Below are 72,089 nucleotides of genomic sequence, written 5' to 3'. Positions count from 1 at the left end.
GGATTTAGTTCCCCTTTGCTCTTGAGCTTAAGTTCAACAAATTTTAAAATAGTCATTAATCGACTATTCAAGTATTACTTTCAGAATATAATACATATAGATTCGACTTTCACACACATAGATTATAGTAAGCTTTATAAAAATCAATAAATAATTCATTAGCAAATTTTCATTAATGTTTACAATATAATTACAATTTCCTGATAAGCTGACTTCCTGAGCAACAGTCACTAAAGTTTTTATAACTAGAGCTACGAAACTCCAAATCAATTGCCGTAAATTTTCCTTGACAGAAGACTCATTTATCTATTATCCATAAAAATTTCAAAATTTTTAGTTTAGCCCATCAATACCAGATTTTTCTTAAAGTTCACCTTGTTTCACTGTTTGACTAAACTGACTATCCTTCACTACGAATCAAATTTCTCATTGTACAGAATTCAAAATATGTTCTTGTTTATTTCATTTGAAACTAGACTCATTAAGGAGTCTAAGCACATAAATTTTATCTTAGGTCCATTTTTGTACAATTTACACTGATTTTATAAAAACAGGACAGGGAATCTAGTAGTCATTTTGACTCAGCCCCACAATACTTCAAATATCTCAAGATCGGTAACTCTTTTGTTTTTATAGTTTCTTTTGTAAGAAACTAGACTCTTCAAGCTTTAATGACATAATTTACTCAGCTTCTAATTCAACTCCTACAAATTATGGCGATATTCCAAAATCACCTTACTGCTGCTGTCCCCAAGCAGATTATTACCAAATCAAATGCTAACATTTGCATTTCACCTTAGTAGCTAGCTTAGCAAACCTTAATTAAACATATAATTCACACATATCACATTCCAAGCATTCACTCTATTCTATCACTTAAGGTACAAACATTACTCAATAACTTCCTAATTCAAATTCGGCGACTACACCATGACCATCTTAACTCGTTTCTCATCTTGCTAACAAAAACATAGTAAAGCAAATCTTCATACACAATGGTTATCAATTCATCCATTCACTAGGGACATAACCTAATGTTCAATAACAACCCCTCCTTTATCAAGTACACATTCGGCCTTGGTACCTAATAAGGTAGTCGATTCCTTTCCCTTTAGCACCCATTGCTCACATATGATTATTTGTATAGTTCAAACACTCATCTATCTTTGCTCATCTAAATTTAACATGGAACAACAAAATTCACCATTGTCAAATACCATAGCCGAAAGCCCTAGTCCATAACACAAATCAAAGTTTCTACATGGGTTACCAAAGTAGCTTGATATCTTACTCAAGATTAACCAAAATTTCATGAACTACTATAAATTTCTTACCTTGCTATTAGCCTAGGATGACCGAATGCCTCCCTCCCAACTTCCTCTTTACAATCGGCCAAGAAGAACCAAGGATACAAGCTTTGTTTTCATTACTTTTTCTTTTTTATTCTTTCTTTTATTTATTTCCTTTCTTTTGCATAAAATAATGGCCATTTAATTAAGATTTAGTACATATTATATATATGTGACCATCATGGCCGGCCACCACTTATAAAAAAAGGGGTATTTGACATGCAAGTACAATTATTTGCAACATGCATAAATGGGCCACTTTACATTAGCCTAGCACATTTCTAATTTTCTCACATAAGTCCCATTTAATAAAATTCACTTACAATTAACAAAATTCAAACATGAAATTTTCACACATGCATATATACATATAAGAAACATCAAATATGACGGTCAATTATTTTTATGACTCGGTTTAACGGTCCCGAAACCACTTCCCGACTAGGGTCAATTTTGGGCTGTCACAGTATGAAAATTTTCACAAATTCGAGATTTATTGAAAAATGGGTTAGAATCCATTTGAATATGGAATTCCGATGGATAGGTCACTTCTCACGAGAAATGGGATCCTGCATGTGTTGCAGAAGGATTTAGCCTGGACAGGTAATCCATTGATCTCATTATGGAAAGCATTTAGCCCGGACGAGTAATCCTGAAACGAACCTATTAAGTATATGTTTTAATTAGGATTTAGCCTGGACTGGTAATCCTAGTTGACTGGATTTAGCCTGGATTGGTAATCCAAATTAGACATTGTAGGGAATTTTTTTGTCACATAAAGGATTTAGCCTGGACTGGTAATCCGACAAAGCCCTTAGAGTACATGATACAACTAAAATTTAGACTGGACTAGTAATTCTGCTATAGAAGATGTGGCTCGAGAGTGTACCGGATAGGGCACTACTGGAGATAAATTGATGGTTAATGAAATAGTACACCTAGAGCGTACTAAGTGATGACATATCCACCGGGAATTCAATTATTCACCGGATAAAACATTTGTAAATGACATGAGAAATACGAATTGAATATGTATATGATGTGATGAGCTCATCTATAGGTCTTGAAAATCATGTGACTAACTTGTTCCTTGAGTGCATGTGTTTAGGGAAAATTATTTATAATTGATGGATACATGGCTTATTATGATTATGTGTTTAAAATGACCGGTAAGTTTACTTTCCGTTATGCGAACTTACTAAGCATGTAATGCTTACCCCCAATTTTACTTTTCCCTTTTCTTATAGAGCTTTGGACTCGTGAAGGTTGGAGGACGGTGGGAGTTTGATTACACTATTGGTAATCTCGTTTTGGGTATAAAAGAACTATTCATTTTTATATAATGGCATGTATAGGGTAACTTATCTTTTGGTTATATGTGTCATTTAAATTAGCCAAGTGTAATGGCTCGTGATAGTTGATAAATCATTTTGTTTATGGCTATGAGATATGGCTCATATTTTACTATTGGGTTTTAACCCTTATTAATCATGTATGCATGCAATGTGTTCATACTGATGTGGGTTGCTTGTGAATGATGGATGTAAGTATGACATGTTTATTTGGTGAATGATCCGTGATCAATGAGTATGGCCACAAAAGTGTTATAAAAATGTAAAGTTGGGAAGAAGGATATAAAAACCTAGAGGTTATTAATTGGTATGAAGAGATTAAGAAATGCATGTAAAAATTTAGATAGTACATAGAGGTATTAGGGGCATAACTTAATCATGGAACTTGGATATTGGAGTAATCTTAAATGTTTTTTGTTGTATGATGAGCATATGTATAAATGAGCATATGTATAATTGGTCCATACAGGTAGACACACGGGAATGCATGGCCTGCCCCATGGGCATGTCGTTCGGGCGTGTGTCCCCTGCACCCAAATTTTACAAGTCAGAATGCCCAGTAGTAAACACACAGGCTAAGAGACGGCCGTGTGTCTTAGTCGTGTGAGAGACACGGCCTAACCACATGGGCGTGTACTTTGGCCGTGTGAAGTTTGCACCATTTTATGAAAAATCATTTAATTTTATTTGGCCACACGGGTATGTGACACGGTCGTGTGACCTTATTTTGGTGTTGACGTCATAGTCAGAGAGTTACATGGCCTAAGGACACGGGCATGTCAAGAGCATACGAGCGTGTCCCATTTCTCACACGGGCGTGTGACTCTGTATTTATGAAAATCTCCCACGTTTTTCTAAAGTTTCTAGTTTGGTCCCGAACTATTTCCAATGTATGTTTTGGACCACATAGGTCCATACAAGGAACGTTTCACATATGTTTGAATGAGTTTTGAATTGAAAGAAATTTTAAAGCCTGATTTTGCATGAACGTTTGTATACATATTCGGTAATGCCTCGTACCCTGTTTCGGCCTCGAGTACGGGTAAGGGGTGTTACACCGAGGCTAAGTTGGAACTTAGTGGGCAATTTGAAAACCATGCAACACCCAAAGAAAAGAAAAGGAAGTACTTCAATGGCAAGAAGGGAAAGAAGGAGAAGAAGAAAATGAGAAGGAAGAAACATCATGTAGCCACAGCAATTGCTGTGAATAACTGAGTTAGTTTTATTTTAAATTGTAGCTATAGTTTTCATGCATTGCATATAGCTTCAAGTCACATTTTGTTTAGTACACATTGTCACTGCATTTTTTGTCATTACATATTCATGTCAGTGCATTGGGAACAATGCAATCTTTAAGTTTGGGGGGAATGTATATGGGATTTGGAAATACACCCACATTTTAAAATTTTTTTTGAAGCATGAAAGGTTTATGCAAAATTGTTTGAAAGTTTTTGTTACATTCGATGCTTAATTCTTGGATCATGTGAATTGTCAATGAATGAGTTGGATAAATTTAACTGAATGTTATATCTTTAATACTTTGATGAATGATTTAGGTTGCATTAATAACAAATGACTAGTAGTATTCCTTGAATCTTGAATGAAACTGCCTTTTTCAGCTGCTTATATATATAGATAGTTATAAATAAGAGACACTCCAAAGTGGATGTATTATGAATGTTAAAAAGGGAACACTCCAATACAAGTGTTAGAAAAATGAATCTAGCCAAAGGCCATTGTTTTATGAATGTGTGTCGATGAAATTACATACTCCTTGAGGGTTTGTTTCATCCCATTCTTACTTCTCAGGAACAAGGGTACAGTAATGCAACAATATCCCTTATTCTGAGAAAAAAATAGGATATATAAATGCTTACTATTATACAATAAATGTTGTATTGGTAGATAGAATTTAGGATTTGAAGTATGATGCTAGCTTTGATGAAAGTGCAATCTTACTCATTCATGCTTATGTATTGTGGATGCAATATTATTTCATCTAAATGTGATTCATTCATTGGGAATTTAGAGGGTTCAAGTTGCTAGAATGATCATTTGCCTTAGAAAAATTTTTGTAGCCTTGCTAGTTTCTGTTTTACTTGAGGACAAGTAAAAACTCAAGTTTGGGGGTGTGATTGTACTAGAAAGAACATTTGTTTTTTCCCTACTTATTGGTTAATTTGTTCCCATTTAGTTATCTTTAGCATACATTTTAGCATTTTCAGTTTAGTAAATTGCATTTTATAACCCAGTGAATCCTAGCCTATTTTATCCTTAATTTTGCTATCTTTCTGCACTAATGTCACTGCATCAGTTAATTCAAGATTGCGTCTAGAATTGTCACTACAGTTGACAGCTGTTTGATAAGAGCCAACCATGCGTAAGCTGTCCAATCTCTTATAACTGCCTTGTACGTACAAGTACAGAAGAATCCTGAAGGAAAGACACCTTTACAGTTTAGGAGAAAAAAAAGGTTGACATGAGAGGAGGAAGGGATTTTGAAGCTTGTAGCCATGGCAGCTTGAGCCTCCTACGGGTGAGCCAACGTGAAGACTGATGCAATTCCACTCTTGATGAGGAAATCTAAGTGCAGAACAAGGGGAAATGAAGAGATCCAGTCGAGTAGCCTAGGAATAGTATTGTCTATTTGATTCTTTCTTATTTCTTTGAAAACGCTGGTGCTTACTCTATGTTTTCTACTGTATGGAAGCACCGTGAATGTTTTGTTAAATGTTATCTTATTAAATCTTATTTTGTTGTTTAATCTTAGGGGTTTGAATGTTCTAAACACGAAAGTATTATTGCAGTCACTAACACTAGAAGATGCAGCGACAATTTGAGCTAATAAGCATTTCAACGAAAGTTGAGTAAGGACTAAAGGAATTTAGTCCATTTGTTCTTAATAGTGCCATATTGCCATCAGAGGAAGGTGAGGTTAATATGCATGGTTAAGTCCCAGATTAAATAAAAGAGTGGCATTTGGTAAGATATACATTAAGTTTTATTGTGTTGACAATCAACTATCTTTTATACCTTGTGAGTACTTAGTATACTGTTGAAGATTCATGTTCGAGATCCCAATTTATCATTACCATATTTGATTTCATTGTTATTAAGATATTGCTCCGAAAATTACCCACAGAATTTAATTCATTTTTTAGCTACTGCATCGACATTAATAGACAAAGAACCACATCCCTGTGGGATCGATATCTGACATACTCACATCTGTCTACTATACTTGCATGATAGTGTATGCTTGCACATTTTTGCTGTGATGTTAACAATCAATCAGTTTCTTTTGATCGACAGAAGTATTACGCTGACCTGAGACGTTGAGACACCGAGTATCAGGTTGGTGATAAGGTATTTCTGAAGGTTTCACCGTGGAAGAAAGTTTTGACATTTGGGTAGAAGGGTAAGCTTAGTCCGAGGTTCATTGGCCCTTATGAGGTTGTCGAATAGATTGGACTGGTTACTTTTCGTTTGTTGTTACCACCTGAGCTAGAGCGTATTCATGATGTCTTCCATGTCTCCATGTTACAGAAGTACAGATCTAATCCTTTTCACATTGTTCCTGTTGTGGAAATCGAGGTTCGATATGATATTTTGTATGAAGAGGAACCGGTTGCAATCCTAGATCAAAAGGTCAAGGTGCTACGCAATAAAATGGTTCCGTTAGTGATAGTTGGCGTAACCACAAGACTGAGGAAGCCACCTGGGAGTCAGAAGATGTGATGAAATGTTAGTATTCGTATCTGTTTGATTCAGGTAAGTTTTAATGACAAAATTTCTTTTTTAGAAGGAGAGAGTTGTAATATCCCTAAACCGAGTTTATTAGTTTCGAGTATATTTTTCGGGTTCCAAGTGTGAAATTAAGAATTATAAGGTTTCTAGTCAATTTTAATTTAATTTAGGAGTTAATTTCATCTGAAATCGATTAAACAATAATCTGGAAAATTTAAAAGAAAATAATATTTTCAAAAAATTAATTTTAAAGATTTTAAATAATTATTAGTGAAAATAATCAATTTTGGTTGAAAAAAAGAATTGTAAAATAATTTTTATTGGAGGTAATTTAAGTAAAAAATTAAATATTAATTAAATATGATTTAATTGTAAAACAAGGGAAAATTTAGAGTAGTTATATGGAAAATAAACCTTAAAATTCAGAATTTTGGAGGGAAAGGATTAAATTGTAAAGTAAGGGAAATGTGGGAGTGACCATTGAGAAATTTCCCAATTTGTAAATTTCTGGTGAGTGGTTTTAGTTTTAAAACTAATGTATCTAACCCACTTTTCACACATTTTACATCAGATTAAAGAGCTTTACAATTTGTTTTCTTTGTATGATTTTAAAGATCTATAATCAGAGAATAGAATAGGTCTAACCAATTTCCTTTCAAAATACTTTCTAAATTCACTTGAAATTATTCTCAAAAATAGCAAAAAATATTCTGAAATTTCTCAAGTTTCTTGAATTAAGATTTTCAATCAACGAATTTAAAGCAAATCAAAGGTAATCTTCAATCCTAAACTTTTTTTATGATGATTAGAAACATTTTTACATGATTTAAGAGTTAATTAAAGAATTTTTATCAATGTCATCTTCTTCCAAGAACACATGGTTCTTTAATGGTGGATCTTGAATTTTGAGAGGAAATCCACAAATCAATGGATTTTCCAACTCAAAATGGATCTATTAAAAGGTTTTTGATCTTATTTATCCAGATAAAAAATGATTTATGAGGTAATTTAAGGAAATTCAATTTTCATCATCTTTATGAGCCGATTTTTCGAAATTTTGTGAAATTGATTTAAAGATAAAATTGATGCTTAGTATAAGTGTATTTGGTCTAGTATTTATGATTGAAAGGGTTTAGGCGGGTTGGAGAGATCTATTTTGTAAGGAATCGAGTTTTTGACTTGATGTTACAAATCTGGTAAGGTATCTTTGTGAGAGGATTTTGATCAGTATAGTTAATTAAAATTCATGTTTATTATAGCATTGGAAAGGTAGTAATGTCTACTTTATCACTGTTAAAGCTCCGAATCTTGAAGAGGACTGAGCTAACCAGAATTGAAGCTTGGATTTGCTTGGTTTATCACTTGTTTGTGGTAGAATAAATTATGTGGTGAGTGTTTCTACGAGTGATTTGGTAAATTGACTGACATTTATGTTTAATTAGTAGCTTTATTGATGATTTCAATTGATTAATTATGGTTGAATGACTGATTTTTGCAAGATTGATATTATATGTACAAGAGTTGAATTTTTATTAAATAATGGTAAGTAAGCATTTAAGTGGTTTTTTACAATTTAATTAGGCTAATTATATTGATGATTAAAGCATGGTTACTGGAGTTTTTGATCATGATATATTGGTGTTACAATTGGTAATTGAACATTGGAAAATGGCAAATGAAATGCTTGATTTAATTGGATGTTAAATGACTATGTTACATGTTACACATAAGCATTTTGTCACATTAAATTGAGGATAATAATGATTGATTTATATGCTATGTTTGACTGAATATATTGGCAACATACATGCTGGATCCATTGGATATAATTGGCATGCCATAGGATTTGTGAGTACTCACCTTTATTTGTGACATTGTGAGCATATGACTCTAGGTGGATTGATTTGTTTGGAGTATATAAGGGAGTGTTAAGCATGAGTCTCCACTCATTGGTTTATTTGAGGCGCTATAAGGGAACGCATGCTTTGGCCCCCTCAACTCGATGGACTGTATTTGATATTTGTGGGAGTTCGAAGATCCGTTTATCCGATGTATGGTCACCTGATTAAGCCATGAGAAGTGTATGCCAATATATTTATGTGTGATTATTGTATCATTCAAATTTGTATGCCATGAATAATTGATTCTTAATATTGACAAAGCATATGGAAATTAAATTGACATGTTTCATTATTATGGCTAATAATTGGTGATTGATTGGATGTGATTTAAGCATGATTTGGATGTTGATTTACTAGTCGTTTTTATTAACAATCATTGAGCTTTTTAAGGTTCACACCCTTACAATTTGTACAGATAATCATCGGGCTTGAGGAGCTGAAGAGCCGAGCAAAAGAGTTCCAAGAGGTTTAAGCTTGGTAGAGACTTTATTACACGTTTAGAGACTGCAATCGGGCATTGTGGAACTCCAGAGAATTAATTTAATTTTGGTTCTAATTGGACTTTGGGCATTGGACATTTTATTTTGGATGATTTTATAATAATTTTGAGGCATGTTTGAGTTTAATTATTAAATGATTTACGGTGTATTGTTACTTGATAACACGATGATTGATAACGTGGTGTGTAAGGCATGAAATTTATACTAATGATTGTTTAAATGATGCTTCCATGGAGTGGTTTACTAGCAACTAAGGGACGCCACTTGTTTGATTTGTTCAGTGTTTGTTATGCATGAAATTGATTGCCTAATTCTATATGATTGAGGCTTAATTGATGTCAATAAATTCAATTGAAGGTGCATGTATATGTATGTTAAATAATCGTAATTAAATCGAGTTTAATTGGCCATTAAAATATGCAAAATCGGGTTTTAAAATGAGTTTTTCACATAAATAGGTGTAGTGGTTTTCACAAGGGCATGTGCTTGTCCACACGGGCATGTGGATAAGTGACACGGCCATGTGGGTTTTGGAGAGGGGTTTGAATTTTTGTCTTTTTAAATTAGTACTCTAATTTGTTTAAGTTACAATTTAGTCCTGAAAATTTATTAGTCTAATTAGAGCCTTAGATGATAAGGAAACTTGGTAAATTTTTAGGATTAGTCTCATAATGGGTAAATTTTGATAGAAATGCACTTAAATTTATAATTCAAAATAGGTCTTAATAGTTTGTATTTGTTACAATTTAGTCCCTAATAATAGAACTTGAATTAGACATAGTAAATGAACTCAAGTTAAGCTAAAATTTTTAGGCTTGCATAACTTGACTAAAAGATCGTCGATAAACACTTAGATCTAAAATCGGGTTAGTTTTACCATAGGTGGTAAAATGATGAAAATGGCCTTAGGTCAAATTACATAGGAAAAGTTTAAAATTGGCTCATAATTTGCTTCCGCATTAATAAATAACTAATAATTAGATAAGATTGAGGTGTTATAAGGTCGGGGTGTGTCACTTAGCTGGAGAGTCACTTAGATAGCTAATGTAATGCTTCGAATTTGGGCCAGTTTGTCCTGATCGGGTTTGGGGTGTCACATAGCCATTGTTAAGCTTCAAAGGTTCGACTACTTGCAGGCTAATTTTTTCTTGATCTATTTTTCGTAAATTTTATATTTTTGAGATAGTGGAAGCTCAATTTATTTAACCCGAGTATTATTTTTCAAAACTGTTAAGGTTTTAAAAAGTTATTATTGATGATTTCTTGAATTTTTTGGTGTTAAATTGATAGATTTTAAGCTTAGATGTGAAAAAGGACTACATTATAGAGTTTAGATGTTAGTTGTTCAATATAAGGACTAAAGTGATTTATTTGTAAAGATGTGATGAGACTTTGATAAAAATAGATAGTAGAGAATTTATAGAGGATGAGATTGAAATTCGATTGTAAAACGAAGCTCAAATTTGAAAGATAAACTATTTCAATTTTAGAAACTAAATTGAATAAAATGCAAAAGTTTAGGGGTAACTAAAAAATATAATTGAACTGATACATGCTTATAAAAGGATGATATGAGATGTTTGGAATTGATAAATTGAACTGAATTATTTTATAGATCAATAATTGAACCAAATTGAGGCTAGTCGCGGAAAAGCAAAAATTGTCGTATAGTCTTTAAAAGCTCATTTGGTTGTTGTTTTGCCAAGTAAGTTCATATGGAACTTACTAAGCTAATTCAATTTATGATTATATTTCTATAAATTGAATCATTATATTCGTTCCATATTTATTTTGTTTTGTAAAGTATGGTAATGATGTAAATTGAAAATGACTATTTGAGTTTAAAATGCTATGTTTGAGATTGATTATCGAATTAGAGGACTAATTTGAACAAAAATAAGAATTTGTGTAACTTAGTGGTTATATGTTTTGACATTGAATTTGGTTGGAATGTAGTATGTTATATAATGAAATGAGAAAAACTTAATCAAATCATGGAAGAGCAAAATGTTTCACTAAACACTTTATGGACAGTAGTGGTAGTATGACTTTGAAAATTCACCAAAAATTGTAGGAATCGAGTTATAGGTTGAATAAAATATGAAATTAAATATTACTGAATCTAGTTTTGCATAATATCAACGATGAAAGCAATGGAATTTTAGATTATGAGATATAATACTTTTCATGAGACAATATCAGAATGATTTTGGGTTCCCTTATTCTAACTTTGTAAAATAATTATAAATTGTACAAAAATGTTTAGGAGATGAAATTTATATGCCTAAAATATTAATGAGTATTTTCAAAGGAAACAAAATAAAACATAATATAAGACTTTTACTAAAAGATACTTAATTTTTAGTGAAGAAGATTCAAAGCTGCCTAGCAGCAGAACATGGGAGGTTTAAAAAAAACTGGTTTTAATATACTTTGAAATAAATTCTAAAATTTTTATGGTAAAAATTTTCATTGAGTCTAGTTTAAAAAAAAACTGATCTTATTTTTTATTTTTGTAGGTCTGAATATAAATAATTTAGTGAATACTACTCAAGAAGACAACTTTGTTAAAAGTACATGTATTAGTGAAAGGAGATTTCATGTTATATAAAAGCATGTCATACTAAGACTAAAGATTCTTGTATAAAAACTTATAAATAAAGAAAGTGGAATGGAGAGAAGGAGGAGGAAAAATAATAGAAGAATTACAAATGAATTAATAGTTGATTATGACCGATCGAATCATATTAATGTGAATTTAATTGATTATTGAGATAGAGGATTAAATTGAATAAAAATGAAAAATATTAAACTAAATGAAATGGTGCAATTGGTTTGGAATTGAGACGGTATGCTATTTTATGTATGAAATGATATTGTAAGTGATGAATTGATGATATTGAGATCGATTGAATAAGAATTGAAATTGGAAGGGAATTGGGCAAATGGTTATACTATTAATTGCTCAGGTGGAGTTATTTCAACTATAATGTCGATGAGCGCTGTTTACTTCAGACGTTCCGATGAGTGCTGGGCACAACATTTTCTTCAGTTATACCAATGAACACTGGGTGTAAACTAATTACTTCTGATGTTCATTTGAGACACCGGGTGCCAAATGGTTACTTCGATTACGTGTCTGATGATGATTTACTTAACTAACTAAAATCACAACAAAGGCAAGCGCACTTATCAAGTAGTAGTATAGCTATGGTGAGTCGGGGATATCGTATCCACGAGGACTAAAAGTACTAGTAATTACTTTTTTTCTATTATTTAGCCTATAAATTGAAGGGTTGTTTTTAGTTTAAAATTAAACTAATTACTAAGGACTCGACAGAGAATGAATTGGGAAAATATTCTATGAAAACCATTGATAAAGACAATACCCAGGAAACAATCCACCTAGACTTCAATTATTATTCTGAATCTGAGTTAAATGATTTATTCACTTGCTTTGATCCGTAGAAATCCCTAAATTATATTAATATCTCTTTCGAGAGTAAAAATAACTGACTCTAGGTTGATTAATTGAAATCTCTTCCTAATTAAAACCCCTATTATTGCATTAACTCTATCTATGGATTCCCCTATTATATTTGACTCTAATTCGGTAGATTTATGTCGTCCTATTTCTAGGATTTCATACAACTCCAATCAATTATGGCAGATCTACTCTTAAACAGGGACTTTTGCTCCATTGAAATAAGCACATCAATCATGAATTAATATCCTAAAAACACTAACACATAAAGTAAGTACACATAATTGAGATCAAGAACAAATAATTATCATGTAACTCAAAAAAATCAAATAATAATATTCATCATATGTTTCATCTTCCCTAGGTATCTAGGGAATTTAGTTCATAATTTGGGAAGAAAACATCTCAAAATAAGGAAAACAACAAGACATAAAGAACCTAAAAACTTCTAGAGAAATTGAATGGAGATCTTCAATCTTGGAGGAGATCCTGCTTCTGAGTTGATTCTGACGGTGTTCTTTGAGTAATTTCTTCGTTCTACTCTGCGTGCTTCCCTAGATCCTCATCTAGTATGTATTTATAAGTTTTAAAATGCTCAAAAACCTTAAAAATTGGCTTTTTTGCGTATTAGGGAAATAGGGTTCAAAATCGACACGGGCTGGCACATGGACGTATGGCCAGCCCGTGTGGCTTACACAGGCATGTGTTCAGCCCGTGTGGGAGAAGGCTTGGCCGTGTGGATCCTTAAAATAGCCCATTTTGTTCGATTTTGCCCTGTTTTCTGCTCCTTTTGCTCCCCTATCTCTCCTAAGTATAGAAACATGAAATTAAAGGATTAAGAGCATTAAATTCACTAAATTATATAATAAATCATCCAAAAACATGCCAAGCATGGGATTAAAACATGTTACTTTTATGGTTTATCAAATATCCTCACACTTAAGCATTTTCTTGTCTTTAAGCAAAATTCTCAACTTACAATTAAAATTAAACTTTCTCAATTCATAATTCTCGTCAATAATGTTTTATTATAATTCACAAATAATCATACATTGATAATTCAACTAAAAGATCACTAAAGATTCAAACAATCCAAGTCACACATTTTTAAATCATGAAAACATAGGTATTTCCCCTTATCTAAGTAATTACCTTTAATTCAAAACCGACAAGAATTGACATCCTCACTAAAGATTCACTCAAATCACTCAAAGTGTTTAAGGTTCAAAAATTACACACTCGAAAATCAAACATGAAAAGTCATTACCATAGGCTTGCATGAAAATCACATCTCCACCACTATAAAATGAGATGATACACAAATCAAAAGGTCTTTAAAGGGTTGTAATGGGGCTTGGGTTAAAGGTGTGGATAAAGGCTTAAAAATAGGGTTAGAATCAAGATTGAATTGATAAATTACCTAACTAGAAAAATAAACTAATGCTGAATAATTGCATCAATCAAAATTATCAATAATAACACGAGCTTCTTCTAAAAATATGAAATTAACCGTTTAAGCTCAAATAACATATAACTAGTAATAATCAAAATGAATATACATATTTTTATTTATTTTTTTCACTTTTTTTTGAATTATGGATAATAAGAGATAATTTAATAGCTAAAACAAAAGAATATAGTTAGGCAACTGATCAAATCAAATCTCGACAAAAAAGGGAGTTAATAAAATAGGAAAAATTCTCATTGAACCAAAAAGAATGAGTTATGGGTTAATATTAAGGGTAGAACAAGAAACGGTTTATTAGGCTCAGTGAAGTCCTTGGGTTCATTCTGAGCGTCAGAATAAAACAATCAGTACTGAGGAGGATCCACTCCATGACGCCGCTCGATTATCCTCATATGTATCATGCTCGAGATACCCTGAGGGGACATCTGGCCAACGAGTGTGAGTGTGGAGGACTACTCCGGTGTGTCTAGGAGACCGAAGTGTCGAGTGAGGTGAGTTACGTAAGGGCTTAAGCAGATAGGGCCCTTATTGTGGCAGTCAGTTTGATGGCGGAAGGATAGTGTGATGAAGTACACCAAATCAAATATATGTCCATGCGCCTTGCTCCATAGATAATAGTGTCATGAGTGCTGGCAACTCTGGTGCTCTCTCTTCGACCTGTCAAAGTATGAGTTAAGAGGGCGTGAATGTACCGTAAGGCCAAGAGAGAAAGAAGTCGCCTTCGAGCGATTTGCATTGTATGGTGTCTGACTCCCTGTAAGCTTAATCCAACAACGTGATGGCGAGTGGTGGATATATCGATGAAGTCGAAAGAAGTTCTCTGTGCTCATAAATTCCTCTCTATATAGTCTCATAGTAGCACTGAACTCTGGGTCACTCATCTGTCGCACTAAGGCACCAAGTCAGAATGTGATGGTGCCTGGCTTGTCATGAATCGTCATGACCTACTGTACTAGAAAGGTCGAGCAAAAATCTAGCATCAGATCCATGTAAGTGGGCTCGATGATGGTGAAGAATCGATTCTACAGAGCTGTGGTGATAATTGTGCAAATGTTATCAGTGAGGCGGACCTGCTCTAACATGACCCAATAGATATAGCGGCCTAGACTGAGCAGTCGTGCTCGAAGGAGCTGATCTAAATCCTCTTGAGGCCCACCGAGAATCGGAGATAGGGGTAGCTGGTTTCAACGAATGCGCTCAAAAAGGAGGTCCCACCAGGGCCTTTCTTCTTTTTCAAAGCGAGGACTGCGGTTTTAGTCTTGCCTCATGTGTTTGTCATAATGTACTTTTAGTAGTATAAAAATAAATGCTAATATCAAACAAAAGTGTAATAAGATGAACTAAAGCTGATGGGAATCAATAATACAATGAAGTAAGAAAATTAGCAAAAATGAAATCAACTAAAACTAACTAAATGGATAATCCTGCAGAACAAAATGAAACTAGTATCATGCATCAACTAAATCAATTTGATAACTAAATCAAGAATCATCCCAAAATCCATCAGTAGAAGAAAATAAATAAATAAGAGTTAATAAATCAATAAAGCAGTAATAATTAGTAATAATAATAAGAAAGAAATCAATTAAAATAAAAACAAAGTAAAATAAAATAAAGAATTAATAATAATAAGATTAAATAATAAATAAATAAAAGAGAATGGGAAAGAAATTGACGGTAGCCGGTATAGAGGTGCGGCAGTCGACGGGTAAAACGGCAAGGGTTGTAGCTGGTGTGATTTGGTTGGTGTGCGAGATCGGGGAGATAGGTGGAGGTATAGGGGGAGGTGGTTTCAGCGATGTGAGAGCCGAAGGGGGTCGGGGTTGAGAAAGATGAGAGAGGGGTGTGTAAGGGAGATGGTCGGAAGAAAGGGGTAGAGGTCGTGCGCGTGGCGGTCTAGGGTTGGTACGCGGAGGAAGACAAAAAGGTTGTGTCTGCCAGGGCTTAGATGGCTGGCCGGGCCTCTGTGTGTGTATGTGTGGCATGGGTTGTTTCGAAAGGGAGAGGGGAAAGAAGGAAAAAGGGAACTGAAGGAGGTAGGGGATGGTAGTGAAGGAAATGAGGGAAGGGAAAGGGAAAGGTCGGGACTGCGTGTTATGTAGGGGTGAATAGGGGCCGAAAAAAGGGTGAAAAGGGGCTTGCAGCGGCTAGGGTAAAGATTGGAGGAAAAAGACAAATCAAGAAGAAAAATAAAAGGGATTAGGGTTTTTAACGGTGACACGGTCGTGTGAGTCCTGTATTGGGCCACACGTCTATGTGGCTTATGTTTAGCCCGTGTCGATTAAAAAATGGAAGCCCAGTCTTCACATGGCCTTGGACACGCCCATGTGTCCAGGCCGTGTGGTCTACATACCAGTGTTGCATGGCCTTATGCAATCTCTTTTGTTTCTCCCACATCCGTGTGACCTCCCACAAACCCGTGTGGCACGACCGTGTGCCTTGCCCGTGAAACTCTCTGACTTGTTTTAAATTTTAAAAATTAAGCTCCAGATTTCACACGACCTAGGACACGGTCGTGTGTCTAGGCCGTGTGGTCCACACGGTCGTGTCACACGCCCATGTGGAATGTTTTAGCCCATGTCTCTGTCGATTTTTGGAAAAATTAAGTCCCAGGCTCTACACGGCCAATGACACGCCCGTGTCGCCTTGCCGTGTAACTCATTGTCGATTTTTTTCAAAATTTAAAACTAAGTCAAAAGATCCACACGGCCTAGGACACATCCGTGTGTCCAGGCCGTGTGGGTTTTAAAAAAAATTAATTAAATTTTTTTAAAATAAATGTAATGAGATAAAATTAGTAAATTAGGAATGTTAGCACTCAGGTTGCCTCTCGAGAAGCGCTTATTTAAAGTCTAAGATCGACTTACCTCGTATTCGCACGGTCATGGTGGTTCGCAGAGTCGAAACTCCTCTTTCTCGCTGTCAATTCTTTTATTCAAATAAGGTTTAAGTTGAGTAATGTTTACATTAAAAGTGTCGAAATGAGAATGAGTTACCTCGACTGTACCGTATGGGAAATCATTAAGTACCGGAAAAGGATTCGCTCCATTTGCGTTAAGCTTTGAAGTGGTGATTCAAGGATCTTTTTTATCAATCAATAACTTGTCCCCAACCTTAAAGTGGTTTATTACATCCTTATGCTCGCTATGGCGTTGTTTCGGTTCTGCATCATGTATTCTCGGTTTCTCCTTGGAATGTGACCTCCATTCATCTAGTTCATCGATTTGTAGCCTTCGTTCTTCATGAGTTGTTCTAGTTTTGTCACATAGACTAGATCGTGGCTCTATCGCGTTTTTCTGAAGGGTTTCCTGTAAATAATGTTGACCCACTAGGTTATTCATATTAACAGAACTCATAAAATTATCTCGATCACTAGATGTCTTAACAGAATCAAGAGCTTGGAGTTTTATTGTTTCATCTCCTACACGAAGTATGAGTTCACCTGTACCAACATCAATAGTCGTTCTGGCAGTTGCTAAAAAGGGCCGCCCTAGAATTAAGGGTACATCGTTATCCTCATCCATGTGTAGGACAACAAAATCGACTGGGAACATAAATTTATCAATTTTAACAATCACGTCTTCAACAATACCCTTAGGAATTCTAATGGTTCTATCTTCCAATTGAATGCTCATCCTAGTTTGTTTGGGTTTCCCAAGACCTAGTTGTTTAAACATTTTATAGGGCATGACATTTATACTCGCCCCTAAATCAGCTAAAGCATTATTAACACTTAAACTACCAATTAAGCAAGGAATAGTAAAACTCCCTGGATCTTTCAATTTGTTGGGTAGTTTATTCTGTAAGATAGCTGAGCAAACTGTATTTAGCTCTACGTGCGATGAATCATCTAACTTCTGCTTGTTTGCTAAAAGATGCTTTAAAAATTTTACGAAATTTGGCATATGTGAAAGAGCTTCAATAAATGGTAACTTAATATTTAACTTTTTTAAAAGTTTAAGGAATTTACCAATTGTTCATTTGTGTGGTCTTTCCTTGTCGCATCTGGATATAGTACACAAGGTTTATACTCCTTACTTACTGGTTTTTGTTCATTGTGGCTTGCTCAACCTTACCATTGCTTACCATAGTTTCTTGCCTCAGTTTAGATTCAGATTCAGCTAACCCTTCTTCATCTCGAACAGTAATTGCATGAAACTGCTCTCTTAGGTTAGTTTCGATGTTGCTTGGCAAGCTACCTTATGGTCGTTCTGTAATCATCTTTGCCAATTAACCAATTTGATTTCAAGCCCTTGAATCGATGCTTGTTGATTTTTTAGTACGGTTTTGGTGTTTTGGAAATGGGTCTCTGGCACTGAAATAAATTTCGTCAACATCTCCTCAAGGTTCAGTTTCTTCTCTTGTTGGAAGCTTGGAGAGGGTTATTGTCTTTGATTTCCTTGACCACCCCACGAGAAATTGGGATGGTTCCTCCAACCTGCGTTATAAGTGTTACTATAGGGATTATTCTGAGGTCTAGAATTATTACCCATGTAGTTGACTTGTTCGTTCTCTGTGCTAGGGTTGTAGGATAGGCATTCTAAATTGTTCATCCCTCCTCCATTTGTATCACACTGCATCATCGAATGTACCTGCATAGAACCATATAAACCATCAATCTTTTTACTCAAAAGTTCTACCTGATTTGACAACATGGTGACCGAATCAACGTTAAAAACATCGAATGCTTTTATTGGCTTTGTTCTCATGACTTGCCATTGATAATTGTTCAGTGGAATCTCTTCTATAAACTCATAAGCCACTTTAGGTGTTTTGTTATTTAAAATCCCACTGGTGGTTGTGTCGATCAGTTGCCTAGTTGAGGGGTTCAAACCATTGTAAAAAGTTTGAACCTGTAGCCATAGATGTAACCCATGGTGAGGGCACCTTCTCAATAAATCCTTATACCTCTCCCATGCATCGTAAAGGGTTTCTAAATCCATTTGCATGAAGGAAGAGATACCATTCTTCAGCTTGGCTATCCTAGCCGATGGAAATTACTTTAATAAAAACTTTTCGGTCATTTGCTCCCATGTAGTGATAGAACCTCGTGGTAGGGAGTTAAAAAAATTGTTTAGCCTTATTCCTCAAAGATAAAGGAAACAACTGAAGGTGAATGACATAATCAGAAATGCCATTAATCTTAAAAGTTTCGTAGAATTCTAGGAAATTAGCCAAATGAGTATTTGGGTCTTCATCCTACAAACCATCAAACTGAATAAACTATTGAATCATTTGAATAGTGTTAGGTTTCAGTTTAAAATTATTTACAAATAGTAGGTCCAACAATACTTGATTCAGCCCTAGTTAAATTGGTCTTGGCATAATCGGACATAGTATGAGGAGCAGGATTTGGATTTGTATTATTCACAGGAAGTAGTTGATTATTCTGATTTTTGCCATCTCTTTAGTATTAATAACTTCCTCTTGCTCCTCTATTGTACTTTTTCAGCTCTGCCTTGCTTCTCTATGGTTTCTACGAGCTATACTTTCGATCTCACTCAAATACGAGAGGTCTTGATGGGTTTCTTCTAGTCATATACTAAAGGAACCTGCCAGAAGCAAACAAAAAGAAAAATTAGTAAACAGAATTAAACTAAAAACAAAAATAAAATGCAAAGAAACTAAAAATGGCTAAAATAATAAAAATTAAGTGTTCCTAATATCTTAGTCCCCGGCAATAGTGCCAAAACTTGATGACGATTCACTTAACTAACTAAATCACGACAAAGGCAATTGCACCTATCGAGTAGTAGTATAGCTATGGTGAGTTGGGGATATCGTATCTACGATGACTAAAAGTACTAGTGATTACTTTTTTTTCTATTATTTAGCCTATAAATTGAAGGGTTATTTTTAATCTAAAATTAAACTAATTACTAAGGACTCGACAGAGAATGAATTGGGAAAATATTCTAAGAAAACCAATGATAAAGACAATACCCAGGAAAGAATCCACCTAAACTTCACTTATTATTCTGAATTTGAGTTAAATTATTTATTCACTTGCCTTGATCCATAGAAATCCCTAAATTATATTAATATCTCTTTCGAGGGTAAAAATAACTGACTCTGGATTGATTAATTCAAATCTCTTTCTAATTAAAACCCCTATTGTCGCAGTAACTCAATCTATGGATTCCCCTATTAGATTTGACTTTAATCCGGTAGATTTACGTTGTCCTATTTCTAGGATTGCATGTAACTCCACTTAATTATATCAGATTTACTCTTAAACAGGGACTTTTGCTCCACTGAAATAAGCAAATCAATCATGAATTAATATTCTAGAAACATTAACACATGAAGTAAGTACACATAATTGAGATCAAGAACAAATATTTATCATGTAACTCAGAAAAATCAAATAATAATATTTATCATAGGTTTCATCTTCCCTAGGTATGTAGGGAATTTAGTTCATAATTTGGAAAGAAAACATCTCAAAATAAGGAAAACAACAAGACATAAAGAACCCAAAAACTTCTAGAGAAATTGAATGGAGATCTTCAATCTTGGAGGAGATCCTTCTTCTGAGTTGATTCCAACGCCGTTCTTCGAGTAATTTCTTCGTTCTACTCTGCGTGCTTCCCTAGGTCCTTTTCTAGTATGTATTTATAAACTTTAGATTGCTCAGAAACCTTAAAAATTGGTTTTTTTTTGCATATTAAGGAAACATGGTTCGCAATCAACATGGGCTAGCACGTTGGCGTGTGGCCAGCCACTTAACCTGTGTGGGAGAAGGCTTGGCAGTGTGGATCCTTAAAATAGCCCATTTTATCTGATTCATTTTGCTCTCCTATGCTCTCCTAAGTATAGAAACATGAAATTAAAGGATTAAGAGCATCAGATTCACTAAATTATATAATAAATCATCCAAAAACATGCCAAGCATGGGATTAAAACATGTTACTTTTATGGTTTATCAATGTCGATGAGTGTTGGGCACAATTTTTACTTCGGTCATATTGATGAGCGCTGGGAGCAATATATTTTCTTCGAAAATTATCCGATAAGGCACTGGGTGCCAAATTAAGGTGTTGGTTGGATTTGTATATCTGTTCATGTCCAAGTCAAGGTGATAAGGATTTAATACGTAAAAATTTATAATGATAATGAAAAGAATTGTTAATGTGAAAGAAACTTGTAAACTGGATTTATGAGTTCAAAAGATTAGTACGAAATTGTGATGAATTCAACGATTCAGTTTGAAAAATGACATGTCAATATGATATATTCCTAACTAGCTATTGGTTCATATTTAAGATGATTCATAAGACACGTTTATCATGAGATATTATGTGTTGATGATGAACTGAATTGTGATTGTGAAATTGAATGTGAATATACATTGAATTGTAATGAAATCATTATCATAAGATAAGAACAATGTACAGGATACGAATATGCAAATACGACCAAATTCAGGGTGTGATGTGTAATTGAAAAATAATTACAGGATATGATATGTGAAAAATGAATGGTTCCATCGGGCGTGATATTATATTTGGAATTGGAAACTTGAAAATGAAATGAAATAGATTGATAATAAAATAATGTAATGAAATGAGTTATGTGAAATTGGTATGAGTTTGGGACTTGATTAAAGATATCACAATGAAATAGTATGCAGTTATGGCATCAATTGTGAAAATATATATTTATGTGGATCATGATAAAGGACATACGTGAACTTCTGTGTGAATAAATTGGAAATGAGCCCTAGGGGAGGCTGAAATGAATATGAATGAGTCAACCGACTTCAGAAAGAGACTTTAATGGTTTATTGTTGTGGAATGAACATGGAATTGATTCTTATAATGTTAAGGGTATAAATTTTTTATTCAATATTGGTATTGAATTTTAAAAAATAAAACTTTACGATAGGTGTTGACATATAAATGGCACCGATCACTTCTATTGCAATGCTAAATGAATTGGTTTTCCACTTTATATGAATGACATACTAGTTGGATGTTACAATTTTCTTAACTTGTAATTTTGTTATTTGAATTCTAGGAATATTACTGACTTTCATTGCTCAACATACGGTTTGTTTTTCATGCGCATGTTAGGTATAATTCATGATATTTGAATTACGATTTCAACATCCAGTCAACAATCCCGAACTCATCAACGTTTTTATATTTTGTTTTTATTCTAAGTTGGCATTTACCTAGTTGAGTCTAATTTTGGTTTGTTCTTAAGTGAATGCTCCTATTGAATGTGCCATGTGATGGATGTTTGGTTCATATTCAACCTTGGATTAGTTTTTGGAGCTTTTGTGAGCTCATATAAATCCCTTAAATGGTTTGTTATTGTGATTAATGTTTGTTTGATTAAATTAAATCTTACAACATTTAAATTTAAATAAAACTGATCGTAGTCACTTCGGCAATGAATGTGACATCCTATAGCTCAGGCCCAGTGATCGAGTTGGGTGTAAGGTGTTACACCAACACTAATTCATGTCTAGTCAGAGGTAAGACCATGAAGTTAAAATAAATGTTATCACTTGAACAGGCCACAATACCTTTTGGAAAATTCCTAAAGTATATAAACTTCCCTTATCTGCCACAGTTACATTTACTTTGCAACCAATCTTGCAACAGCCTTCCCACATCTTGACATATGGTTCGAGTGGGAGGTGTAACCTGAGCAAGTACTTATCGAGATATCATAGTTATTGAAAATTTCAAAACTTAAAACATTTTTATAAAATTAAAAAATTAAATTTGAGTTAGTTTGGGGACTTTAGAATCAATTGAATATCAGAGTAAACACGAAAGTTTATCATTTGCTTTATGTTATACCACTTCACTGTAGCAATAAAAGCATCTTTTAAGGAAAATTTTATTCCAACTTGTAAATCGCCGAAATTTGTAGAAGAACTCACATGACCGAGCCTTCTATGAAGAAGTTCTGGAAATTCTAACTCACTTTCAGCATTAAGGTCGACATTAAGCATGTGGGGTGAAGGTGCATATATTGTAAATGTAACACCCCTAACCCGTATCCATCGCTAAAACAGGGTTACAAAGTATTACTGGAGTTTACAGATCAAATAAATAGACATTTCAAATAATTCATATCATATAATATTCATGTTAGAAACCAATCAAGATCAAACATATTGTCCCTTATACGAGCCCTTGAGGTCCAAAATAAGCGTTAGAAACAGGTTGGGACTAAATCAGATACTCAAAGAATTTTTCTGAAAACATTGAAATTTTTCAAAGCTGTAGGGGTCACACGGCCGTGTGGACATTTGAAATAAGAACACACGGTCGTGTCCCAGCCTGTGTCTGTTCCTGTGTAAGTATACTAAATTGGATCACACAGCCAAGCCATACGCTTGTGTGCTAGGCTGTGTGAACATATTGACTTGCAAACCTTTACAAGCTACAGGGGACACACGACCATGTCACCTGGCCGTGTGTCACACATGGCTGAGAAAAATGCATGTGTCTCTGCCCGTGTGGACCAAAATAGGCTATTTTACAAGCCATTTTTCTCACCTAACAAGGCATGTACAGTTAACATTGTGCATATAAACAAGCCATATTATGGCATCCAAAACAAGTAAAATCAAGTCTTAAACATGTAGTATATTCACATACAACCAATATGCCCTTAGGCACCTCAAATGACAATTATAAACATGTTTAACCATGTAATCCACGTAACCAAGTAATCAACCAACTTTTATGTATAATTGCATTAATACACAACATGTAAATCATTTACCAAAACTTACCATTTGGTACCAATTGTACCACTTACTCAATAGCATCAATTACAGATACACTTACTAAAGCATAGTACCAAATCACACTAAGTTATAAAACATACCTCATATGCATATTCAACTACTATTTTACCTTTCATAATTCAACCACAAATCATTCCACACATCAACATTACAAGGCAAATTATGCAAATACCAAAATACCAAAACACAAGCTAAATAAGTGGCTAATTTCAACAAAGCACATATAGGCCAACATTAGCCAAAATAACCTATACATGCCATTATAACTTTAACCAAGACAGCAAAATCTACCAATATAATCTCTGGATAGTGTGATAGGTCTTCGTCGAGCTTCCAGTAATATGAAAAGTAAGGAAAAATAACTACGTAAGCAATGAATGCTTAGTAAGCTCGTATAAACTGTAATCATATCTATCTATTTCAAATATGAAATTTACACAATTTAAACATTACCACTCTTTCATAAACACAAACATATTTCTATTTGGAAACTTACCATTACAATGCATAACCTATAATTAACATGCATGATCCAACCAAAGCTTGGCCAAAACCTAATCCTTCACACCATACATATTAGCATACATCGTACAAATCATAAGCACATTAGCATGAATAGCCATTTAATCTTTACATATATCATTTGAATCTATTACTTATCTTAAGTTTCCTGCATCCTACCAATAAGCAATCATCCTTTCAAACATATGGCTAAGCATATTTCAATCATCATAAACTCATACCTTTTTCAGACTTTCATATTATCACTTGTTGAAGCATTTGTTGAACCTCTCTTTTTTTTCATACCCGTTAAACCACTAAAATAATATCTGATACACGGGAATCTCTCACACTAAGTGCCAACATGTGATCGAAGCCACTACTATTACATATCTCATTTCAGTGCTCTCTCTTGAGCCATATATGGGTCTGCTCACACAAGCTATTAGTCAGGACGTTGCTATACGGTGCTGCTCACACAAGCTGTCAAGTGACCGCAACACATGCCGAAAACTTAGCCATTGGTAGGACGTACAAGACTAGCACCCAAAACACGGTAACCCCTAATGACATGTCATTTGTATCCTATATATTCCTAAGGTTCAAACGGTACTCGATAGTCATCGTGCGTCGTTGAATTTTCCTCATTTCATTATAAGCTAAATTGTATAATAACACACACACACACACATATATATATTTATTTATTTATTTTCAATAAAATTCATATAATCACATTCATTTTAATCAAAAATATACATAGTATAGTTCATACGAACTTACCTGGCTAAATTGCAGAAATACCAAAGTTTACGGGCATTTTGGTAATTTTTCATTTTCCTCGATTTTCCACCTAATCTTGATCTAAATTAATAATTTCATTCAATATATTAATTTAGACAATAAAAAAACTCATTTCATGCAGTTTGGTCATTTTTGACATTTTTACAAAATTACCCTTAAAATTTTACTTTTATTCAATTTAATCTCTGAGCCTAAAACATGCAAATTAATCATTTTTAGTGCAAACCCATGCTAGCTGAATATTCATGGCATTCATTACAGTCCATTTTTTTAGAAATTTCACATCAAACCCTTGTATTTTTACTATTTCAACAATTTAGTCCCTAATTGGAAAATTCATCAAAATTACTTAACAAAATACTTTTAAATATTTACCAGCATCTCAAATTCATCATTTAATAACTAAAATCACATAGATTCATCAATGGCAACATTCAAAATCTTTAACAGTTTCAAAATCGAAGGTACAAGCTAGCTGGACCTAGTCGCAACGATCTCAAAAAGATAAAAATTATTGAAAACGGGGCTAAATTGAACTTACATGAACCATTAAAAGAATGGTCAAAACTTGAAGCTTCCATGGATTTTTTTTTCTTTTTATTCGTGAAGAAGAAGTCACCAGAATAAATACAAAAATTTTGGTTTTATTTTAATTTAATTTAATTATCAAATTACCACTTTGCCATTGATTAAATAAATAAATAAAACACCAAAGTCATTTCCATATTTGTCCATCACATAAATATATGGCATAATTACCATCAAAGGAAGGTTTAATTTCACAATTGGTCCTTCAATTTAATTAAATTCTAACTAAATAAACTTATTTACAATTTAATCCCAAACTAATTAGGACTACAAGAACAATTAATCCAAAAGCTAGTGGATTCAATCATAAGACCACCGCTTGGAAACTTTGACCATTGTTTAATTACCATTAAATTCCATTTTCCCTTATTCAATTAACCATTTAATCACTCAAATCAAATAGTGATTAAGTTTTACATCTTTTACAATTTAGTCCTTTTTAATTAATTAACTATTGAAACGCTAAAAATTTTCAAAAAAACTTTAATACCACCTTAATAACACTCCATAAATATTTATAAAAATATTGACGACTCGGTTTATAGAAACGAGGTCTTGATATCTCATTTTCTAAAACCACTTAACCTTAGGGCCTTACCACTTGAACTTAATTAATCATTCGAATATCATAAATTATCATATCAAAAATCTTTTTAAAACTATATTTGATTCGTAAATATTAAATAATAATATTCATGAACTTACTCGTCAGATTTGGAGGCCTCGAAACTACTATTTCTGACACCACTAAAAAACGGGCTGTTACAGTAAAATTTGGATACGTTCTTCCAACATTGTCCGGACCTTCACCTTCAGAACCACTCCCTTCTAGTTCAGTAGGAATAACTTCTGGTTCAGAAAATAATACAATTTTCAAACCATCCAACCCGAACTCCCGGATTGTATCATCATCAATTTCAGATCTCTTTCATTCTTAACTCCCTCTTTATTCTCTTCATTCTCAGCTCCCCCTCCTTCTTTGTTCCCAACTTCTTCTTCTTTCCTAACATCCTCTTCATTATTAATCCTAGTTGCATGTCCAGAGTTGGATTTCCCTTTGTCTGTGTATGTTGTAGGGAGTACATCATCCGTTCTTATAAACCATAAGTTAAAACCAAAACTACTTACAGATTGCCCACCGATGTAACTTGATGATATACTCGCGTAAGTGTTTCCAACATAGAACATCGACATTGGTTGAAATCGAAAGCACTCATAGAATGTCGTGTCAAGATCTCCAAGTTCAGTTTACCAACTAACCCCGAGTGTACACCAAACTTGAAACTGAGGGCTGAAACTAAGGAATGTCTTCCCATTGATGATTTCAACATTTTCTAATAAAATCTTTGTAACAACACTGTGAAACCACAGGCAACTGTGTGGTTGGACTTTCTTCTTCTAGTTATTGAAACCAATTTACTGAAACTATTGTCAAACTCGAACCACTTTCCTCATCTTCACCCAAATAACTTGTTTCACATGTAAAACAAAAACATTATACAGAAAAATAAGTACTCATTATCCAAATTAAAACAACACTTACTTGAACTAATTTACTTTGTTAGGTCAATTTTTAAACTTTAGGTTTTTAGCATCAACAATGGCTTCCTTATGCAAACCTTCTTACGAAAACAATCTACTCAAAATATGTAAACCTCTGCACAGAATGTTTACAATTTATAGGAAATTCTACCACTGAATATAAAACATAATTTCAAAATGTTGAAGAAGATTGGACATGACAAGTAAAAGAAAAAAACGCTAAGCATTTTTTTTTGTGAAATTTTTTTAAAGATAACATTATTGTTTGCCATGAAAAAGATTGGACGAGATGTGACCTTTTTTTCCTTAGATTTCGGGGGTAGGATTAAGGTTTTAAGGTTATTTAGGATCATGGATTTAAGAAACAAGCCTTGGAGGACACCTTTAGTTGGGATAAAAATGCCTCTTGTAGTAAAAGTTTTCATTTTTTCTCTTAAAAAACGACCAATTCAAGGAAAAACAACCTAAAACCGTTAATTCCTTTTAAAATTGGCATCTTTGCCTAATTAACCCAATAAACATGTTTATAGTTAAATTTAAATAACAATATTATTTATGATTATTACACAGTGATTCGAACAAAGCTGAAGAGAACAAAATTTAAAAAAAAAAATTTGAGAAAGACCTGACATAAGCTGATCAAATCTATCAATTTCGAACCCTACATAGTACAACTTTTCAAGGCAACCACTACAAGAATGTCTTTTTTGAAGAAAAAGCTTCAAAACCAAAGATGATGATACAAATAATGAGATATTTATGTCGTGTTTATATCTAAGTATCCAAAATTACGATGGTATAACCCCCCCAAAAAAGAAGAAGCAATTTTTCAACAAATAGTAAAAAAAGAAAAAGAAAAAAAGAGAGTGCTTATAGTATAAGCAAGAGTGGGAGTGGAAGCATATTTATCTATTACTACCTATTTCCGGATTTATGGTACTTCCGTTGGCCCTGAACCACGGAAAAGATGGAAGTCTTTTGTTTCTTTTGTTTGACACCAAAGATAAAGGACCTCAAGGGCACATTGGAGCGAGGGTCCTGTTGGCCAGTGCCGTGGCGGCTTTTGGAACCCTGTACTCCCCAATCTTCACTCAACTTGGTCAGTGCCTTCTCAGCATCACGCTGCAATGCAGCCGCCAGGTCCAAACCAGCTTGCAGTTCATCCCCCACCCTGTTGTTCTCTTGTTTCATGTTCAATATTTCGCCTTGGAATTTGGCCGCTTGGAAACTCGTGAACCTGAACTCCTCGTCCTCCGCACTTGCTTTCAACGCCTTGGTGATCTCCTCTTGGATTTCGCATAAGGACGCGAACCTGTTCTTCAGTTCTTCTTTCAGTGACTTGCTTTTTTCAACCCACAGGCTCAGCTCCGTCTGTATTTCTCTCAGGTGCTTGTATAATGGTCGTACGTCTGATTTTACTGAGTACTTGCTTGTGCTGCTTCCCTCTTGGTTTTGTGATCTTTCCTCTAGTTTTAATACCTCACTCTCTAAATCTTTTACCCCGGTTTGGTACTTTTGTACTTCGTATAATGTTGAGCTGAATCTGAACCAGAAATCCAAATTCTCTTCTAGCAGTTCGTCGATGTTCGTCCGGAACCTTTCTTCCACTGCCGATTTTTCCGAGTCCAAAAGCTGGCCCAGAGCTACTTCTTTCTTTTCTTTCTCTTGTTTCACTTCTTTTACTTCCTTCACTTCTTTCTCTTCTGCTGGAATTGCTGATGTAGTTGCAGACGCTGGTATGCATTCGAATTCCTCGGATTGGTCAGCGTTGCTGGTTTTGGCGATACCGCTTTGGTTTCGGCTTACTTTCAGACGTAAAGATCGAATCTCTTCGTCTTTCTTGGAGTTGCTGTTCTTCAATTCTTTTAACTGCAATGTTAGTTCAAACAGTTCGTTTTGATGATTTGCTTCCAGTTCCATCAACTTCTTCTTGGTTTCCTCCAAGCTCTGAGACAGTTCAGCGTATTCATGTTCTTTTGAGTCGGATTTGGGTACGGTGTTGGCTATCAGTGACGAAGCTTGCCCCACAACTTTAGCCATTGCTTTTAGCTCTTCATTATCATCTGAAACCTTAGAACTTTCACGGCTAACGCTTCCTTCTTCTGCAGATTTCGGAACAGAACTTACTGCTTTTGGTTCATTGGCTTCCTCTGCAGATTTCGGAACAGAACTTACTGCTTTCGATTCATTGGCTTCTTCTGCAGATTTCGGAACAGAACTTACTGCTTTCGGTTCATCGGCTTTCTCTACAGATTTTGGAACAGAACTTATTGCTTTCGATTCATCGGCCATGGCAGTGGCGGTGGGGGTCCGACCTTGGACGTGTTCTTCAGACCTTTTTTCGGATTCGACTTCAGACCCTTTTTCGGTTTTGACTTCTACCGGGGAACTTGCGGGTTTAGGGGTCAAAAATTCCTTGCCTGCTTTTGCCCTCTTGGGCTTTTCTTTGGTTTCCTTCTTGGCGGAGGCAGGCAAGCTTTTGGAGGTTTCAAGATCCTCAACAGGCTTCACTTTCTTGGAAAGTTCATCAAGATTAGAATGTGCTGCATTGAAATTAGATTGCAGATTGTTGCTTCGGTCTTCAACACTGTAGTTTAGATCCTGAACCCCTAGCAACTTAATCTCCATCTCTGTTAACTTCTTCTTCATATCATGGTTCCTATCCATGAGATTGTCTTTCTTACCATCCTCTAGGCTTTGAATCAAGGCTAGAAGTTCGTCATTTTCTAATCTTAATCTCTGAATAAGAGCAGTCTGAGATGAAACTATAGTTTCTAAGCTGGTCACCTTGTTCACTAACACATCAATCTTCTCCGCCATGTCTGTCATATCGTCATCATCGCCATCCTTGGACTCCATTTCCTCCTTTCTCTGTTCCACCATGTTAGCCGCTTTCGCTTCCATTTTTTTCGCCCTTTCTTCTGCAATTCTCGATACCTCTGCAGCAGATTCATTGGATAGAAGCACTTTCTTCAAAGCATCCAACTTCCCCCTTGCATCATTGATCCTATTTTGCTCTACTTCAGCTTCCACAACCGCCCTCTCCTGTGTCTTTTGCAGATGATCCAATGTGTCTTTGCACGATTTCAAGGCCGTCGCCGCCATTAAGTTCCGAGCTTCATCGTCGTCAATCAGCTTCCCTTCACCAAATTCATCTTGCAAAGTATCAACTTTCTCCTGCATTTCTTTGATCTCATTCTCAACTTCCCAGTACTTGGCCAATCCACTCTCATAAGAACTCTTAACAAATTCCTTCTCCGTCTGCAACGCCAGGATTCGTTTCTGAAGCTTATCAATCTTCCCAATTCCCTCTTCCTTGGTCAAACCGGACTTGGGAACTGCCGTAGCTGCTTTCGTCGCTTTCTTCTCTTGCACTTTCTTCTTGGTATTTGTTATGAACTTCAATTCTTTAACAGGTAGCTTCGGAACCTTAGGGACTTTGCACATGTTATTAGAAGGCTTCCTTGGCCTGGGTGGGCAATCATCGTCGTCATAGTCATCTATGCCGAACCGGACTTGATCGGGACAAACAGCAGCAATGGTGTTGTTTGCATTCTGTAACTCGGTTGATAAGTGATCATATCGATCGGCTAAGGCACGGTAACCACGGAAAAATTCTTCCACGAAACTTATGATTTCAGGCCTCTTTTTGTAGTACATTTCGGCTTTTTGCATAAACGAATCTCCATCTTCTTCGATGAGTTTAAGCACTTGAGATACCTTTTCCTCCATATCTGCAAATTTTCCCAGATTTCCAGTCACACAGATAAAGCTTCTATGTTTCAACTCTAAAACACTATATATACAGTTACATAGGATGGATCCTGTTATCATTTTTCTTAAAGTTCCCTTTTAAGTTTTACAATCTCATTAAGAAAATTTCATGATCAGAAACATAAATAAAGGGTGAGTGTTGGATCACAACCAAACTTAATTAAAAATTATCTCATGAAAAAAAAAACCCAGAAATTCTTATGCATTCAACATCAAAAAGTATTATTACCATGAAGGTTTTGTTCCATCCATTTTGATTGCTTAGTTCTGATATGGCTAGCCATCCACCATGAGTAAGCATTGCTAGCAGCTCTTTGCAACATCTTGTCTTGTGTATATTTAAAATGCAGAAAGAAAGAAAAAAAGGTTTGTTTCAAGCTAAGTAAGAACCCCCTGAAAGCATGCAAAAAGCTCTCTTTATCTTCCAATAAAATAAAGAGGAAGACATAGGAAAGCTAATCAAGAGAAGAAAAAAAAGTTAGTTTTGAGAATGAAATGTGAAGACAAAGAAATTAGTGTGTTTTTGTTTTGTTATGGGAAATAGTATGGAAGGGAGCAAACCTCGCCCGAATTATATTCTTCAAACAATGAAGCTTTCTTTGTGCCTTCACGTGGTAGTCTTTCTTTCAACAGGTGCTCCCCCTACTTTCTTGGTTTAGATATTAGGATGATTTCACCTTTTCTATTTTTGTTGATTTTATGATTTTATTTTATTTAATCAATAACATTTTCGAAAATTAAAAACTAAAATGATTTTTCTAAAATATAATGCATTATAAAAAATGTTCAATTTTTTAGAAAGATAAAAGGAAATATTATTGTAAGAAAAATATTTGCAAAGTAAGGCCTTTAGGTTGTTTTTTTTAATTAATTAGGCTTTTAGATTGGTTTTAAAATTAATTAGGGAAATAGGTCGATTTTAATGGAAAGCGGGTCCAGTTAAACGAGGTTTTTGCACAAGTGTTAGTAAATTGCTCGTCCAACTAGATGTGCTTTCCCTCAACAATAAAAAAGCAACGAATTTTTTAATGTTACCTCGCCAACGGTAAAAAAAAATTAAACTTCCAACGGTAATTTTTTTTACCCTATAAATACCCCAAATTTCATTTTTTTTCATTCACTTCCTTCTTTCAACTCTCTCAAACCCTCTCAAGTATCTCAACTCTCTCGTTTTGATTGTGTTTGATATTTTCATTTAAAAATAATATTTTAATTATCTCGTATTTTATTTGTTAAAATTGATTTTTTATGAATGATCGCCTCTCTAATCCGCTTCAAAGATAAGCATATTTCCTTCACCCAAGCAGTAATGGTAAGACAAAAATTTAAATTTCGTTAATTTCAATAATGTTAAATTTATTTTTTTTAATTTGAAATTGTTTTTATTGTGTAAATAGGCGGATGATCGTGTTTTGAAAGGCTTCATTTATAAAATGGGAAAGCATGCAATCCATGAAATTTATGGCCACTTGTAAGCGGTTGGATTCTTACATGCGTCTTGTATGTCAGGGGCTGCAAACTCGATTTGGCACTAATCAGCGTCTTGGTGGAAAGATTGAGGCCCGAAACACACTTTCCACCTTCTATGCAGTGAGTGTACAATCACACTCGAGGACATAGTGCTATAACTCGATTTGTCGGTGGATGGACCAATAATCACGGGATCAAGGATCGTTCCAGGTAAAGTGGGCCTCCACAAATCACTATTGGGGAAGGTCTCGGACAAGTTCGAAGATGGTTGGATATCAATGAACTGGTTGAAGGATAATTTCGACAAGTTACCTGAAACCCCAACGGAGGAGGTCATAGAATAATACGCTCGAGCATACATCATGAGTTTAATCGGAGGCATTTTAATGCCCGAAAAATCTCGAAATATGGTGCACGTAAGGTGGCTACTATATTTAGTAGACTTCAATGAGTGTGGAAAACTAAGTTGGGGAGCTGCTGTATTATCCATGTTATACTAGGAGATGTGCCGGGCCACTGTACCAAGTGCGGCATCAATCAATGGTTGCTTGCTCTTGCTACATCGTGGGCCTAGTGGCAACTATCGTTTCTATGTCCCAAGGTGACTGACCCATACAAGTTCTCGTTCGTGACGCGGTAAGCATCATTTATTAAAAAACGCATAGTTTGTACAGTAATTTTTTTATACGTTTTGTATAACATACCGCTTATACAAGTGGAACCATGAGCCGAGCTACGTGGGACTACCCAAAGATCTAAAAGATATTAGGTTGTTTTTATATCAATGCTCGGAAGCCAGTGTCAGTTATTTCTTCTTTCGAACTTATATTAATTACGTAGTGATTCGTAAAAAAAATCATGCACAACGATATTTACAATTTTGATTTTCAATTTGAATGGATGTAGTACGCCGACACTGATGTAATATCTTGCATCCCACTTGTAACACCCCTAATCCCCTCCGTTGTCAGATTAGGGTCACAAACATTACTAACAATTCAAAACAAATAATCAATCTTAATTAGACATGTAACCTAGCCATTTACATTATAATATACAGGGAGCAATACATGTTAATTTAATATTTACTTATTAGTGTCTTATACAATCAAATAACTAATCATGATATGCAATGCTAAATTTGGTCTTCTACTATCTACACTCTTATTACTATTTATCTCTTTTTGAATGCTTGAAGTTGGATACATACAAGACTATTCCAACTATTAGAATCAGAGTATTGGTCTATAATCCGTTTACGATTATCTTTTTATTTTATGTCTGATGATGTTAGTAGAATGCACTAAATATAGGTTTGGTAATTCATTCCAATTCAAAGTACAAGTTACCCTTATAGCTCCTATTTTGAGTCTACGGGACCCTAAAAATAGTTTAAAAATAGGCAGGGACTAATTTGGAACAATTCTGGAAGTTTAGGGTCATTTTTGAAATTTCTTAAAAACATGGGACACACACCCGTGTGGCCAGGCTGTTTGTAATGCTCCAGGCCGTGTGACTCAAAGTTGGGACACACGGCCGTGTCTCAGCCCGTGTCCTTACCTGTGTGACTCACTGACTTAAGACATACACCCATGCTTGTGTAACATTTAAGACTTTCATTCATATCACATTTACCATATTTGATCTAACTTTCAACTTCTAAAGTTACAAAATTTGAAGTTAAGCACATACCAAACATTATGCTAAGCTACCAAAATTTAAACTATCACATACCAAAATATAAACTAGGCTAACATACCAACATAGCCTCAACCACAACCATAACACATTTAACCATCATTTCATTAGCAACTAAGATAACAACACCTTATAAACAATATGAACAAAAGACTCTCTAGGTACATGCCATTACGAAATAAGATATCACTACACTTGAGCTTGGGATTTGTGATTTGATGTTGAGTCGGCGATAAATCGAACAGTACCTAGCCTGCACACAGAAAAAAAATTGCACGCTAAGTAAAACTCAGTGGTATTTCTATAATCCGAATAATATAAACTTGGTATAAGCATTTAAAATGCAATATGTAACAAGTAAGCTATGTTCAAAAGTTTCAATTCAATAATATAATTTTTGCTCATTCCTTATTCACATCTACAAAGATTTCACATATTCAAATATATATATATACATATCAATGGCATTTTATATAACATTTGAATATATCAACTCATGCAATGGCATGATTCATCTCTTTTATCACTACTTGAATTCATTTTAAGTTTCACATATCATTTCATCATTTCATATTTTATTTCTCATTTCATATTCATTTCTCATCTTTTTCATTTCAATATCAATCACAAAAACTTATTATTTAATTTCCCCTATTAAAATGACTCAGACTCAGACAGATACACAGATCTAATCGACACACCAGCTTGGCACCTAATGCCTCATCAGATAAATCCGTAGTAATAACTGCACCTAGTGCTATATAAATTGACACCTAGTGTCTCATTGGTTAAAGCGAAGCAAATTGGCACTCAGTGCTTTATCGACTAGAAGTTGAAGTAATCCCTGAACTCTTCCTATCCTATGATAGCCTACTTCAAAATAAGCCAATCTCCATAGCCATATACAAAAAGATAGAATTATCTTTACATGCCTTCACTAGGCAAATCAAATGGCACATACAACAAAATACTCAAAAGACCTATACATGCCATTAAACAATTTAGAAATGTCTTTATACCAAAGTTGGTCTATTTGATAGTGTGCTGACTCTCCAACTGTCTTCCAACCTTTACAAGTCCTCGAGCTCTGTAAGAGACAGGGAAAAGAGAGGGGTAAGCATTTTCATGCTTAGTAAGATCGAATAACTGGAAAATAAACTTACCAAGTAATTATCATGCAATCAAATTGGGTAATTAGTTCAATGAGCATAGGATGGCTTCCCTATCACATACACTCAATCAATGAGTTAGTCACATAACAATGCACTATGAAAGTTACCTTAGATGAGCTCATCATTCAACATCTCATTTGTACATATAAGTCAGGTTAATCTCTTTGAGTTTCTAGGAAGTCTCGATGGAATACCCATTAACCGTCAATTCGTATGAATGATCATTTCAAGTATGCACTCCTGCGAACCTCACGTCTCATAACGGGATTACTAGTCCAGGCTAAATCCCCCATTTTATCAACTCATAAGGTGATGTCAGGTTACCGGTCCAGGCTAAATCCTTTATAACGAAAAACACCTTTATTGAGCTCGGATCTGAATTACCAGTCCAGGCTAAATTCAGATCCTAATCGGATTACCCGTCCGGGCTAAATCCATAATGCACACATATTTTTCGAGAGGCTCGACCATTCAAAGGAACACCCGTCCGGGCTAGATCCTTTTATAAATAAGATCAACGGATTACCCGTTCAAGCTAAATCCTTACTGCAACACATGCAGGACATCATTACACCTGTCAATCATGGTTTATCCATCGAATTCCCATTTTAACCTCAACAGAGACATTTATCACAATTCGTACTTAAAATGCATTTCATAAAATTTCATATTATTAATAAATGCAGTCATCATGCATTCATAAATCATATAATTAGGCATATTGAGTGTTTACTTCAAGTTATCCGAACTTACCTGGTATTCGTTTCGGTGCCGTGTTTCGGTTATTCCGAAACCTTTCGTTTTCCTCGATCGACCTTTAAAATTTGTTCCTCGGGTTCTATAACAATAAAAATAGATCATTAACACTCCACATTATATATTTCAAGTTTAAATCCCACCCCCGATCCAAATGACTGTTTTGCTCCTAACCTTTCATATTTTTACGATTTAATCTCTAGGCTCGTATAATGAAACGCATGCAATTTTTACCTTACCCAAGCCTAGCCGAACACTTTTCCCTCTTATGGTAGCCTACATTTTCCATTATTTTCACATTTCTACCACACATTTTGCAACTTTTGCAAAAAAGATCCCTTTAAGGGTTTTTCATAAAAAAAAATCACCTAGGAAAAGTTGTTTAACACACATCAAACTTTCATATTCCTCCATAAAACATCAAAATACAAGTAAATCATGCATGGGTAAATTTTTAAACATGAACCCTAGCATGAAATATGGGTAGAAATGGAGAGAGTAAGCTACCAGGATCTCAAAATTACAAAGAACATTAAAAATGAGGCTTGGGAGCACTTACTATTAAGCTTGAAAAGCTTGGAAACCCTAGCTATGGTGGTTAGGAATTTCTCTGGACAATGGAGAAGATTGGCTGATTTTTTCCTTCTTTTTCCCATTTTATTTCTTTAATATGCTTGTAATATCCCAAAATAGGGCCTAAACGGAACAGTGGTTGCAAAACCATAAATTCGAGGTAGAAAAATTTATTTTATTATTATTTTGAGGTTCATGGTATGATTGCATGATTGTGTGAAAATTTCGTGATGAAATTCTATGCATAAAGTGCTTAAGTTGGGTTAGGGACTAAATCGAATAATTTGTAAAACTTGCATTCTAGAAGTTTTTAGTATGAAATTGCTTTGGAATATTAATTAGGAGGGTTTAAATAACAATTTGACCAATTTTAAGTTCACGGACAAAAATTAGGACATGGAAGGAATTTTTGAAAGTTTAGTAAGGAGGGGCAATTTGGTTATTTGGATATTAAATGAATTAAAAAGGGAAAAATAACACAAAAATGGTCATCTTCTCAATTAGTTTCTGCTGATTTTTGCTCTCCTCCATAGCTGGGGTTTCTTCAACTTTCAAGCCTCATAGTAAGTGATTCTAAGCCCCATTTTTAATGATCTTTACGTTTTTGGAGTCCCGGTAACTTGATTAAGCTTATTCTAGCAATAATTCAACCTAGGGTTCATATTTGGAAAAATACCCATAGCTGAAATTTGTGTATTTTGGTGTTTTATGATAGAATATGAGGTTTTAAATTATGTTAAACAACTTATGCTACTTGGTTTTAAGTGAAAACGAGGAAAAGGGCTTAAATTGGAAAAAAATACCAATAGTCATAAGTATATGTTAGAGTGTGATTTTGGTATTGCCATAGAAGGGAAAAATGATCAGCATGTCATAAAACATAAGAAAATAGGATGAAGTTTAATTTACGAGCCTTGGGGCAAAAGTGCAAATATGTAAAAGTTTAGGGGTAAAAATATAATTTTGCCAAAGTTTGGGTCACGGACTGTTTTAATAAATGTGAATATTAAATAAGTTAAATTTGCTATTATAAATCAAGAAGAACGAAATTCAGGAGTAGATCGGGGAAAATAAAAAGTAAAGGACTAAATTGTAAAGTTTAGTCACATTTTGTATCGAGGTAAGTTACAGTAAATAAATGCAATATTCTTTTATTTTATATTAATATTTTCAATTTCCAACATTTATATATTTATGTTATGAAAATATTTAAAGTCAAATTTAAGGTGAAGTGACAAAGGAAAAGTGTTAGAAAGCCCCGGTTGAACCCTAGGAATGTTAGGATATTAGGGTTGACAGGATAGAACAGAAATGAGCCATGTAAGTCCATATTAGAAATATGGCTTTGGAGACAGGATTGAGCCATGTAAGTCCATATTATATATGGCATTGGAGACAGGAATAATTCATGTAAGTCCATGTCAAAGACATGGCATTGGTAGGATATTGATAGACAGGAACGACCCTAGTATCCTTAGTATTCCGAGTGGTTCAACGGGTCAGGATAAGAGTTAAATTACAGTGAATTAACAGCAAAGGAAAAGTACATTATACTTATGAAAAGGAAAGGTCAGGTAAGAAAGAAGGTAAGGGAATAAAGAAGAAGATAGAAATTGAGAAGTAAAGAAATTTATAATGTTAGATGATATTATGCATAATTATCCATTATGTTCAATGTTGTGATTTATTTGCTTGTAAGCTTACTAAGCCTAGTGCTTAATCTCTTTATTTTCTTCTTCTTATAGTACTTATCTAGTCACTCGGGGATCGAAGGAAACGTTGGAGGCCGATCACACTATCAAAGAAATAACTCGGTATAATTAGACGTTTTGTTTTAGGTATGGCATGTATAGAAACTTAGCTACTTTTGGTATAATATGAACAATGAATGATATGTAAATACCTGCTAGTGATTAGCTAATAAAATGGCCGATGATATACATGCTTATTAATATGTATGATTGAATGGTGATTATCACATGAAAATTATGAAAAATGTGAAAGTAACCTAAAAACAGATTCAAGTAACAGAAATGACGTAACTTTGAAAAATCACTAAAAATTGTAGAAACATATTTTGAAGATGAATAATATTTTAAATTAAATCTTATTATGTCTATTTTCTTATGGAATAAGCAAAACAGGTAAAGGTTTTGTATTTTATAAGATATCTGAGTTTTAGTGAAATAGGGCCAGAGCGATTTCTAGATCCCTTGTTCCAACTTTATAAATTCACCATAAATTTTTAAAAAATAATTAGGTGGTGTAATTTATATTGATAGAATACTTATTGAATCTAGTTTTAATAGAAACAAACGGTACATCCATATGAAATTTTTACGGAGAGAAAAGTGGTTCGTAGTAAGTAGATGCCAGTGCAGTCGAATTCTGAAACAGGAGTAACTTTAAGTAATAAACTGTACTAATTGGCTAAGTCAAAAATTCTAGAAAAAAATTATTAAATAGATATATGAGTCTAGTTTCAGGAAAAATTTACGGATCTTAATTTCGAGTTTTGAAACTCGAGAAATGAATTTTTAAGCAACCATGATGCAGAAAAATAGTTTATTCTGAAAATTAAAATAAGTGGTTTAGAGTTGTTTAAAAAGTAAGATAAGTTTAGTAACACCTCAAGCTTGACTCCGGTGACGGTTTCGGACGTGGGGGTGTTACAATGCCAAATGACCAAAATGCCCTTAAGCCCTTTCTTTGAAATTTCATCCATGCAAGCCCATTTTTGTCCAAAAACTTAGAAATTGGGCAATTTTCTCCCCAAGACGTTCTATTTTATAATCTAAAGCAATTTCATGCAAATTGCTTCTAGAATTCGAGTTTTGCAATTTATTCAATTTAGTCCCTATTTTTTCAAGTAGGCACTTACTCAAAGAATTCCTTCATGAAACTTTAACACATGCATATTCTCATATTTTAAGCCTCATAATAATCATAAAATAAATATCTTGATGTCAGATTTGTGGCCCCGAAACCACTATTCTGACTAGGCCCTATTTTGGGATGTTACATTTCTCCCTCCTTAGGGACTTTCGTCCTCGAAAGTCTTACCAGTGAACAGATTCGGATATTGGCTTCTCATGGTTCCTTCTGGTTCCCACGTAGCCTCTTCTACACCTTGTCGATGCCATAAAACTTTTACTAAGGCCACATCTTTATTCCTCAACTGTTTAATCTCACGAGCCAATATTTTAACTGGTTCCTCTCTATAGGTCATGTCTGGTCGAATTTCAATCTCAGCCGGCAAAATCACGTGAGAGGGTCTGATCGGTATCTCCTTAACATAGATATGTGGAATAGATCATTAATCTTTTCCAGTTCAGGTGGCAATGCCAAGCGATAGGCTAACGGTCCAACTCTTTCAATGATCTCGTATGGTCCGATAAATCGCGGACTCAGTTTGCCTTTTCGGCTAAATCTCAACACCTTTTTCCATGGAGATACTTTCAAGAATACTCTATCTCCAACTTGAAACTCAATTTCCTTTCTTTTCCGATCAGCATATGACTTTTGCCTATCCGACGCTGCTTTCAAACAGTCTCGTATCACTTTAACTTTCTCTTCAGTTTCTTTAATCATATCAACTCCGTGAATCTGATTTTCCTTAAGTTCTATCCAGTACAATAGAGTCTGGCACTTTCTGCCATACAAGGCCTCATACGGTGCCATCTTCAAACTCGTTTGAAAACTGTTGTTGTAGGTGAATTCTACTAGCAGCAAATATTTTTCCCAGCTACCCTGAAATTCAAGGATGCAACATCGCAACATATCCTCAAAAATCTAAATCATTCGCTCAGACTGACCATCTGTCTGAGGGTGAAAAGCTGTACTAAAGCTTAACTTCGTACCTAAGGCTTCTTGTAATTTCTTCCAAAATCTCGAAGTGAACCAGGAGTCTCTGTCAGAAATAATCGACAGTGGTACCCTATGCAATCTTACAATCTCAGAAATGTACAAGTCGGCTAATATATCGAGGGAGTAATCTGTCCTCACCAGAATAAAATGAGCCAACTTCGTCAACTTATCTACTACGACCCATACGGCATCTTTTTTCTTTAGAGTCAAAGGCAATCCTATCACGAAATCCATAGTAACTCTGTATCACTTCCATTCGGGGACCGTCATAGGCTATAGCAAACCTGAAGGCACTTGATGTTTAGCTTTAACTTGTTGACATACCAAACATTTAGATAGAAATTCAGAAATATCTCTTTTCATACTGTTCTATCAGTACATTTTCTTCAAATCATTATACATCTTAGTACTTCCCGGGTGAATTGACAAACTAATGTTATGTGCTTCTTGCAAAATTTTCTGAATAAGTTCATTGTTTTTGGGTACACAAACCCTATCTTTGAACATCAAACATCCATCAGAACCAATCCGAAAATCTGATTCAATACCTGACTCACATTGAGTTCTTTTAGCTTGCAAGTCATCATCATTAGTTTGAGCATCATAGATTTCCTAAAGGAATGTTGGCCTAGCCTCTAGCTCAGCCAAGACTAAACCATCATCAAGCAATGCCAAAGGAGCATCCATGGCCCTTAATGCAAATAAGGATTTTCTGCTTAACGTGTCAGCTACCACATTTGCCTTTCCCGGGTGATAGTCAATAATCAGTTCATAATCCTTGAATAACTCTAGTCACGTCCGCTGCCTCAAATTTAATTCTTTTTGAGTCATCAAATACTTCAAACTCTTGTGGTCAGTGAATATGCAGCAGGTCTCACCATATAAATAATGCCTCCAAATTTTCAAAGCAAAAATGATGGCGACAAGTTCTAGGTCGTGTGTAGGATAGTTCTTCTCATGCGGCTTCAACTGTAGCGAAGCATAGGCTATTACTTTGCCATATTGCATAAGTACACAATCCAGTCCATTTGAGGATGCGTCACTATAAACCACAAATTCTTTTCCCGGCTCGGGCAATACTAGAACAGGAGCTTCGCTTAGCAATGTCTTTAACTTTTCAAAACTTTGTTGACACTTTTCCGTCTATTCAAACTTAACGTTTTTCTGTAACAATCTCGTCATTGGAATTGCTATCATGGAGAATCCTTTCACAAATCTTCGATAGTAACCAGCTAAGCCCAAAAAGCTTCTAACCTCGGTTACATTTTTAAGCGATTTTCATTCAACAATAGCAGAGATCTTACTTGGATTGACTCAGATGCCTTCACCCGAAACAAGATAACCCAAAAATCCAACTTCCTAGAGCCAGAACTCACTCTTATTAAACTTAGCATACAACTGCTTTTCCCGCAAGGTCTGCAACACAATTCTCAAGTGCTTTGCATGTTCTGACTCATCTTTGGAATAAATCAAGATGTCGTCAATGAACACAACGACAAACTTATCCAAATATGGCCAAAAGATTCTATTCATTAGGTCCATAAATACGGTCGGTGCATTCGTCAGCCCAAACGGCATGACAAGAAATTCGTAGTGACCATACCTCATCCTGAAAACAGTCTTAGGTACATCTGATTCTTTAACTCGCAGTTGATAATAACCAGACCTCAAGTCTATCTTAGAGAACACGGTGGCTCCTCTCAATTGGTCGAACAAATCATCAATATTGGGCAAAGGATACTTATTCTTGATAGTTACCTTGTTCAGTTGTCGTTAATCTATACATCATTGAACCATCTTTCTTCTTTACAAATAGCACGGGGGCACCCCAAGGTGAAAAACTTGATCTTGCAAATCCTTTATCCGTCAGTTCTTACAACTGTGCTTTTAACTCCTTCAGCTCAGTTGGCGCCATTCTGTACGAGGCAATAGAAATGGGAGTTGTCCTAGGCACCAATTCAATACCAAACTCTATCTCCCTTTCAAGAGGTAATCCGGGTAATTCTTCCAGAAACACATCTGGATACTCACATACTATCGGCACAGACTCAATCTTTAATTCTGTTTCTTTAATGTTCAATACAAATGCAAGGTAGGCTTCATACCTTTTCCTCATATACCTTTGAGCAACCATTGTAGCGATTACAACCGGTGACGTATCCAATTCTCTTGAATTAACCCGTAAAATCTTGCCATCCGGGAATTTCAATTTAATATACTTACTACCACAATTTACAATTACATCATGCAAGGCTAACCAATCTATAGCAAGTATTACATCAAACTCGTCACATGGTAACAACATAAGGTTAGCTGGAAAACAGTGACCCTGAATCGTCAAAGGACAATTCTTACAGACTTTATCAACCAGGACTGACTTGCCTAGTGGGTTTGACACTCTAATACTAAATTCCATAGACTCAATGGCTATATGCATACTAGATACCAATCTTATACAAATATATGAATGCGTCGACCTCGGATCAATTAAGGCAATAACACATGTATTAAAAAGAGAAAAAGTACCCGTGATAACGTCAAGAGCAGAGGCTTCCTCTCGAGCGCGTATCGCATACGTTCTTGCCGAAGCTTGAACCTCTGGTTTTGCAGCATCTTTAGCCGCAACACGACTGCCACTGGCACTTCTAAGATATCTCAGAGGTCTACTTCGTGAAATGGGAGTGTTCGACTTCGGAGCTACTTCTATTTCTTTTTCGACTCGCTCTGGGCAGTCCTTGAAAAAGTGGTCAAGAGATCCACATCTGAAACATGCACTGCTCTTCACTCGGCACTCTCCGAAGTGAAATTTGTTGCAACTCTTACACTTTGGCCTTTGATCATCTACACTTCCCACACTAGTCACCATCGGGGAGGAAGACTTTTAACTTCGTCGTTTAGAGCCTTTCGCTCTACCCGAATATCCTACTGATGAAGTGGAGCGTTCATGTTGGCTCATTGCTTTCTTTATGGAAAACAAGAGTGTTTTACCTTTAGACCTCTTGCTCGAAACTCGTGCCTCTCTCTTTGTTTGCTTTCTTTCATTGTTAAGCTCCTCGGCCTTCTTGGCCGATCAGCCAATGCGGCAAACTCCCGTATTTCCAGGATCCCAATCAACAACTTAATTTCCTCATTTAGACCTTCCTCGAAGCATTTACACATTTCTGACTCAGTTGGACCCATTCAGTTGCGTACTAACTTATCCTCACAAACTCTCGTTCGTATTCTGCTACAGTCTTATTCCTTTGTTTAAGTTCCAGGAACTCCTTTCACTTCGAGTCTAGAAACTGTTGACTAATGTATTTCTTCCTAAACTCTACTTGGAAGAAATCCCAAGTGATATTTTTCTTTTGCACTACCGAGGATACAGTCTTCTACCAATGGTATGCAGTATCCTTCAGAAGGGACACGGCACACTTCAAACACTCCTCAGGTGTGCATGACAAATCATCTAACACCCGTGTAGTATTCTCGAGCCAAAAATCGGCTCTTTCAGCATCATCATCAACCTTAGCTCAAATTCCTTAGCCTCATACTTTCTAAGCTTATCAACAGGGGCCTTACCAATTCTTACCGTGCCATACCTCATGGCACACCCTCATCAGGTTGGTTAGGGGGCGGGGGAGGTCTTGGTATGTTGGGGTAATTCCTCAGGTAATTTCTGAACTATTCGTCTATCATATCAAAGAAGATAGCTCAGGCCTCTTCCCAGCCTTCAGACATAAGCCTTCTACTACTACTGGATACAGCTTGTTGTACGAAAGCTGGAGCATGGCTCTCGGCTCCCTCGGACTCATCTTGTGCTTGGTTGGAAAACATTTACTATATTCAAAACAATTTAAACAGTTAAGAGACGTCACACGATCAATGTTCGAATAAAGTCATGTATAGCAAACCTCAATACTCTCTACAGTAGTCCCAGAACTGACTAAACCATAGCTCTGATACTACTAAATATAACACCCCTCACTCATATCCGACGCCAGGATAGGGTTTGAGGCATTACCGGTATTTTACGTTCGTAAACATATTAAATCAAGTCACTAAGTTGCACTTTAATTTAAAACTTTTCAAATATGTATATCATTTCCCTTAAATAGGTCTTCGAGACCTAAAACATGCCTAGAGGCAGTGCGGGACAAAACCAAAAACGTTTGATAAACTTTGGGCACCTTGGAAAAAATTTTTTTAACTTGAAGTGTCACACGCCCGTGTGACTTAGTACACGTCCGTGCAATCACCCTGTGTCCAAAACTTGAGCATTCTGTTAAATTCACACGGCCAAGACACACGCCTGTGTGTCTAGCCCGTGTTCATTTAATAGACTTACCATTTTAGATGCAAGGGACACACGTCTATGCCCCACACCTATGGGTGTGGCCCGTGTATTTCACACAGCCTAGACACACGCCCGTGTGCCCAACCGTGTGGACCTTAATAGGCTATTTTCCAAGCCTTTGGTCACCCCTTTTTGCCACTTATACATAATGATTATTAAATACAAAGTAAAACACGATTATACTCTTATAAAAGGTCTTTGCAAAACTTATTGCATGGAAACCTAATATCATTGGTTTCATACATGCTAGGTTATTTCTCATCTTGTATTTATGTGTTGTCATACCACTTTAACACATTCAAGATTGGCTCGTTCTTATGACTCATTGCCAATTGGAATTCAACCATCGCACATGTTTATAAACTTGCATGGAAATTTTTGTAGGTCATAGCCTACTTCAAAATAAGCCAATCTCCATGGCTATATACAAAAAGATAGAATTATCTTTACATGCCTTCACTAGGCAAATCAAATGACACATACAAGTTTGAAAAGCTTGGAAACCCTAGCTATGGTGGCTTAGGAATTTCGGCTGGACAAGGGAGAAGATTGGCTGATTTTTTCCTTATTTTTCCCATTTTATTTCATTAATATGCCAAATGACCAAAATGCCCTTAAGCCCCTTTTTTTGAAATTTCATCCATGCAAGCCCATTTTTGTCTAAAAACTTAGAAATTGGGAAATTTTCTCCCCAAGACCTTTTATTTTATAATCTAAAGCAATTTCATGCAAATTGCTTCTAGAATTCGAGTGTTGCAATTTATTCAATTTAGTCTCTAATTTTCCAAGTGGGCACTTACTCAAAGAATTCCTTCATAAACTTTAACACATGCATATTCTCATATTCTAAACCTCGTAATGATCATAAAATAAATATTTTAACGTCGGATTTGTCACCCCGAAACCACTATTCTGACTAGGCCCTATTTTGGGATGTTATAGGTGCAGTAAAGGTAATGCTCCTTTCGAGGCGACAATTATTGTCGTTATTACACAACCCATTAGTAACTAAAATTGTTGCCATATTGAATCGAGTTTTACCTCTACTGTGTCGGAACATCCGCTCTCCTCCTAAAAGCCCTCTTGTGTCCACTTCGGTGTCAACCTTTGGACAAGAATGAAAGGTTCAAGATACTGGTTGCTTGTAGAGAAAAAAAATTACGTTAATTACACCAGAAGTTCCTAGAGTTTTTCCATATGATTATGACATCAATTTTATGTATGGTATTTAAAGGGCATTGTTTGCGGGTATCCAAAAAGCTTGAACTCCTAAACGCATAGCGACTGTCACCAGGACCTTGGTTATACTTGAATCGGTGACTGCATCATGACCAACGATTGGGACTTCTACCTAGACTTTGACCTCTGATCTTATCAAGTACTGTCGCCCCCAAAACCTGATTTCCCTTGGATTGGTTTCTCATGTGATGGTCCTATCTCACCATGACATATGAAATGTATGCGTCTCGAAGCGCGTTATCACATCCCCAACCCTTCAAAACTACCTAAGAACTTCCTCCATTTTAGTTAAAAACCTTGAACACTTTTAAAATACCCTAAACCCTGACCTTAATAAAATAAAAAATCTAACCCTAAAAAAACCTAACCCTAGAGAGAGAAACAAAAAGCGCATCTAACTGGGTGCGCTTTCCTGCTATGTGTGCAGAAAGCACGCCTAGTTGGATGCACTTTCCATTTCTCTCCTAAAAATGGCCTATTTCCCTAATTAAATTTAAAACTGGCCTAATTAATTAAAAAAATCAGCATATAGGCCTTATTTTGCCAAAAATATGGAAGCTTTACTCTATTTGGAAAATATTATTCGGAGAGTCAATTTTCAAGTAAAATATTGAAACTATACAGGCCTAGGGTAAAATATTTTCAGTTGAAATGTTGAAATTATAATTTTAATTATAAAATATATTTTTATGATAAAATGAGTTAGTTGATTCAATACAAATCTAACTAAATAAACTTCCATAACAGTGTAATTTAAATCAAATGGTTAAACCAATTAAATCGGTACTTGGTTCGAAGAAAACGGTTAGATTGATTGACTCAGAATCACTGAGGACTAGTTGAACTAAAATAAAACTCGGTTGAACAAGCAATTGAACCAAATGAATCAATTCCACCAATCTGATTTTGAAAACCTTAGTGTAGATTAAAAGATTTGAAGAAATACTTTCTTAAAAATTTAAATAAAAAATTTACTTATTTAGTAAATACAATATAGAATTTTAAAATTTTTAATAAATTTGGAAAGAAGTTTTGAGTAATTCAAATTCTTGATACAAATTCTATTTTTCAAAATTCTTATGGTACAATAAAATTGTAACGCCCCAATTTTCGGGAATTTTAAAAATATTGGAAAATTTTAAAAATTCTATGTCCTGTTTGTTTGTCGTAGGATTAAGTACATTAGTGGGCCTCTAGAAGGCCCAAGCTTAAGGTAAAACCTGGTAGTTTTAATTAATTTTAATTCCATAAGAAAAATGGGTTCTGGTTAATTGGGCTTTTAGGTATTAATTGTGTAAAATAAATCACAAGGAAGCATGTGGTAAAGTGGCTAAGTGACGCCACTGGGAATGCTATAAGTGGCGTGTGGATGATTGGGAGGACCCAGGTTCAAGTCACAATGACAGCAAATAAGGGATTAATTTTTATGAATGGAAAAGGTAAGTAGTACTGTTAGGAAGAGTTGGAGTTGCTCGGGAGATTGAGTAAGGAGGGGATAAGGGAGAGAATTTGGGAGCTGATTAGGGAGAGCTGTGTTGGCCGAATAATGGACTCTTGAGAAGCAAGAGTTGGGCGGCCAAGGGGAGCTTTAGGGAGGCAAAATTCGGCTAGGGTTAAGGTCAGTATAAATTCGGCATTAAGGGGAAGTTGGGTCGTTTGCTGACCATTTCCCTCTTCATTTTTCTCCCCTCTCTTCATCAACCTTTTTCTTATTCTCCTTTCTCCTTCATATCCGAACCTTTCTAACCTCTTGTTCATCTCCATCCTTCCATTCAAACGTTTCAAAACCTTCATAGCCTTTGGCCATAAAAAGCCAAAATCCCGAAAGCTACACTTTCTTCTGTGCCAATTTTTCCTAGCAAAATTCTCTTATTTTGCTTGTCATCTTTGGCCAATTCTTTCCTCCTTTAAACCTCAAGTTTTTTTCGACAAGACCACAGTAAAACCCCATTAATTCATCTTTTCTACATAGTTGCAAAAAAGCCGAAAACCCCACTTTCATAGGGACTTAGCCGAATATTGAAAACACTGAAGGCTTGACTTTGGTGATAGTTTGAGGGTAGAGTGGCATTGGATTTAAGTAGGCATCAATTGGAAACATTGGTCGAAGGAATCGGTGGTAAGTAGTTTCAAAACATAGTCTTTCTTTCGTATTTTAAGGAAAGGTAGAAATCCTTAAATGCTAGGGAGGCTATCGATTTGGACTTGTAACCCTAAGGGGTTGTAATAACTATTCTGCATTGGTAAATGGTGTGATTTAGAGGCTACTGATCAAGGGCTTGGACAAGTGGAACGATCAGATTTTTGGATTTAAGACATAGTTCGGCAACAAGGTAAGAGCAAGAAGGTTCTAAGCATGTTTGGCCGAATATGGTAAGGGGCTATTTACTCAGTATTAATTCGATATCTAGAGTAATATGTTAGTGATTTAATTGTATGCAGTTCGTGCGTGGATCTCGACAACGAATTGTTGCAAAACAGGTGTGTAACTGACACCCTCTCATAGACTAGATCGGCAAAAGCCGAAAAGCAGAAATGCTGGAAAGTTGGTATTTTGGGAATTTGCGAGTGTGCGAATGCTCGTAAGATAGTTGGGTTTGCATGTTTGGTACTCTAAAGGTAATAAACTGTAGTACGTGTGATTTTGTACATTTTGATAATGTGGGCTTAATGGGCCAAAAATCGGGTTCATGGGCCAACGGGCTCAATTTGGTAAGTATGCGCGGTAAGTATTCTGATAGTAGTAAATGGATAGGATATGCATGAAAACCCTAGAAGTAGCTAAATCACTACAATACCCTTATGTATGGAAAATTACCATGATACCCCTAGGTGTAAATGACCAATATGCCCCTAGGGTTAATTTTGTCCGAAAAGCATGTTGATTTAAATCTGTATGATGTATGCCATGAATGAATATTTGTTGTATGGGGACATGGGTTATATTTTGGAGGAAGCGTCCTGGTGGCTATGCCACAATTATCTGATCTGGTGGCTCTGTCATATATTTCTGTTCTGGTGGCTCTGCCACGATTATCTGTATCTGGTGACTCTGTCACATTATCTGTTCTGGCAGCCATGCTGCATAATTCTGTGGTGTGTAGCGGTTGGGTGGGTCGAGTAGTCTTCCCACATGGTGAAAGGTTGGTAAGGGGGTGTATGTGGTTGGTTATGTGTTGGGTTTTGCATATACGTGAAATATCTGATCTGATCTGTTATGGGCCTATGGGCTTAATTCTGTATTCTGTTCTGGGCTAAGGCCAATTTATTCTGTTTCTGTGGTTTGAGCTGATATGGGCTATGGTTGGGTTAATTTTACACACTGAGTTTCCCCAAACTCATCCCCTATTTTCATCCATGCAGGTAATCCCCAGCCATAGTGGGCTTGGAGCTGCGAGGGATTCGGAGTGGCCACTCGTTCTGCAATATGGATTTCTTCTGGTGATTTGGACTTCAATTTTCTTTACTTTGATGATTTGGGTTTTGTTATGTAATGAGGCCGCTTATGATTATTTTTAATTGGGTTTCGATTTATAACTTATCATGATGACCTTAAATTATATTAACTATCAAAATGGGCTAGATCTAGGGTTCGTTTTCCAAAAACATAAACTGATTTCGAAGTAACACGATTACAAACAAGGTTTCTGCTATGATAACGTTTTACAAACTTAAATACGTTTTATTCTAAAATAGACATAATTTCAATGGTAACCTAAAATATACGCGATGTTAGAGTGTGGCAATGGCGGTGTGCATGTCTAGGATTGGATCCGAAAGAGCTTGGTACTTCAGCAGTCCGATGGACTCACCTCCTTTTTCTGATTTCCTACCTGGTGCACAGCTTCCATTCACTTTAACCCTTAATGAATTAATCCTTTAAACATCAAGTACGATGTCCTAGACTTAGAATGAAAAAATGTTTTAACGTTTTGATGTGGCACGTTGGATCCGGTCATAACGTCTAGGTCGGGTTTGGGGTGTTACAAAAATAAAAAACACAAATTTAAAAAAAATGTATTTTTCATTTAGTTTCAATATTTATTTTATATTATTAAAAATATTTTTTTTATTTTTCAAATCTAATCATATTATATTTATTCTACATATTATTTTATAAAGTTATTTTGGACTCTTAAATTTATGAATGATTAGCATTTGATGTGAATTAAATATTTTCAACTATTTGTTTTACCTAAAAATATTCATTGTGTTTTTTTTTTGTGACCTACAAGAGAAAGACAAAGCCCTAACAACAACGCGATTAGTGCAACTCAAACTCATGTCGCACCTAAGACAATGAACATCTTAGTCATTAAGCCAACTATGGTATTTAATAATATTAAAATATTCAATGTTTTTTTAGAGGTATTTACTAAGGCTTTTTTACTTTATAATACAAAAAAAATTGCCCAAATGGTATCCCACCTCCATTATTTAGGAAAAAGGTATGGTGTGGGTGGTGGAGGTGATGGAGAGGCAGTACCACCCTTGTTTTCTCACCCCAATCATTAGTTTGTTATACAAAAAAAATAGTTTTGTAACGATAGAGGGATCAGGATCGATGGCGCCGATATACGGGTTCAATACGAGTAGTTGGGTGGTATAGGTAAAATACGGGTATTCGGAAGGTATGGGTGGTGCCTTCCTGATAGGTGGCACCCACTATGGATTTAATCTATTGTCTGACGACCTGATGGGATTTCACCGAGGGCTGATAGGGTTTGATGGGATTGCACATAAAGAGACCTTATATCCATGGTCCCCTCAATCGTGTAAAAAAATGAATGTTGTTTTGATTTCCCCAAAGGTTTGCCCGGGAAAGGTTAAGTACTAGGGTGAGTTTGGACTGAAGGTATCAAATATTATCAATGATCTTGGATCTGAATGATTTGAACTGGGACCGAAAATTTCTGACCCGCCAGGAGCTCTTATGAGAGTTGGATTGACTGCCCTAACTATGGCGGAATATTTCCGAGATGATAATGAACAAGATGTACTTCTATTTATAGACAATATCTTCCGTTTTGTCCAAGCGGGATCCGAAGTATCTGCCTTATTGGGTAGAATGCCTTCCACTGTGGGTAATCAACCCACCCTTAGTACCGAAATGGGTACTTTACAAGAAAGAATTACTTCTACCAAGGAGGGATCCATAACTTCTATTCAAGCAGTTTATGTACCTGCGGATGATTTGACCGACCCTGCCCCTGCCACAACATTTGCGCATTTAGATGCTGCTACCGTACTATCAAGAGGATTAGCTGCCAAAGGTATTTATCCAGCGGTAGATCCTTTAGACTCAACGTCCACTATGCTCCAACCTCGAATCGTTGGTGAGGAACATTATGAAACTGCGCAAAGGGTTAAGCAAACCTTACAGCGTTACAAAGAACTTCAGGACATTATAGCTATCCTTGGGTTGGACGAATTGTCTGAAGAGGATCGCTTAACCGTAGCAAGAGCGCAAAAATTGAGCGTTTCTTATCACAACCCTTTTTCGTAGATGAAGTATTTACCGGTTCCCCGGGGAAATATGTTGGTCTAGCAGAAACACTTAGAGGATTTAAATTGATCCTTTCCGGAGAATTAGACGGTCTTCCTGAACAGGCCTTTTATTTGGTAGGTAACATCGACGAAGCTACTACGAAGGCTACGAACTTAGAAATGGTGAGCAAATTGAAGAAATGACCTTAAATCTTTGCATACCTACCCCTAATCGAATTGGTTGGGATTCAGAAGTGAAAGAAATCATTTTATCTACTAATAGCGGACAAATTGGCGTATTACCAAATCACGCGCCTATTGCCACAGCTGTAGATATAGGTATTTTGAGAATACGCCTTAACGACCAATGGTTAACGATGGCTCTGATGGGTGGTTTTGCTAGAATAGGCAACAATGAAATCACTATTTTAGTAAATGATGCGGAGAAGGGTAGTGACATTGATCCACAAGAAGCTCAGCAAGCTCTTGAAATAGCGGAAGCTAACTTGAGGAAAGCTAAAGGCAAGAGGCAAATCTAGCTCTTAGACGGGCTAGGACACGAGTCGAGGCTATCAACGCGATTTCGTAACGAGTTGGTTAATCGAAAGAATTTCCGTAGAAACAGAACTTTCGTTTATACATCCCATTTTGATTCTGCAGATCAAATACAATCAAAAGTGAAATCAGATTTTGATCTAACGAAAAATTTGAAAATTGAAAACGGAAATAGAATAGGATGAAAAAGATAGAAAATCAATAAAAGAAGTGGGTAGAAAAACTTATTAGACACCGGAATCGATGGTATCTAATAAGTTCTACCTACTATTGGATTTGAACCAATGACACCCGCCGTATGAAAGCAATACTCTAACCACTGAGTTAAGTAGGTCATTTATTATCATAAGGAATCATAAAGAGAAAGAAAAGGGACCTATTACATCGATGGATTATAAATCCAATATTACTTCTAAGCAATACCAATCAAACCACCAAAAGGGTATGATTATGATATTGGATTATGTAATATTCATCTTGACAAGAAATTATCTACATAATATGATAAAATATGTATCACAAACACAAGGGCTATAGCTTAGTTGGTAGAGCACCTCGTTTACACGTGCGCCAATGTTTTTCAGGGAAGTCTATCATGCAATCAAAAGAATTGATCTTTTTAAGAAATCGATGTCTTACTCCATTACTTTGAAGGAACAAAACAAGAGAACAATAGCCTGACAAATGGTTCGGTCCGATTCGGGTGCTGTTTAGGCAAGATCCGAATCGAACCCATCATTGATTTGAGATATTGATAGTGTGAATACCTGGTCTATTCAATGCTAGGCATAATGAGTATAAGGACCTCAAAAATGCTCTTTTCGTCCTATGAATCTTAAGGTGTATGAAGTTTCATGTTTGATTTTTTAATCAGAATGGTAGAGACTCCATTTAACTTAGGTTGATCTAGGCCAAAAGTAGACCTACGTCAAGATAACCCTTCCCCTCTTTGAAACACTTTGGAAGTGCTCCTGTATCAGTAATGAATCAGAGCACAATAATCAGAGCACACGGAATCGTATTCTCTTTTTATGTTAGAAAAAAATATATATACGGTAGACTAATTGATATTTCTATCAGTTAATGAAAGAGCCCAATGCAAAAAAAAAATGCATGTTGGGTCTTTGAAATAGGCCGAATCATTTTGATAATAATCAGTTCGATCTGTTTTACCGATAAGGTCTACGGTTCGAGTCCGTATAGCCCTATATTTTCGAATTTTCTATTTTATTAATTTTAAATATTCATTAAATTTATTAAATTAAGAAAAATGAAAATAATATTCTTAAAACTAAAGCAAACTAAAACAATAAAGAATATCCAAATACAACTAAAAATAAAAAGGTTATATAGTTTTTTTCCTAATTATTGTATTCTTTGTTGATTGGAACTGGTCGCTTCCAATTGCTTGGTTAAAATCATTCCCATAAGCTCACTCATAGGGAGATCACTCAGAGTATAACCCTGAAAACAAAAGCGCATTTCAACGGATCCAATCGCTCTTTTTTTTTCTTGGATAAGAATAAAATAAACAAAACCCCATTTTCTTAATTAATCCTCGCGGGTAGATTGATTTTTGATTGATTCTACATAAATAGATATAAAATAAAAGATTTCTATTTATTCTAAGTCTATAATTTCGAATTTATATTTAGAATAAATAGAATTTCGAATTAAAAGTTTTTTTATTTCTAATTCTAATAAATATTAGATATTAGTTAGATATTAGAATTCCTTTTATTTAGAAAAATCCGAAATGAAGTGAAAACGAAAAAGTATTACTTGTTTTGGATTTGTATAGTATTATACTATATATAGTATAAATATATATTTATACTAGTATTATACAAATTAGTACTATATCGAAATGAAATCGAAATAAGTGGAATGTAAATAAAATAGGATTAATTCCAATCAATAAATCTTAAAATGCAACATGGAAACACAACAAACAAACGAAACTAGATGATTCGATCAAACTGAATTGTTGTTTTGACTAAACAAACAGTTGCGGATGACTTGAAATGAATTCCAGGTCGAAGCGACTAATCCGATCTATTTTTCACATTCATAGGAGTTCGTCTATATTTCTGCTTTACGAATATGATATTTTCTGGGCATTTCTAATAATATCAAATGCTATTCCTATTTTGGCATTTCTAATTTCTGGAGTTTTAGCCCCGATTAGAAAGGGTCCAGAAAAACTTTCTAGTTATGAATCGGGTATAGAACCAATGGGCGATGCTTGGTTACAATTTCGAATCCGTTATTATATGTTTGCTCTAGTTTTTGTTGTTTTTGATGTTGAAACGGTTTTTCTTTATCCATGGGCAATGAGTTTCGATGTATTGGGGGTACCCGTATTATAGAAGCTTTCATTTTCGTGCTTATCCTAATTGTTGGTTCAGCTTATGCATGGCGAAAAGGAGCATTGGAATGGTTTAGTTCCTGAATATTCAGATAATAAAAAGAAAGAAAAAAGTCAAAATAATAATAACATTGAGTATGATTCCATCAATTTCCCTTACTTGATCGAACAACCCAAAATTAGTTATTTCAACTACATTAAATGATCTTTCAAATTGGTCAAGACTCTCCAGTTTATGGCCGCTTCTTTATGGTACCAGTTGTTGCTTTATTGAATTTGCTTCATTAATAGGCTCACGCTTCGACTTTGATCGTTATAGGTTGGTACCAAGATCGAGTCCTAGACAGGCAGACCTAATTTTAACAGCTGAAACAGTAACAATGAAAATGGCGCCCTCTTTAGTGAGATTATATGAACAAATGCCCAACCTAAATATGTTATCGCTATGGGCGCTGTGTACAATTACAGGAGGGATGTTCAGTTCTGATTCTTATAGTACTGTTCGGGAGGTCGATAAGCTAATTCCCGTAGATGTCTATTTGCCGGGCTGCCCCCTAAACCCGAGGCAGTTATAGATGCTATAACAAAACTTAGTAAGAAAATATCTCGCGAAATCTATGAAGATCGAATTAGATTTCAACAGGGCGATCGGTGTTTTACTACCAATCACAAGTTTTATCTTGTACACAGTACTTGTACTGGAAATTATAATCAAGGATTGCTCTATCAACCACCATCTACTTCAGAGATTCGTCCTGAAACATTTTTCAACTACAAGGGTTCACTATCTTCCCACGAATTAGTAAATTAGGTAGGATTTTTTTTTACAGAAACAGACAACGAATTAATCTTCATAAATTCAATTTCATCATAAATGCGAAATACTTATCTTATAAAAATGACAAATAAAAAAGAAAAGTGCGGGAGAGATAAAAAGATGCAGGGTCGTTTTCTGTTTGGCTAGTCAAACACGGGCTAGTTCATAGATCTTTGGGCTTCGATTACCAAGGAATAGAGACTTTACAAATAAAGCCTGAGGATTGGCATTCCATTGCTGTTATTTTATATGTATATGGTTACAATTATCTACGTTCCCAATGTGCCTATGATGTAGCACCAGGCGGACTGTTAGCCAGTGTATATCATCTTACGAGAATAAAGTATGGTGTAGATCAACCGGAAGAGGTATGTATAAAAGTATTTGCTCCAAGGAGTAACCCTAGAATTCCGTCTGTTTTCTGGGTTTGGAAAAGTTCAGATTTTCAAGAATGAGAATCTTATGACATGTTGGGAATCTCTTATGAAAATCATCCACGACTGAAACGTATTTAATGCCTGAAAGTTGGATAGGGTGGCCTTTACGTAAGGATTACATTGCCCCCAATTTTTATGAAATACAAGACGCTCATTGAATGATAAGAAACTAATTACAACTTCGAATATTCAAGGAATATTTGTACATTCTCTTCTAGCTCAAACAGAGGAATTGAGGTTTCATTCGTATTCTTATGGATAGGCTAATAAATAAAAAGAAATAAAAGACAATACATCATTGAGATTCTCGATTTTTGAAGAGACTTTTTTATTTATTTTATTTCAGACGAGCCGAGACAATAGGATGAACAACAAGGGTTCTGTACCGTGAATTTGTATCGCGCACATCACTTAGATGAACTCTAGAGAGTCGCATAGAAGGGAATGAAGAAATGGAATATGAAAGAGAATACAAAGAAATAAATGAAAGGGGATCGGCTTCTATTTGTACTGTAGCTGAGATGAGTCTTGGTTATTTCTATCCTTGAACTCCTCTAGACCCGACTTTTTCTTGGGCCTTTCAACTAACTATTTTTATTTTAATTTTTAATTAAATATGTATGAAGTATTACCATTCTTTTTGAATGTGAGAAGCCGCAGTGTGAACAAATAAAAAAGAAGAGAAAGATAAGCAAATTTTGTCTTTTACTACATTATAATAGACACATTAGAATAGACTCTTTGCTCATTTTAAAAAGAGAAAAAAATACAAAATAAAATAAATAAAGAGAGGGTTTACTCTCAGATACCTAGCTAGATAAGTATGTATTATGTCGATCCATATCAATTAATTTGTAGAGTAGATACTCATACAAATTAATCATATGCCAGGAACCAGATTTGAACTGGTGACACGAGGATTTTCATCCTCTTCTCTACCAACTGAGCTATCCCGACCATTACCGACGCATTATCTTCATAATACTAGATGACTTGGGTCTATGTCAATTAAAAATGAAAACAAAAAAACGAAAAAGTATTAAATTAAAATCTCGAACAGGAATTTCTTAGATCTTTAAAAGGAAGACTTTGTAAATTTCCATATGAGTAATCATATGTATTATGAATCATTCAAATAGGTATTCCTTGCTCAAGAGATTTCTATGTATATCATATATATATCACATCACACTATATCACAAGACTTGTGATAAGAGAACAAAATTCTGCTATGCTAGGATACCTTGTAAAACGCAAAGAATAGGATGAATGAGAAACATAAGGAACTTTGAACCACTAACAAAAAGGGTAGGATAAAATAAATAGACAGCAAACGGGCTTTTGGGGTTGGGGATAGAGGGACTTGAACCCTCACGATTTTTAAAGTCGACGGATTTTCCTCTTACTATAAATTTCATTGTTGTCGGTATTGATATTGACATGTAGAACGGGACTCTATCTTTATTCTCGTCCGATTAATCAGTTTTTCAAAAGATTTATCAGACTATGGAATGAATGATTTGATTAATGACTATTCTATTCGATTCTTTCTTCAACTTGGAATCGATTCACAACAATTCTTTTTATTTTTCATATTTTCATATAAATAAATTGATATTGCATATAATAAAATAAAAAAAAATACGGGTTCGATTCGTCTTTTTTGAGATAGTTTTTCATTAGTATACCTATAAAAAAAATAGGTATATCTTGCATCCTTTCTAGAGTTTCGATATTCGATATAAGGATTCCTTTACCAACAGTCAACCCCATTTGTTAGAATAGCTTCCATTGAGTCTCTGCACCTATCCTTTCCTTTTTTTCTTATTCTCGCTTGCTGAACCTTTGTTCATGTTTATTTTGTAAAATAATAAAATAATAGGATTTGGCTCAGATTGCCCATTTTTCATTCAGGGTTTCTCTGAATTTGAAAGTTATCACTTAGTAGGTTTCCATACCAAGGCTCAATCCAATTAAGTTCGTAACGTCTACCAATTTCGCCATATCCCCTTTTGTGTCTTGAGATTAGGATCTCATTAGGATGCCCCTCCTTCCCCCTTTCTCCTCCTTTCCCCCTTCTTTCATTTGTTTATTTTCTTTCGTTTATTTATTTGCTTTCTTTTTATGCAAACCGTTGAATTTAGTAGATATAGATACAGATTCTTATATGAAGGGTCTTTACCTATTTTCTTGTTTGTTTATCCGTCTTTGTCTCTATCGGAGACCCATATTAATTTTTATTTGGTCCATCAAAATATTTTATCATTTCTGTATTCGCAATTCAATATAGATGGGTATTCCATAACATATATATGTCCCTCTTACTCTCAGTTTTCTCAGGCAATTTGGTAGAATACTCGAAGGGTCGATTCTTTTTTTCGTCTTAGCTTCTGTCTTTATGAATGAAAACAAAAGAAAGGAGTCTCTCATTATGATCTGGATTTTATTTCTATGGGTTGACATGCCACACCTAACAAGCTTGAAAAATAATTATCAACCCCCAAGATTGGATGATAAGAACTACCTCCAGATTGTGAATAAGACTGCTCGAGTTTGGGTGTCGGCTCCGGTTTGAGTGCAAAAGGCTAATGTAGCAGATGATGTGAGAGGTGCCCTAGTCTTTGCATTTGTGGAGGGACTAGCATCATTTGCCCACCAAATAAAAAAGGTTTCCCACATGCTATGTATCAGTATCAATACTCTTTTGAGGGCTGCAAATCAAATGCATAATCCATATGAGGTTTTTGCCTCATCCAATCATTCCACAGTACAAGATATTCTCCATGCTCTAATATCCAATTCTTATATTTTTCCTTTTTTTGTTAATTAAGTGTACAGCCTCCAAACTCCATGGAGGAATTGGAATATGTTGGACACACTCGAACTGTCATAGTATTCAATCCCCATTGTAACACCCCTAACTCGTATTCGTCGCCGGAATAGGGTTACAGAGCATTACCAGACTCATTATTTAAATAAACATACATTTCACATTCAATTTTCATTTTCAAATAAAAATCATTCACATTCAATCATATTTTCCCTAAGATGAGCCCTCGAGGCCCAAATCATGCATTAGAAGTGGTTCGGGACTAAACTAATAACTCAGTAAATTTTTGGAAAACCTAGAAAAAATTTCAAAATAAAGGAGACACACGTCCATGTGGCCTGGCAGTGTGTCTCATATGGCCAAAGACACGCCTGTGTCACAGGCCGTGTGGACATTCGAAATGGGATCACATGGTCGTGTCCCAACCCATGTCCTACCCTGTGTAACTTTCTGGCTTGGGTCACGCAACCAACCACACGCCCGTGTGACTAGCCCGTGTACCCTTCGAAATGGCCTCACACGTCCGTGTGCCAAGACGTGTGCTAGGCCGTGCCAAAATTGTAAGGTATACTGACTTATGCCACACGGCCAAGTCACACGCCCGTGTGTTGGTCCGTGTGGAGCATACTGACTTGGATTCTAATTAAACATCAGGAGACATACGGCCATGTCACCTAACCGTGTTTCACACACGGCTAAGACACACGCCCGTGTCTCTGCCTGTATGGACAAAAATAAGCTATTTTCCAAGCCATCTTTCTCACCCAAACATTGCATCAATAGGCATTCAAACCAATATCAACCAAACCTAATTCATGTCATTTCAATATCAACAACTATATTACTCATAATATCATGTTTTTGCCAATTCACAACATACCAATTTCACATCTAAAAATCACCAAATGGTCACTTTCAAACATATATTATTTGTTTATTACTAGAATATTAATCCAATCTTAATTTCAACCATTTTCTACCTTTAACACCAATTCTCAACAAACATTCACATAAAAATTAAACACAGCATATCAAAAGACCATTTGCACATATATATACATAACCAAATATACTTCATTTACAAGCCAAATCAATTGGCTAAATCCATTATCAACATATAAATCATAATAACCACAAATTCTATACATGCCATATAACCAAATACATAAGCTTAAAAGTACCAAAACGATAGCTAGATAGTGTGATGAGATCTCCGAAACTCCCAATCTGAACAAGCTTCTAAATCATTATAAAACACGAAAAAGTAAACAGAGTAAGCTATAAAGCTTAGTAAGCTCGTATGCTTAATAAGTAAAACTTACCATTCAACTACAATTCAAGAACTTAAACATCACATAATGTAATTCAATTTAAATTCAAAACTTAACACATATTCAATCCAAAGGTTAGACATGAATTCATCCCTTTTCTCGATTCAATGATTGTATAGCTCACGTACATACCTATACTAACTCGTATCAATTTGATACTCTTCCAATTCATCGATTTACACATTGAACCATTTGGAATAATATTGGATACTCAGGAATCTCGCACCCTAAGTGCCAATACCAGGCCGAAGCCATCTCAATCTCATATCTCATATAATGCTCACTCTCGAGCTATCAACGAGTCTGCTCACTCAAGCTGACAGTCAAGACGTAGCTACACGGTGCTACTCACACAAGCTGACGAAAATCTGCAACACATGCTGAAAAACTCAGCCATCGGTAGAACGTACGGACCAGCACCCAAACACAATAACCCATAATGACATGTCATTTGTATCCTATCTATTCCTAGGGTTCAACCAGGATTTAACATTGTCGAATCTTCGTCGAAAATTTCCGGAGGATTGTATTCAAAATTAATTCAATAATAAAGCATTTAAAACACAATTATATTAATGCTTATTAACATGCGAACTTACCTCAATCACAAAAAGGTCAGAACAAGATCGACTAGTCCAATATTTTTTTCCCCCGATCTAGATCCGAACTATTCTTTTCTTGATCTATATATAATCAAATTTAACCTATTTAATTATTATTTTATTAAATTTAACCCAAATTTCATATTATGGAAATTTTACACTTTTTCCCCTAATATTTTAACTTCTTTACAATTTAGTGCCTAGCTTATAAAAATGCAAATTCATGAAATTAAACTTATACCCATGCTAGTCAAATTTCCCTTATTATCATAGCAGCCCATATTTTTCATTATTTCACACGTTTACCACACAATTTATCACTTTTTTCAATTTAATCCCTAATTGAAAATTTTATCAAAAATCACTTAACAAATGTTGTTTATCTAACAACAATCATTCATTTTCTATCATCAAATATCAAGATACACACATATTCTTCAATGGTAAAACCCTAAATCTTTAACAATTTTGCAAATTAGTCCCTGGGCTAGCTAGATTAAGCTACAACGACTCCGAAAACATAAAAATCTTTAAAAACCGAGCAAAAATGCACTTACATACAAGGAGTTTATAGCCAAACCTTCAAGAGCTCAAAAATGGTGTATTTTCTTCCTTACTTTCGGCTAGGTGAAGAAGATGAACAAAAAAAGTGGTTTTGTTTCTCTTAATTAATCTTTATTAATTAATTTACTATAGTAACCTTATTATTAACTTAAAATTCACCTATTTAATGTCCATCTTTGTCCACTCATACTATTAATGGTCTAATTACAACATAAGGACCTCCAATTTAAGGTTCCATAGGTATTAGACACCTTTAGCTATTAGAACACAACTTTTACACTTTACGCGTTTTAGTCCTTTTTATCAAATTAAGCACTCAAATGATAAAATTTCTTAACGAAATTTTCACACAATCATACTATCATGCTGTAGACCTTAAAATAATAATAAAATAAATATTTTGACCTCAGATTTGTGGTTCTAAAACCACTGTTCTGATTTGACTAAAAACTGGTTGTTACACCTATTATACCACTCGATGGTTGAGAAATTCAACAGGGGTGCGTTAATGCACCACAAGTGTCAGTGGATGTGAGCAGACAAGGGAATAATAGTTGCAGTGTCTAGGAAAGAATATGGCATCCATATGAATTGCACAATTAATAATATCGTTATAGTAACACGAGTCAAATAACATAAATAAAGTAATTACATGTAATGAATATTAGTAAAAATTACCCCCTCCCCAATGCGTGTCTCAATCATTTGGTGGTAAATTGGAAGTGAATATAACTCCCGATACCCGGAGAAGAACTCCATATATGAAAAAAAGTAAACTTGTTAGAACAAATTTTCATAAGTAAAGTAAAATTCTAGTTATAATGGTTAAATTTTATCACCTATTCACGAGTGGGAAGACATATGTTTGATGGGTAATTGATGTCAAGAATGACATCTTATAAAGCGCCTAGGACTGCAGCAATACCAAGCACCCGTTTATTTCCATGGCATGACCCTTTTTCGTTCGACAAAGCTCGCGATAAAATGTACTTATTACTGCTGAGCCCTAATTTATATGAATGGGCAGTGTATAAATCAAATAATAGGGACAATTACATCAAGTGGATATTGTTGTTATTTGCATCTAGCATGAGTACGCCTCTTATCATATGTATTATATTTGCTTAAACGGCGTACATCACCTCTCATTCAGTGGCAATACTCAATAAATACTCGAAATTTTCCTTCAGCCATGAAAATCTTAAACTCGTAAATTTATTGCCATGATTACCAGGCGAGCATCCTAGTAAGTCATATAAAAGGGTTGCTAGTTCGGACATTGTACTTACACTCGTGACTGCACTACCGTCGATTGGAGCTTGAGTTGCAGTGCAACATCTTCCAGAGTGATGGTGCACTCCCCACACGGCAAATGAAATGTGTGGGTCTCTAGGCACCACCACATGACCAAAGCCAAAATCAAGTCATACTTCAAATCAAACATGCGTATCATTGCAGTTGATCCAAATCTTGATGTCTCCAAGTATGGCATAAGATGGGGATCTGGCACATAGCCCACATCGTTGACACAACCCTTCAGTACGTGATACAGACCCTGAATATATTAAATTACCGCAATAGTTAATATATTCAAATTAAATAAAAAATATCGTGGAAATTTATAACGGGACCCATGAATAACAAATAATAATTTTATTATCACCACATTAATCGCATCTGATATGTGACCCATTTCTATAACCAAATAAGTTATTTCAATATCTTCAGTTTCAAATAATAAAAAATTTAACCGTCGCCTGAACAAATAGTTATAAGGTCCCCTTACAATAATTTTTTTTTTTACAATCAAAACACCATTCTTTTCTTTTACATAGTTGAGAGGAGTATGGTTATAAGGTCCCCTTATGTGGAATCTCGTGAAACCCTATCAGTCCCCCGTGAAATCCCATCAAGCAGTCAGACAATGGGTCAAATCCACAGCCGATGTCAGTTGTCAAAGAGGCACCATCCAATTGGTGCCGCCTGTCAGAAAAGCGTCACCCATACCACCCAAATACCCGTATAGTGGGGCCGCTAATCCCGATCCCTCAATCGTTAAAAAACTATTTTTTATAACAGACTAATGATTGGGGTGAGAAAACAAGAGTGGTGCCGCATCACCATCTTGCATCACCCACATTATACCATTTTTGTAAATAATTAAGTGAAATACCATTTTGGTATTTATTATTATTTTTGTATTATATAAGTAAAAAAATCTATTCATCAATAAATGTATATTAAATTATTAATATACAATAATATTATAAATTAATATAATAGAAATATCAAATCGATTAGAAAATTTACATGAATAACAAGTATAATTACATCGATAAATTTCACAATTCGATCATCAAAATATTAACCGTACAAAGAAATACAAGATACAAAAACAACTTTAATTTTATACAACTTTATAGTATCGATATATTATTTAAAAAATTATTTACCAAAGGAAATATAACCTCTTCCAAATTTTAAAATTTTTTATCCAACTCATCCTATATGAAGGCTAAATTAAAGAGTAATTAACAGATGAGCAAATACAAAGAAATAATGAATATTTGCAAAAGAAAAAAAAATGATAAGATGGTAGATTAATATGCCGAAATGATCAAAATTATTGACAGTAGAGAAATAGAGGTGAAAGCAAGGACCATTTGGTTGCATATATACAGCAAAGCTATTTACAAAATCCACCATGTCTTCATGTTTCCATACATCACTTCAATTGCATGTAAAGCACACAAACATCCTCTTTGCACATCGTCATTCTTCATTCACCTTCACCTTCACCTTCCCTGCATTCCACCGGATGCACTAGCAGATCCCCTTCACACATTTTCTTACATTATTACTTCAACAGTACCGCCGAAGATTTCATTTATGGTCGCTCAGTACGCTTTCAGAAGTTCTCCAGAGAAGAAAACCACTGCTGTACAGAGTTGCTTCCCTCTGCATATTTTTAACCAAGATGCAAACAGTTTAGTATGCATGATGAAATCTTCTGCTCCTGTAAAACATCCGACGCAGCATCTACAAATATCTCTATAAACCTCAGAAACACCCACTCATCCATCTTTGAATTAAAGAGAGTTAACGATGACAAGTCCAAACAGTATATTCTAAATTGTGATTGAATGCAATATATGTATATGCAAGCTGAGCCATATTGTAATAAATCGAGCATTGGGACTCAAGATTCTTTGGAATTCAAACTAAGAGTCCAACACCAAAAGCTGCTTAAAACCATGAATTGTCATTCGAGGAGAAGATTGCAACAAATTGGGCAATCAAAGTTCTCCCTGGAAACTGATCCTGCTAAGTCTGCAGAGACATTTGGACAAGTTGCATCAATGATTATCTACCAATTCCTTTCTATACAATGCCTCTCGATTCAAGCTGTCCTAAACCCGACCCTAAAACCCACCCAAAGAGGGATCTGCCAAGAAAGAAAGGCGAAAAAAAAAAAAGAAAAACGAAAAGAAAAGATAAGGATGCAATAGAAGTTTAACATATCATTACTCATTTCATTTTATTAAAAGGAACTAAACTACAGTCTAACATATAGTCACTTGACCACTAGAGGTTGAGCTCAAAGCTCATCAAGTTCAATGCACCATGTTACGTTAACAAGCGCAAACGTAAAGCTGTAGTTTTCATTGAAATGTATGTTCCATTAGAACCTTTTCCTAATTTGAATGTAGCATGCTGCAGGGATTTTGTGCAATATATTGCTCTGAATCATCATTTTTCTTTAAGAACCCAAGTCTAACACATAATCATACACAGGTACGGATTATGATCCTCTAACACCCCGAGTACATAACATTGATAGTTCCATTTAGTAGAAACAGAAAAAGTTTATAATCAGGCATTGAAAGGAATGAAGAACAATCTTAACTGCTTGACCAAGATAGATAAAACATCTTTTAACCTAACATAATATTTTATTTTAAAAAAAAGAGTAAATTAAGATAGGGATAAGGGAAGGTCTTACCAGAAGAGAAGCCATTAGAGAGGTTCTTGATTGCACTCAAGAACTGGTTATTACGGCCTTCTACAAGTTGTTTGCAACCAGGTTTGTAACAGGGAACCAACACAACAAATCCACCATCTTCATTACCACTTTGAAAACCAGGACCATGGGGTTCTTCCCATCCAATGGACCATTCTGGACCATCAGATTCATATCCAGATAAATACCCACCATCTGATTGAACCACTCTTGTCTTTTCACCACCTTGCCACTTTCCCTTTCCCTTTGATGGGGTTATTTTTGTTTGGAATATTACAGTTTCAGAAGATGAAGAATTCAAAGAAGACCCATTTGAAACAAGCTGTTTATCTTTACTTCCAATACTCCAAAACCTCCATGGAAAACTAGAAAAGGAAACTGCCATTTCTTTTTCTTTAATGAAAAAAGCTTTAAAACTTCATAAACCACGACATTAGGAAATTACCAATAGAGTTTGATAATTAGAAGGGCAAGATGAAAATCAGGAAAGATATTAATTGAATCCAACAAATTTTTTGAATCATAATTAAAATCAAAAAGCTTGTAAACTGAACTCAGGCAAACTGTCTTCTGTATAGATTTTTTTTGCTTAAAAATAATCAAAACCCAAACAAGTTTATGATCCAACCAAAAGGATTTCTTTTTGGGTCTACAGTTTTATGACCCTTTTCTCTAGTCCCCAAAGTTCAACCGAAGTCAACAAACAGAAAAGCTCAAAATATTTCCAAATTTTACAACTTCAGCTTCGAGCCTGGAAGCTCAAACTTCTTAGAATCGGCGCTTCGATTTGGAAAATATGACTGAAAGTCGGGATTATCCGGGACCGGCAAAGGAATTAAGAGGTGATTGCCAACGCTATTACTGCCAAAGCAAGAATCGGGGAAAAAAAGCGTCACGAAAAATGAACAAAACCAAACGTTTCACCGAAGGAAAAAGGAAATTCCAAGCTTTAATCAATGAAAAAACAAAAAAAAATTACAGGTAAAATTCAACACACTGGAGACTAGAGATAGAGAGAAAGAAACTTTTAATCGATAAAAGATTAAAGGGAAAATTGAGAACAATATAATTTTCTATCTCTCACTCATCTCCATTTTTGTTTTTTCCTTCAGTTTCTCTCTCTACTGTGAGAATCAAAGTGGTTAGGATCGTCTTCCACAACCATTTATAGGGGGGGGTTTTAATCAAACTACATCAGACGGTTCAGATGCAACGGTCTAAGTAAATGATTAAAGGATTATTTTATTTAAATATAGATATTTTGTTAATATATTGATTAACCTTTGATTCGGAGACAAGTGGACTGGCAACCATCCAGTTATGCTTACGTGTGCATCGCAAAGTCCAATCAATGCGCCCATACATGTTCTAGCTCGACACTTGTAAATTGCTAGACCTTTAGTTGTTTGGAAAACAAAAATTAGAAACTGGTATTGAATTTGATTGCTTGTACTAATCATTTTGAAATCATTTTGATATATATAACTAATCTTTTTACCCTTAAAAATCATATTGATTTCAATTAAGGTATGATAATTAAAGATGTTCACGATCTTAAGTGTAATTTAAGTTTAAGTCATGTTAATTATATTTGTTATTCGAATTTTGTACTGTTATTATAATTTATAAAAGATATCATATTAATTTATTGAAATCTTAATAAATGCATATGATTGTACACTTTGAAAAATAAAAAATAAAGATAATATTGAAGAGAGGTTGAAATAAAAGTATGAATGTAATCGGATTTAAGATACCCACAAAATAAAACAAACACAATGCAAAAGAGAATAGTAATAGGAAGATTGAACACAAGATTTAACAATAATGACATAAATAAACTAGAACAATTATTTCGCTTTAGTAAGGGCTTATTAGGAAATATATTAAGAATGTTTCATGGCAATATGAAATTCATTAAACTTATTTCTTCTTAAGGCATAGGCTTTTTTAGAAATTTTATTATATTTCTTAGTTATCTTACATATGTCTATGTCAAACTAACCTTGAGATCATCTTTTCGGGCATTTTATACAATTCATGCATACAACAATCATCTTTTGACATCAACATGATATTCACCATCTAAATCTTTTGTCTATTACCTATTACCTCTTTTTCAGATAAAATAGCTAATTCATGAACCTACAAATATTGATTTTACACTCATAAGTACTAACAATAATTAAACCTAAATTAACGAAACAATCATTTGCACAAACATTCATAATATAAAAATCAATCAACTCAAATCAAAGATTCATATCCATTTTAACTAAACAAAATTAAGCCATGATTATTAAATTGAAAAACATAAAGATGAGATGCAAACATGTTTGTCAACACAGGTAGCAACAATTAACAATAAATAGAAAGGGAAGAAGAAAAGCTGAGGAGGATTATCCATGGCCACTGCACAATAAAAAAAGAAAATAGTTGAAATGCATGAGGTTATCTGCGATTGCTTCTTGCGACTTCTCATGGTGGCTCTCCTCCTCTTCTCCATGTCAATTTCACCTTAATGATCTCAAGTTTATGCTTCTTAGTCTCACTCTCGGCAAGAGTTTTGCCCTATTTTTTGGCGTGAAAACTCTTAGCAAGCCGTAAGGAAAACAAAGGATGACACTTTTAGATTTTTTTCTCTGAAATCTAATATATCCTTTTCCTCTCTTTGATGCCCTATTTATGCTTATAGGCCTCCAACGTCCCTTGCTATTTTTAGTAAGGGAATTCCTTAATTTCCTTCATAGTTGAACCGTCCCTTGATGTGTGGAGAAATGGGTGGCGACATAGCTATTTTTAGCAAGGGTGGTTGTCGTCCCTTAAGTGGTGGAGAAGGCGTGGTGTTGGACTGCTATTTTTAGCAATATTGTTGGCGGTTGAGGCTTAAATTAAGGGGAAAGCTTGTCGTCCTTGATTAAGGGAGAGTGAAGTTTGAATTTACTATTTTTGGAACTAGAATGGTCGACCTTTGAGTGATGGAGGATGTATGGCCGGTTGTGGACTGCTATTTTTTGTAGTGGTTGTCATCGTCCCTGATTAGTAGAAAAGTGGTCTTCAAGGACAGTTGGACTTCCTGGTAGACAGTTCTGGGCTTCCTTCTGGACAACTCTGGGCCTCTATCTACTTTTAAGGTAACTTTAAAGCCTAATAATGTTGGATCAAAATGCTTCAAGTTGTACCTGTCTGAACTTTAAAACAACCAAAATTCTGTTGTATTTCCCTCAGCTGATTTATTCCCTCAAAAAAAATTATGTATTTAGTATAAATTTAACTAAATTAACACATTTCCAAATAAATTACAAAATATTATAAATTAATAATAAAAATACATAAAGTGTTATTTATGTACTCGAAATTTGCATAAATTATATGTTAGAGAGTGTTGAAAATGTTTATATATTTTAGAGTTTACAATGATAATATTGATTATAATTATAAACTAATTTATATGCTTTTAATTATTAATAATATAAACTAAAATTTATATATAGATGTATAAATTTATTGTATTTAACTTAAAAGATATTGTGGACAGGACCCAAGTTGAATTAATTCTGAATCTATTTGTGAATTGATTCACTGGTGACGTTCATGGTATGACTTACCTAAATCCTAAGTTATTCACTGATCATGCGTATTTAAGTCATGTGCTTTGATATAAGTGGAGGCTTATGCTCTAAAGATGATCAATCCAATAGTCAATATGTTGGGTATATGACTTGTGTATATCATGACTTTACTAGCAACAATAGAATTCATAGCTCGATTAAAGAGTAGCGATATCCTCTCATTGGCATTGTGTGGATTGATAAATATGGAATGTCACCACAAGTTGATTATTCTCAAGTGAGTAATTTATCATAGTAATTAGTTGACAGTGGTCATATTAATCATTAAAAAGACACAATGGTGATAATGAGATAAAATAGGATTGCATTGAGCAAACGGATCTAATTCAAAAGAATTAAGGACATCATGTGACTGTAACACACACATGACGAGGTCAATGGACAAAACAGTTGGATGAATTGCTTTTGTAAAAAGTATATAATAAGAAGTTTTCAATCATGGACTTCTTGTGGACTGACTTCATGAATAAGTAAATTGTAAATTATCATAATGATGCTTCTGGACATAATTGTAGTTACTCAAGCCTAAGTATATATGTGATGATTCTTAAAAAGAGTTATATCTCAAGCTCTAAACTTAATGAATTGCCTGTACTTAAGTGAATATATTTGCATTTCTCAGCTATTATTAGAATATTGCATAACAAAACTTGGATTATGCCTTGAATGTCATTATATGTTACTTTTATTGTTGGGAAGAAATGAATTGGTTGTTGTATGCAGAAGGTGCAGGAAAGACAAAGAGAATGAGAAAAAGGAGGAAGAGAATGAAGGAAGTAAAATATTTCTATGGCAAAAGGTTAGAAGGGTTGCCAACAAAAATGCCATAGCAATTCCAAGAAGATGCTGACGCAGCACTCAGTCCTTGTCACTCTCAGCCAACTATAAGTGTACTAGATTATTTCATCTGAAAAAGATAGAGAAAATGTGTGTGCTAGGAGAGGGGCGACCTACCTTATAAAAGAAGAAAGAAAAAGATAAGAAGAGAAGTTTTTTTCTCTCCAAAAAAATCTCATGGAAATTTCAAAGAAAAAGGAAAGAGTGTACCAGCTTAAAAAGAGAGTAGAGACGTAAGGAAGGGGACGACGCATTCAACCTTGTGTCTTACATGATTTGGTAGCATCGGAGTTAAAGCTGAAGCGACGAAAGCTTCTTGTAGTTCTACCTTCATTCTATTAATTGATTTATTTGATTTTTAAACTGTGGATGATGATGTTGAATGATGTCGATATTTTGGATTTTAATTCCCAACCCATGAGCTAATCTCATCGGGTTGGAATTATTGGATGATTTTTTATTACTTTCAATTACCATGATATTCTTGAGTAGATCTACTGTTTCATTCGATTTGGTTTATCTTCAATACGTGCATGCAAGCTTTAAACATAGATAAATGCATGGCATGTTCTTAGACTTGATTTAATTCTAAAAATATTAAGTGATTTGGATCATAATCAAATGATACAAGCAAGTACGCGAATGAATATTTGTAGCACTCTAGATGTAATAGCCTGATTTTCAGTGGTGATGGAACAGTGGTTTTGGGACTACAAATTTCTGTCGTGTTGACTTACAAATATTATTTTTAGAATATCTATAGAGTCGTTAGAGTCGTACCAAAATTTGGTTAAGAAATTTTATCGTTTAGATGGCTAATTAAAGAAAAAGGACTAAATTGTAAAAGGTGCAAAACATGATAATTATAACATTTTGGTGATTTAAGGGCTTAATTAATAAATGTGGGAGGACCAATAAGGTAAATAAACCTTAATAGTAAATAGTGGTCGGATTAGAGTGGTTCTAGTGAAATTGTAATTGATTTTAAAGGGTAAAAAAGTAATAAATCAATAATCTAACTTAAACAGAACATGAAATTTGCCATCATCTTCTTTAATTTTCTTGTTGTAAACTAAATGGCCATGGAAGTTTAGCTTGGAGAATCAGCTAGGTTAAATTCTTTGCATATCAAGACCCAGTTGATACTCATGGAAAAGGAAAAGTTGTGGAATAGTCCCTAAACTTCTACAACTACTACAATTTAGTCTAGGTAAGTTCGTACAGTTTTGAATTTAACATCTATATGGAATGTTTGATGATATTATGTATTGTGATAGATATATTTGATTATAAAAGATGTAAAGTTATTGGAGGAAAAATGGTTGAAATTCTATACTTGGATCAAATTAAACGCGGATAGAGTACAATCGAGATATGGTGCGTTATGGCAGATTAAAATGGAGATTGTTGTGAAGTGATATACATATGTTCTCTTGAATAGACCGAATTTCAGCATTTTTTGTGAACTCTTGTGTTATACTCTCTGTTTTGGTGTGTTCAGGTTGGACTAGTGCTTCGGAGCCATTGGTGTGTTTCGGATAGATTAGCTTTTATGAGCATTTGGTATGTTTAGGATGGATTAGCTCTTATGAGCATATGGTGTGTTTTGGTTGGATTGTCGATTTACTCTTATCTGTAAGTTGTTCATCGAATTGAAAATCTCGGTAAGTTAACTTACTTAGTGAATATGATGGATTTGTCATATATTTGAGTATTGAATTGAACTTTTATGATTCACCAGTTGAGATTGTGGATGACAAGGAATATTCATAGTTGTATTATTATTTGATTTGTTGTACTTACTTCAATAAGATTTTTCATTTTAATACGTCGAACTTATTAAGTTTCATTGAGCTTACTTGTGTTATTTATTATTCTTATAGATACTTGGAAGGTTAGATGATCGGATCAGCACTCAAGTCACACTATCCATAAATTTCGGTAGTTTTTGGAACGTTCATTTTGGATTATATGGCATGTAATATGCTTTTATGTCATTATTTTTGTTTTGGATATGTAAATCTTTAAGTATGATCTTGAATGAAAATTGTTAACCTCTATGATACATGTGAATTTATATGAAATATGTGAATGAGGTAAAATGTGTTGATGCAAATTATGATGTGTTTATAGAATATTGAGTTTGAGGTGCTTATGTTACGATTTTGTGAATTGATAAATTGTGGTTGATGATTCATTTTGATGTATAATTGTATATACTTGTGGTATCAATGATGATATATTGGTTAGACACTTAGGATGGTTGATTTGGCATGTTTTTTGCTTGTTTAATGTCACTTTGAATGGGTATTTTGGTTGGTAAATGGGTTACTTGGAGTCCAAGTAAGCTTGAAATGGTAAACTTGTTGTTTAAGATTCATTTTGGATCCACACGGCCTGAGATACGTGCATGTAACTCAGCTGTGTGAGACACACGGCATGACAACACAGCCGTGTCTCATCTGATGAGTTCTTTGGGTGCAAGTCAGTGAGTTACACGGCCTGGCGCACGGGCTTGTGGGGCAATTTCAAGTGTTACACAATCTGGCACAAGGGCATGTGACATGGCCGTGTGACCCTACTCAGAGAGTTACACGGGTGAGGACATGATTATGTGTCCCTAGTTTGAATGTTTCACGGGTTTGTCTCAGTCGTGTGAGGCATACGACCTGGCTACACGGTTGTGTGACCCTTGTATTCAAATATTTGTAAATT

At 34.9% G+C, this 72,089-nt stretch overlaps 4 protein-coding genes, 1 non-coding gene and 1 pseudogene across 6 annotated transcripts; 4 read left to right on the top strand and 2 right to left on the bottom strand.

Moving 5' to 3' along the window:
* Window positions 1-18,670: 18,670 nt before the first annotated feature.
* LOC121209293 (small nucleolar RNA R71) lies at window positions 18,671-18,777 on the top strand. Its single transcript, XR_005904407.1, has one exon. It is a non-coding gene; the product is annotated as a small nucleolar RNA R71 (small nucleolar RNA).
* An 8,853-nt stretch (window positions 18,778-27,630) lies between these two features.
* LOC107897515 (protein NETWORKED 2D) lies at window positions 27,631-31,326 on the bottom strand. Its single transcript, XM_016822998.2, has 2 exons — window positions 31,012-31,326; window positions 27,631-30,742 (listed from the first exon to the last, which is right to left on the bottom strand). Exons 1-2 carry the CDS (start codon window positions 31,103-31,105, stop codon window positions 27,924-27,926), a joined length of 2,913 nt encoding a protein of 970 aa, XP_016678487.1. The 5' UTR covers window positions 31,106-31,326; the 3' UTR covers window positions 27,631-27,923.
* A 19,200-nt stretch (window positions 31,327-50,526) lies between these two features.
* Window positions 50,527-51,584, top strand: LOC107895757 (ATP synthase subunit beta, chloroplastic-like). The gene is given in 3 exon segments (XM_016820986.2): window positions 50,527-50,703; window positions 50,803-51,361; window positions 51,364-51,584. Coding segments are annotated over 3 exon segments (957 nt in total).
* LOC121207944 (ATP synthase epsilon chain, chloroplastic) lies at window positions 51,581-51,919 on the top strand. Its single transcript, XM_041078494.1, has one exon. The coding sequence runs from the start codon at window positions 51,581-51,583 to the stop codon at window positions 51,917-51,919; it is 339 nt and encodes a 112-aa protein (XP_040934428.1).
* Window positions 51,920-54,035: 2,116 nt separating this feature from the next.
* On the top strand, window positions 54,036-55,603 carry LOC121208257 (NAD(P)H-quinone oxidoreductase subunit K, chloroplastic-like; annotated as a pseudogene).
* Window positions 55,604-63,460: 7,857 nt separating this feature from the next.
* On the bottom strand, window positions 63,461-66,059 carry LOC107897513 (uncharacterized). 2 transcript variants are annotated; one of them, XM_041078797.1, is made up of 2 exons: window positions 64,888-66,059; window positions 63,461-64,329 (listed from the first exon to the last, which is right to left on the bottom strand). In XM_041078797.1, the coding sequence occupies exons 1-2, from the start codon at window positions 65,288-65,290 to the stop codon at window positions 64,307-64,309; spliced, it is 426 nt and encodes a 141-aa protein (XP_040934731.1). In that variant the 5' UTR covers window positions 65,291-66,059; the 3' UTR covers window positions 63,461-64,306. The 2 variants fall into 2 exon arrangements, with proteins under 2 accessions (XP_040934731.1, XP_016678486.1); XM_016822997.2 differs by having other exon boundaries at window positions 63,461-63,842; window positions 64,888-66,056.
* Between the last annotated feature and the right edge of the window lie 6,030 nt (window positions 66,060-72,089).

Source organism: Gossypium hirsutum, chromosome A10 (assembly GCF_007990345.1).
Source record: "Gossypium hirsutum isolate 1008001.06 chromosome A10, Gossypium_hirsutum_v2.1, whole genome shotgun sequence".
NCBI lineage: Eukaryota > Viridiplantae > Streptophyta > Magnoliopsida > Malvales > Malvaceae > Gossypium > Gossypium hirsutum.
Note: the sequence above shows the minus strand (reverse complement) of the source record. Positions and strands in the feature narration are given on the sequence as shown.

Coding starts and splice junctions, on each gene's coding strand:
- LOC107897513 (XM_016822997.2), bottom strand. CDS start 65,290: ATGGCAGTTTCCTTTTCTAGTTTTCCATGGAGGTTTTGGAGTATTGGA. Junction 63,843..64,887: donor CTCTAATGGCTTCTCTTCTG/GTAAGACCTTCC, acceptor AAAAATATGCAG/AGGGAAGCAACTCTGTACAG.
- LOC107897515 (XM_016822998.2), bottom strand. CDS start 31,105: ATGTTGCAAAGAGCTGCTAGCAATGCTTACTCATGGTGGATGGCTAGC. Junction 30,743..31,011: donor GATGGAACAAAACCTTCATG/GTAATAATACTT, acceptor GAAAATTTGCAG/ATATGGAGGAAAAGGTATCT.
- LOC121207944 (XM_041078494.1), top strand. CDS start 51,581: ATGACCTTAAATCTTTGCATACCTACCCCTAATCGAATTGGTTGGGAT.